General features: G+C 38.5%; 2 protein-coding genes across 2 annotated transcripts; both read right to left on the bottom strand.

Moving 5' to 3' along the window:
- Nucleotides 1-12,021: 12,021 nt before the first annotated feature.
- Nucleotides 12,022-20,681, bottom strand: LOC130868636 (serine protease 55-like). The gene is made up of 6 exons (XM_057760786.1): nucleotides 20,432-20,681; nucleotides 16,006-16,141; nucleotides 15,381-15,628; nucleotides 14,925-15,058; nucleotides 14,418-14,597; nucleotides 12,022-12,171 (listed from the first exon to the last, which is right to left on the bottom strand). The coding sequence occupies exons 1-6, from the start codon at nucleotides 20,679-20,681 to the stop codon at nucleotides 12,022-12,024; spliced, it is 1,098 nt and encodes a 365-aa protein (XP_057616769.1).
- A 41,413-nt stretch (nucleotides 20,682-62,094) lies between these two features.
- LOC130868637 (uncharacterized) lies at nucleotides 62,095-64,018 on the bottom strand. Its single transcript, XM_057760787.1, has 2 exons — nucleotides 63,990-64,018; nucleotides 62,095-62,767 (listed from the first exon to the last, which is right to left on the bottom strand). Exons 1-2 carry the CDS (start codon nucleotides 64,016-64,018, stop codon nucleotides 62,095-62,097), a joined length of 702 nt encoding a protein of 233 aa, XP_057616770.1.
- Between the last annotated feature and the right edge of the window lie 8,071 nt (nucleotides 64,019-72,089).

Genomic DNA, 72,089 nt, shown 5'->3' on the forward strand with positions numbered 1-72,089 from the left:
AACCCAAAGAAAAACATATAGTTATTCTCCTGGATATTGGAAGTAGACAAGATTGCTGGGCAAAAATTTGGGAACTGGGGGGTGGGGTGGGATGGGAGAAAGGGGAGATGGGGAGAGACAAGTAAGAAGGGGAGGATGGGGAGAGCTTGGGGGAATGGGATGGTTGGGATAATGGAAGGATGGCTATGGGAGCAGGGATGTATATATCTTAATTAAGGGAGCCTTTTTAGGGTTGGCAAGAGCCTTGACTCTAGAGGGGTTCCCAGGGGTCGAGAGAGATGTCCCCAACTAGGTCCTTGGGCAGCTGAGGAGAGAGAGCCTGAAATGGCCCGATCCTATAGCCATACTAATGAATATCTTGCATATCACCATAGAAAATTCATCTGGTGATAGGTGAAGATAGAGACAGAGACCCACATTGGAGCAATGGACTGAGCTCCCAAGGTCCAAATGAGGAACAGAAGGAGGGAGAACATGAACAAGGAAGTCAGGACCGTGAGGGGCTCACCCACCCACTGAGACAGTGGGGCTGATCTATTGGGAGCTCACCAAGGCCAGCTGGTGGACTGGGACTGAAAATGCATGGCATAAAACCGGACTCTCTGAATATGGTGGACAATGAAGGCTGCTAAGAAAGCAAGGACAATGGCACTGAGTTTTGATCCTACTGCATGTACTGGGTTTATAGGAGCCTAGCCTGTTCGGATGCTCACCTTCCTAGACCAGGATGGGGGGGGGGGGGAGGTCCTTGTACTGCTCACAGGGCAGGAAACCCTGACTGCTCTTAGGATTGGAGAGGGAGGGAGAGGGAGAGGGGAGTGGGGCATGAGGATTGGGGGGAGAGGGAGGGAAAAGTGAGGAGGGGAGGAGGCAGAAATTTTTAATAATAATAATAATAATAATAATAATAATAATAATAATAATAAAAGCTTTATCTCTCAATGTTACACTAATCTAAAAGAAGTCCTGGGAACCTCAAATATCCTGCTCTGGTGTTTCTTTCTTGTCCACTCAAACTAAATCAGTTTTTCACTTCTGTTTGAAAACGATCAACCCAGTGGTCATGAAAGAGAGTCTGAAGACCGAGATTTGGTGAGTGTAAGGCCCATATTAGAAAACAGTTGAGTAGTATACGTGGAGAAATTTAATATGTGACTGTATAAATTTTTAATTCAGGAAATCTGCCTCTTCTAATATACCTTAAGGAAGTAAGTTTTCATGAACTCAATAATTTATTATATATGAAAATGTGGATAAGCCTAAATGTTTAGTATCTGTGTATAGGATTTTTTAATGTAAATTTTTCCTGAAAAGTGTGAGGAAATGGAAAAGCTAATATTCCGTAAGAGAAATATTTCAGGAAAAATATTAAAGGATAAGCCTAAAAATGTCTTTATTGCCTTTATATACTTAGTTCTATAGAACCTCTCCCCCCACACCCTTTTTTACAGTACTTTGGGATTGAACTCAGGGACTCTGGCATGCTAGTAAAGCTCTTTAGCATATTCTAACAAAAAAATCTTACTTCAAAGATAAGCATATTGTGTGCTGAATAACCAACTGACTTTAAATAAAGCCATTTTCTTTCCATTTACTAAAATATCTTTCCCTGGTTTAGAGTGTGAGAAATTTTAAATTTCAGAACTTTCCTTCCAACCAAAGTACACAGATGAGAAAACTGGAGGCTTCTGCCATAGCCAAAAGTAATGTCAGACCAAAACCTAACCAAAACATCTAAACCACAATATGTTAGCTTTATTTTGTTCAGCAACAAACATTTAAGCACCCTTTCCTTAAGCAAAATGGAAACAAGCCAAGCATGGGGCTGATAAAGGGGAAATCGCATCAAAACTTCGAAATTTGAAGGCAAGGTATCAATTACCAAAACCACGAAATGCCTTTGTCCTGTCTTTTAGGGGGAGAAAGTTTAGGTGTGATGAATCCTTCCTCTTCCTCGTTTGACAACAGCCACAAATTGGAAGTGCCAAATGTTTCTCATCACCAGGGAAAGCTGGTCAAGGAAGCTATTGGTGGTTCCTGTGGAACCATTAGTAGCTGGCACTGGGCATTGGCAACGAGGGACCTGCAGGCCATGTCTGCCTCTACTGCAGACCTGAAAGGCACTCTTACGGAGCTGGAAAGGGGCTATGGTTAAGGTATCATCAACTATTAGGCTTCCTATTGTTATGTGTCCTGGTATACTTCTGAGGCCTGTCTGACACTGCTCCCATGGGCAACCCAAGACCAAGAGTGCCCCAGAATCTTCTTTCTGACGATGCTAAACAAGTGTCATCCACCTCCCGCCTCCCCAACAGTCCAGATTATCTTCTACATTATGAAGTTTTCTCGGGATTAGGCAACTCCCTGCCCTGCCAGCATGACGTTTCTTCTTGGACTAACTGTCCAGAGTGTACCACTCTGTCTCTTCCTTCCCCTGCTGTCAGCCTTCCTGCTCACCCACCCGAAAGACTTCGTTTCACGTTTCATCCTTCCTACCTTCCCATAGCCCCTGCCAAGGGTCTCCCAGGAAAGGATACAACTCCAGGGGTCGACTTGTTGTTGCAGCATCTCCACTGGGTCCAGGGAGAAGTGGTGGCAGCTTGTCTTGGAGAATGACAGCTGCCTCTTCGGCTGCCATACCTAACCCTAAAGGGCTCCCTGGGCGGGACCTGCCTGGAACAGCCTGGCTACTGGCATCTTGTGGGCCACTCTTACAAGGGACCTCGTCTTGGTCACCCTTTGCCACCAAACTCTGAGAGCTAGCCTGGATATCGGAAGCTCGAGGTCTCTGCTGCCCATCCTCACCTTCTTCAACCACTGTTCTCCTGTGGCCTCACCAGGATTCTGCGTGGCGATTCTGATTTTCCACTCAGCTCCCCTGGCTTAAGCAATGGCACTACTCAGGCTCAGCTAAGGAGATGAGGTGGCAGTTATGAGCCCCACAGAGCACACCACATGAGGCACACTGTGCTTGCACAATCGAGTTCTTGCAAGATGAGCCACTTCCTGTCTTTTGGTGGATGTGGGGGGGGGGCACCAATAGCTCCTACTCCCTTCAAGCAAGTTCTCACGAGGGTTGGCTTATGCTGAGCTACTTTCTGGCTCTTGGGGTGTGGGGTTGGGGAACCACCACCAGCTTCTGTTCCTTGCAAGCAAGTTCTCTTGAGAGTTGGCTCCTGCTGAGCTACTGCCTGGCTCTTGGTAGGTGTGTCTGCTACCCCTCCACACAAACACACAGGCAGAATTTCTGCTTCCTAACTGGGCTCTTCCTCTAGGTGGCTTGTACTGATGAAACCTTTCAGTATAGAATTCCCCTATGATTCTTCTCCATCCTCGACTGTCACTGCTTCCTTGGCACACAGAAAGCCCGACACTTCATGAAGCTCTTTGTGGCACGAGTGGTGCTGCAAGTTCGCCTCGGCAAGCAGGTCCAGTCTGTGTCTAGCATACCTGTAGTTGTTGGGACCATGAGAGATGGGTCTCTTGAGGCCAATTGTTCCCCCCTGAATCCATAATATCCTTGTACACAATGCAGCCCTATGTCCCTCACCAGAGGGGCATCCCTTAATGACACTGATAAGTGTGGCTGAAAGACGTTAGTGCTGGCCAAGATCAGAGACAGATTCACTGCATCCCTGTAATCATGTTCCTAAAGCTGGACCCTTCTTGGGGATGGGATGGCATGGGATAGAATGGCATGGGATGAACTAAGAGGCATGTACCCCTGTCCCATAATTGGGTGTCAGGAAGCAGTCAATGGGTTAGTCACATATATGACGTCACTCTGGATAACATCACTGTACTCATGATCCAGGGGACTCACATGAACTACCATCCAGGACAGTGGCCTCTGGTAACATTTCAAAACAGAGGTACCCATAGCAGAAAAGGATTAGCTATTAGCTCAGGTAAACTGTTTCAGTCCATGAACCCATCATGGTCTTGACCTTGTTGCTCATATTCTCATTCTTCCCAGTTTTCAACTGGACTTTGGGAGCTCAGTCCAGTGCTCCAATGTGGGTCTCTGCCTCTGTTTCCATCAGTTGCTGGATGAAGGTTCTATGGTGATATTTAAGATGTCAATCAATCTGACTACACGGCAAGTCAAGATCAGGCCTCCTCTCCTTTATTGCTTAGGGTCTTAGGCGGGGTCATCCTTGTGGATTCCTGGGAATTTCTCTAAAGTCAGGTTTCTGCTAACCCTATAATGACTCCCCCAATCTAGAGATCTCTTTCTTTGCTCTCATCTCTGTCCTTCCTCCATCTCAATTATCCCATTCCCTCAAGTTCTCCTCAACCCTCCTTTCTTTCCTCCTCTTCCTCTTCTACTGTCCCTCCCTTTTCCCCTACCCCATGCTTCCAATTTTATCAGGTGATCTTGTCTGTTTCTAACTTCCAGGTGGATCTATATATTTTTTGGGGGGTGATCACCTTATTACTTGCCTTCTCTAAGATTATGAACTATAGGGACAATGTCCTTTGTTTATAGCTAGTATCTCCTTATGAGTGAGTACATACCATATTCATCTTTTTGGGTTTGGGTTTTCTCACTCAGGGTAGTGTTTTCTAATTCTATATATTTGCATGTAAAATTCAAGATGTCACTGTTTTTTAAGCTGAGTAGTACTTTAATGTGTAAATGTGCCACACATTCTTTGTCCATTCTTCAATTGAGGAACATCAAGGTTGTTTCCAGGTTCTGGCTATTAAAAATAGTATTGCTATGAACATAGTTGAACAAATGCTTTTGTAGTATGATTGGGCATCTCTTGGGTATATTCCCAAAAGTGGTATTGCTGGATTTTGAAGTAGGTTGACTTCCAATTTCCTGAGAAACTACCACACCGATTTCCAGATTGGTTGCACAAGTCTGCATTCCCACCAGCGATGGATGAGTGTTCCCCTTACTCCACAACCTCTCCAGAATAAGCAATCATTAGTGTTTTTGATTTTAACCATTCTGACAGGTACAAGATGGTATCTCAAAGTTGTTTTGATTTGCATTTCCCTGATAGCTAAGGTAGTTGAACATGACCTTAAGTATCTTTTGGCCATTTGACCTTCTTCTGTTGAGAATTCTCTGTTCAGTTCAGCACCCCATTTTTTAAATTGGGTTATTTAGAATTTTAATGACTAGTTTCTTGAGGTCTTTTTATATATTGGAGAACAAACTTTTGTCTGATGTGGGGTTGGTGAAGATCTTCTCCCATTCAGTAGGTTGCCTATTGGTCTTATTGACTGTGTCCTTTGCTTTACAGAAGCTTCTCAGTTTGAGGAGATCCCATTTATTCATTGTTGCTCTTATTGTTTGTGCTACTGTGGTTACACTTAGGAAGTGGTCTCCTGTACCGATGCATTGAAGGCTACTTCCCACTTTCTCCTCTATCAGGTTCAGTGTGGTCAGATTTACATTGAGGTTTTTAATGCATTTGGACTTGAGTTTTGTGCATGGTGACAGTTATGGATCTATTTTCATTCTTCTACAGGTTGACATCCAGTTATGCCAGCACCATTTTTTGAAGATGCTTTCTTTTTTCCTTTGTATAATTTTAGTTTCTTTGTCAAACATCAGGTGTTCATAGGTATGTGGGTATTGGATCTTCAATTCTATTGGTCAATGTATTTGCTTTAATGCCAATACCAAGCTGTTTTCACTACTGTACCTCTGTAATAGAGCTTGAGAGATGGCTCAGAGGTTAAGGAGAGTCTGCATTGTTTACAAGGAAATAGTATCAAAAGTTGGACAGAAGTGGATAACATAATAGGAATTTCAGCATGAAATTTATTTGGGAAATGAATTTTTAAACACTGACCAGTACTTCTGGAATTTGTGCAAATAAAATCTCTTTACATTTAGTATAGTTATGAAATAATTTATATAAAGACTTAAACTTCAGTTCAATTTGGGGTTTACAACTCTTATTAAAGCAATAAGCACAAAGTCTATTAGAACTATTTTTTCTTCATTTGTGCACTAGATATAGCAAATCCATTTTTATCACAAACTCCTAGAAGATCCAGGATTGGTAACATTGCCATTAACACACAAATCTATTATAAAACAAAAGCCATGAGGTTAAAACCCCACCACTGGCAGATGGGTAAGAGCATGCAGTGCTGTGAGGACTCAGCTAAGTAAGTTCTAGAACTACAAGTGAAAACAAGCTCCAAACATTTGCTGCCAATGGCAATTAGGGAGCAGAAACAACACAAGTTGTCAAAGAGAATTGTGTCAAATGAAAAATTGTAATGTTAAATTAGAGACACTCAAACAGATTCTAATTTCCTTTTTGCAAATGAACTTTCCACAAAGACTTTCCAAAAACACCTCAAGGAGTCCCAGGCCAAACATAACCGAATGTAATGAAGATGAGCAGGTAAAATTAAAAGCCAGACTAGGTTCAGTCTTGACTGGAGAAAGCAGTTAGGCGACATGGATGGTGACTATAAAACTTCAAGTGGCCAGTCAAACAACTCATTTGAGATTACACACACAGTAAATACTTGAAGGGATATTTATAAAACAAGGCCAAATCTAAATTAAACACATTCAAATGAGTATGGTGTCACACATCAAAAAATGCCATATTATTATAAAATAACACAAGATATTGGACCTCTGTATGATGTGGGAGTGTCATATCAATCTGTTGCTTTCATTGGTTAATTAATAAAGAAACTGCTTGGCCTGATAGGTTAGAACATAGGTGGGTGGAGTAAACAGAACAGAATGCTGGGAGGAAGAGGAAGTGAGGCAGACTCCATGCCTCTCCTCTCCAGGGCAGACGCGATGAAGCAAGCCGCCAGGTCAGACATGCTGAATCTTTCCTGGTAAGACTGGTGCTACACAGATTACTAAATATGGGTTAGGCAAGATGTGAGAATTAGCCATTAAGAGGCTAGAACTAATGGGCCAAGCAGTGTTTAAAATGAGTACAATTGCCAGGTGGTGGTGGTGCATGCCTTTAATCCCAGCACTCAGGAGGCAGAGGCAGGCAGATATCTGTGAGTTTGAGGCCAACCTGGTCTACAAGAGCTAGTTCCAGGACAGGAACCAAAAGCAATGGAGAAACCCTGTCTCGAGAAATCCAAAAAATAAAAATAAAAAAATAAAACGAATACAATTTATGTGTTGTTATTTGGGTATAAAGCTAGCCAGTGGCCAGGAGCCAGGTGGCGGTACACAGCCTATAGTTCCTACTACAGAATGAAGCCCATGCAGGGATAACTGAATCCACAGAAAGCCTGAGAAAGCTTGGAAAACAATAGAATAAAGCACGTTTTCTTGGTAGCAACAATTTCTTGGGTCTGCTCTGCTTGCTAGAGGCAAGCAAGTGCTCTCATCTAAGAGAGGCTTCCTGACTCAGCTTTAGCTGCAAAACCTTGCAGCTCATTAAGAAGTCTTGCCACAAAACACTTAAATGGTGTTGATAAAAGCTGACTGCATGCTCATTTGTTTTCAGCCATAGCAGGAAAAAAGTTGTGCTGTTTTAAAATGCTGGCATTCTGGTCTGTCCTGCCAGGGCAAACTCTGACTCTTTCAGACAGACAAGCCAACTGAGTGTGGTCTGTGAGCAGAATGCTTCAGCTTGCTTGCTGGCAGGGAACCTGAAACGCCATAGAGTTGTGGCAATAAAAATGGCTACAGCCGGTACCTCTGCCATGAGGCTGGAAAACTAAGGAATGGGCTGGATCCAGCCAGCAAAGCCACGGCTTTAATTCTACCTATATTGCTTGGTAAATTAAAGACTCATGTGGTCAGAAAAAGAGAGATATACAGTAAAGAAAGATTCAAAGACAAAGAAAACCTCTAAATGATTTACAGTATGTTAAAAATATATGCAGGCTAAAAGTTAAAGTTCTTAAAAGTAAAAAAAAAAAGAAGAAAGAGAGTAGTTGGGTGTGGTAGTACACACCTTTAATCCCAACACTTGGGAGGCAGAGGGAGATTGACCTCTGTGACTTCAAAGTGTGGTAGCACACGCCTTTAATCCCAATGCCTGGGGGACAGAGATGGGCGGATCTCTGAGAGTTCAAGGACGGCCTTGTCTACAGGGTTATTCCAGGACAAAGATATACAGAGAAACTGTCTCAAAAAAGTAAAAGTAAAAATTAACAAGATAGAGGTTAAAATAAAGCCACACAAAGATGGAAAATACACAGAGAATCTTGATACTGTATGCTATTATGCTCTCTTTGAATTGTTTTAATGGTGAGGAAGGAGCAACATCTGCTAAAAGATATTTGTTTATAAATGCTGTTGAACTTATCCAAGATAGATATTTTGGAAATACCTTGACTTTAAAATTTGGATCGAAGGACATGATGCTTTGGAAAGGAGTTTCTTCTTTTGTTTTCACAGAGGATGAGACTCTGTGGATTGTTTCTATCCCAATATGGTATGATGGACCACACCCTCCTGAAAGGTTGCTGTGAACACCTTCAAAAAATTACTTCACTCGACTGCTGACTGAGATGAATCTAGCACACAGGTTATACCATGAAAGACCTGATTAACAGCGCCTCCGTTCCGCAGGAAGCAGTTTGGAGAGAAAAAACTGTGCCCATGTTCCCATATATTGTTTATAAATGTTCTTTTACATTTAAAGGGGGATATGATATAGATATGAATAATTTGTATAAATTTTTCTTTATTGGTATAAAGTTAAGGTTTATTTTGTTATATGTATATGTGTTTCTGATCTTGATTAAGGTATTGTGATTGTGTAGTTCATTTAAAAATGCAATGTATATAGGTTGTTAATGGATAATCATTAATAATAATCAAGTTTGTAGTCATGTTAGTTAGATTTTCTAGATATGCATAGATATATTTCAGATAGGCGTTCTTCATATCTTTTAAAGACTACAGAATAGGACATTTAATGTTTTAATAATTTAGGGCTTTTCATGACAATGAGACATATCTGCTCCTGGCAGCACCAATCTACTTCAAGAAGAAGAAGATGGGCATTATGGAGTTTGATAGCCATTTGGGCAAGAAACTGCTCTTGCCTGGACTATTGCATAAACTGGACACAGAGAACCCGCAGAGAGAGGACTACTGAACTTGCCTAAAGGTGAGATGATCTTTCGGGGTTCCTGATTCATGAAAGAGTCTGCGAGACATTCTGCAGGACACAACAGATAGTGACTGAACTGGCTTTGAAATTTCCTGCTTCTTGGAAATGTCTGCTGGAAACTATGGGCCTGTAGGCTAAAGATGGATGCCCCAATGGTACAAAAGAACTTTGGGTGACTGTCAAGTCAGCAAGATATCTCTGTTATTTCTAGGGTTTTGGAAGTTGCTTAGTTCTTGTTTGCTTGGGTAGTATTATATCCTTCTGGAGTCTTTGGTGGAGTTGAAGAATAGATAGAGAGTTATAGTTTTCCATTGTTATGATAAAAGATAAAATAGATGTAAATATTGTAACTGTAATCTTTGCTTGATAACTGTTTTGTTATATGTAATTTTGCTGTTAAAGTTAAAGCCTGCTTTTTTTGTTTAAACAGAAAAAGGGGAAATGATGTGGGAGAGTCATATCAATCTGTTGCTTTCATCGGTTAATTAATAAAGAAACTGCTTGGCCTGATAGGTTAGAACATAGGTGGGTGGAGTAAACAGAACAGAATGCTGGGAGGAAGAGGAAGTGAGGCAGACGCCATGCCTCTCCTTTCCAGGGCACACGCGATGAAGCAAGCCGCCAGGTCAGACATGCTGAATCTTTGCCCCTAAGACTGGTGCTACACAGATTACTAAATATGGGTTAGGCAAGATGTGAGAATTAGCCATTAAGAGGCTAGAACTAATGGGCCAAGCAGTGTTTAAAATGAATACAATTTGTGTGGTGTTATTTCGGGTATAAATCTAGCTGGTGACCAGGAGCCGGGGAGCGGAACACAGCCCGTAGCTCTTACTACACTCTGTATACTTCCTTCCCCTCGAGGTCTTAAAGCTGCCAGTTCTTGCCAAACAGTCACTGTGTTCCATATTCATAAAGTATAAATAACACCAAACTTGTTAAAGAACACTGTGGGTTGCAGATACAGACTTTAAACATACAAGAAAATTAAAATAAAAATTCAGGACTGGTGAGATGGCGTCATGCTTATTAGCACTGGCCTCTCTTCTGGGTGACCTAGGCTTCATCCCCAACAACTATACTCAAGACACTCACAAGTGGCTCCTAGGCCACCATCAGGAGATCTGATTCCCTCTGCTGGCCACTGTGGATAATGCATGCATGTGGTGCACAGACATACATGCAGGTCAAACACCCATTCACATAAATTCATAAAAATAAGATTAACCTTAAAAATAAAATAAAAAGAAAAATGAGAAATCAAAAAGAGTTCAAGGATGAGTGCCAAGGTGCTGGTACTTGTTGGAGAATAATATGTGTGACTGTTTCCTTATGTTCATATTGAGATTATTAGGAAATTTTGCTCTCAGAGAGAAACTCATCCTGTAGCCTGAGCTGTAAGAATATGTAAGAGTTAAATGTGCAGGAAGAAATAAGGACAGAGCTGACCTCAACACGTAGAGAAGCTTTATGGAACGTCAGAGAGGTGGCATCTCAAGTTTTGGCCACACAACAATCAGGGCACAGGACCCAGACACTCAATGACCAGAGTTCAAAAGAATGAAGATTACATGTTTCAAGCTGGGGATAGAGATGGAGGAAGGGTATTTGCTTAGGGCAGAATGGCAAAATTAGCTGTTTTCCTTAGACAAACTGTTTGTTTTTGAAACTGAGAGGGGGTTGTTTTACAACCACTGGGTGTTCTCGGTCGGATGAGAAGCTTTTATCAGCAGTTCTCAAATAGATGGCTTTTAGAACTTTTAGCTCTGCTTAGGACCTTGGTTTTTTTTTTGTTGAGGGGGGAGGGGAAGGCGTGTTCTTTTACAGGTTACCACCAAACACATGATCCTCTTGTCTTTGCCGTCCAAGAACTGGTATCTTACAAGCTTTAAGAGGAAGGCTGGAGATTCAGAGGCTCTTAGAATGCTACAAGAGGACATAAGCCTAGAGTCAAGGCAGGAGTCTGGGAAGGAAAAAATGGGAGTCTCGGTGATCGCACGGAAGTCTGGGGAGAAGACAGTAGGCTTAGGGCAAGGCCAGCAGGCTGCAGGGAGATCTGAGGTCATGGGGCGGGTGGAAAACATCAGGAGAAGACACACAAGAAAGCAAGAGGTTAGGAATGAAGACAGCAGTCCAGGGGGAAAGGTTAGAGACTGGGAAGACATAGGAATCTGGGGAGGAGAGTAGGAAGCTTCAGAAGAGGGTAGGAGACTTGGGAGAGATGAAGGGTGGGGAGATCACATGGCTAAAGGAGATGGTTAGTGTCTAGAGAAAGGTAGAAGTCACAGGAGTAGCACAGGTAGGAAGGCAGGAGACAGCTGAGATAAGCTGGGAAGGAATGCAGGAGTCTTGTAGAGATCAGGAGAATCAGGGAGTAGACAGGAAACTAAAGGCTGAGACGGTGATGAGCTAGAGGGCAAAAGGCTGGGAGGAGGCATAGGGATAGTGAGAAGATAAGGTGGATGTGAAGAGTCTGGGAAAGAAGACCAGAGACCGGGGACATCTGGAGGATGAGGGAGAGCAGTAGGGTCAGTTGAAATGTAGCACAGTAGGTTTGGAGAGGCCACATGGGTAGAGGATTTTAGAAGGCGCAGCACCCTGTCATACCTGTGGCCTGGCCAAGCTGGGAAACTGAAGAGGTAGGTGAGGCTTTCCCATGTTTCCTGGGTATTGGGTGGCTATGGCATCTTGGAGGGTCAATTAATCACCAACAGACAGTGAGTCCCTCCCACCCACCTTCCAGCCTCAGTTCCCTGTTTTGTAGAACCATCCTGAGATGTAACCTGAACCCTGAATGGGCCAGTGAGCCCCCAGGAAGGTGCTAGAAGAGGAAATATTTGTCAATCAGTCTCCCTATGTCAGGTGGTCAGATAAAATGGACAGTTCTTTTCTGAACCAAACCTCAGGTCTGTCCCCTTCTTTGCATGCAGGCCCAAGGTTAGTCTCTGCAGCTCTGTGCAGCCCTTCTCCAGACTGCCTCCTGCACTGCACTCTTGGGGATGGGCAGGGTACTGTCCTCTGCCTGCTCCCCCTGCTCTCCCTCTTGCTCCCCTAACCCAGTCTGGGGCATTCCTGAGGCTCTCTGCACCTGAAGACAGGAAAGAACAGGAAATATTGGTTACAATCGTCTCTTTCCCCCACAGCCTGCTTCTCCCATCCTCCCTGTCTGCCCAGCAGCACCTGCGATGACACTGGTAAGACCCAGAAGCCCATCTTCCAGCCATGAGCAGCCTGGCAGCCGTGTGCCACAGGATCTGGGGAAGTGGGAAGGATTCCAGCAGCAATCAGCAGCTGTCGGGATAGGGTGGAGAAGCAGAGTGCACAGGAAGCCAACTCTAAAGTCTTCCTTTTTTTTTTCAGGCCTTAGTCTTCTGGGTGATGAATCCCTTCTGTGATCATTTCAAGATGGATCCCTATGTAGAGATGCCTGCCTCTGTTCCTGAGCAGCCCAGGGAGCAGCTGAGTGACGAACCTGCCTAGAAGAGGAAGGGCCTTTCTGGTAGAGGCCTAGAGAGTTGTGGGGTTGCTCAGGCCTTCTGGCCCCACCATAGAAAAGATGCCAGTGTACCTAGGGCACTGATATCTCCTAGCAACACTTTGAAGGAGACATATTCCCTCATCTTATGAATACAATGGGGTTCAAGTGCCGGGCTGGGTTTGCCCTGTTACACACAGAAGAAGGGGGAACTCAGCCTGCCCTGGACCTGCATTTTCCCACCCCTACTGCAGTCTTCTCCATGGCCTAGAAGGACACCAGGGTGGGGAGGGAGTAGAGAGCACCAGGGGACCTAGGGAGAAAGAGAGGCTGTGGGTTAGGGTAACTGGGCATGTGCCTTTCCTTGGAGTAGACTAGAAGCCAGGCAGATGTTGAGTTCATGAACAGAGAGGAAGGTTCAAGAACTTCCTGAAAGTAGTCCTCGCCACCAGGGGCCCCCGAGCAGTTGTGTGGTAGTGGACTACAATGATGGTATTGTGGTTCATGGGAAGTCGAGGAGCTATAGGCTGAGACCCATGGTATGGCCCTCTTTCTATGTTCCCAGGCTTGTAACCCCATCCCAGGCATCACATGGGAAAAAATTCTCCTCCAGATATACTGAGCACAGTCTGTCCAGGAGGCCCTTCTTAGGTTAGCCTCTCCAAATGCCCAAGGATGGCCCAAGGGATACTTTTACTACTTCTCCTACACTCCTCCAAGCTTCTCCACTACTGGTGTCTCAAGGTCCATGCATTCCATTCCTGATATGGAAACCTTCAGCATGACATCAGCCTTGACCTACTGAGAGAAATGAGTGTGGAGACGGAGGCCCTGCCTTCTTAGACCTCCTGCTCCAGGAAGCCCCTCCCTGCTCATGTCCAGGTATGGGCTATGGTGTGAGGTCAGAGGCACTGGCAATGGACTGGACTCTGGGCCAGGAGATGCGGGTAGAACTAGGACTGTGCTTTGTGTTCGTGTCCCATTCTGGCCCTGAGTAGTCTGTGAGCCTCTGTTTTCCCCACCCCTTGGCTGCTTTTCTTCCTCCACAGTGCCCTGGCTGTGTGATGGGGTCGTGATGCACTTTATTTCCTTGCTGTCCGTATTGCAAGCAGTGGAGCTTCAATCAGCTCAGAGACTGGACCCGGATGGCCGCACATTTCCATGTGTGATGAACTCTGCACTGCCAGCACTGTCTGGTTAGAGATGCCATTTCTGATGTTGACACATGTTGTTGTCTCTCAAAGTTAAAAGAAAATCTTCGAGTTCAGTACACCAAATACTACCTGGATGCCTCCTGTTTTTCTAGGGTGCTATATAGTACCTAGTGTGGGGAAGTGGGTGGGGTGCAGAACAGCATGCTCCAAGCCCAGCGGGGGGGCATCCAGAGAGCTGAGCAGGGAAACTACAGCTTCAGAGCCTCCTCCTAGGCTTAAATTTGTTTCTTAACAACTATCTTAGGTATCTCAAAGTTGGATGTATATCTAAGGGGATCAACTGTATTCTAACTTTCCTGGGGAACCCATGATTATACATGGAATACATACAAATATGGATTAAGAAACTTATTTATAAAATAATAGAATTAATCAAATATCATTGGTAACTAGTAAAAAAAGAAAATAAGATGTCATTGTTTAGGGAAATACTCTTTATTAAAACAATATTTTGGGAGGTACTATAAGGCATTAAGTCATAACTTTTTAAAAATTTTCCTGATATATTTGTTCAGCAGGTTTGAACACATTGATGTAATCAGTGCACTAGAGAATAAAAATCCCTTTCACTGAAATAATCATTATGATGGAAAGTAGCAATGTGGTTGGATGTTTCTCAAGTCTATAAGACTTGGAATTTTCTACCCAAGGAATGAGTGCCTGATCTAAGGGATAGCCTGACTTTGCTGTTGAGGACAAGATCCAGGAAAAGTGTGGAGCAACTATGGTAGCTAGACGCTTGAGACTAGTGAAGCCTATTTGTCTCCATTTGCGATTTCCATATAGTGGTCTGCATATCACAGCACTTCCTGGACTCATTGACTCCTGTAAAGTAAAAGACAGGTAAGTCGATATGCAAAGTGATTATTTACTCTTAGACTTCCTAAAGAGTAATAGAAATGTTCATAAAGTTGGCATGTGCAATTTTGATTCAGAAAAGAATATTTTTTTCTAAAATGTATGCAAACTCAAAACAGACAAAATATTTGAGCCTTCAACTACACTATTGCCCTTTTCAATAAAAGAAGTAGAGATGGATGGACTCAGAGAGCATTAAAGAAAGAAATATTGTTAACAGAAATATAGGTCTCTTATATTTATACCTTCTAATTTCTGGTAGACAAAAAAGCAATGTAAAGCTTATATGCTTACGATGCTTATTTCAGGAACACCTGCTTGTGCATTGTAGCAAACCGTAGAACTTCCTATGTCTGGATAGAGATAGGCACATTTGGATGCCCCCATCACTTGTATCTGTAACATATCTAGATTTTCAAATATATATCCTAGGAAAATAGATAAAGAATACAAATCTCATGTATGTAAACTTTCATGAAGCAACAAACTTTCAGATAAATGTACAACATAATATTATGTATGCCATTTTTTTTACCTTGAAATGCTAAAGTAAAAATGTCTTATTATCCATGCTTTCTTACAAACACTACCATATACAAAAATATATGTGAGTAAGTCTATAATTTGCACAGGCTGACTGCATAAACTATTGTAATTACAGTTCTTCCTTAAGTGTAATATTAAAATCCAGGTATTTATTCAAAAGAAAATTGATCCTCCCTTGACAAATGAAAGAATTTGTGCACTAACCTTGTTTAAGAATTTGGGGTCCAGAAAGCCAGCATTCTGAAGTGTTCAAATCCTTTATGCTGCCCAAAGGTGCCATTATATGAATAGAACTCTGGCCTTCTCGAAGAAGCACCAAAGCAAGGTCATTTCTTGCAGCCTGACTCACTAACCGGAATCTTTCGTGCAGTAAAATAGTAGTCACCTTAGCAACTCTCAGAGGTTTTCTGGGATGTCTAAGTCCCAATATCACAAGAGTGTTTTCAGGATTCCTATATGGTAGGTAGAAATTTATTAAAATGAATTCTGTATAAAAATTACACCTTTAGAAACAGTATCTCTTGATTTTGTGTTCATTTCCTTCTTTGGAGGGAGAGAGAGAGAGAGAGAGAGAGAGAGAGAGAGAGAGAGAGAGAGAGAACCCTACAAAGGAAGTGAGAGTATATATGGAATCATTCATTAAAAGTATTAAAATACATAAAATTCAACTGACATATTGAGATAATTTTCTGTTGTCACAGAAGCAAGGTAGCATGAAAACAAGAGAAATGGACAAAAAATCTAGAGGCTAACTTTTTTCAAAAGAAAGACCCAACATACTTGAGGAGATACAAAATATTGTAGAAGAAAAGATGTGACATAAACTTACATGTTTCGCACACAATGGGCAGCAGTGAGAACCCAGTAGCTACTAATAATGGAGCCACTGCAGATCTGATTCCCACAACTGAAGATTGTAGCTTGCCATGGCATAGCATATTGCACAGAAATATGATCTGCTAGAGCTACATAGAGAAGGAAATATAAAATAAGGAGAGGTTAAATTTGGTGGGAATGTTAGTTGGACCTCTTTTTAAAGATTTTAATTTCATATGTCTCTTCTCAAACAACTAGCATTGCAAAATTTGTTTTTGAAATGAGAGTTTACTTAATCTTTAGATAGAAAGATTTTTTTCCATTCTACCACAACTTCCAAGAAGAGCTAATACCTATACTCCTTAATGTATTTCACAATATAGAAACAGAAGAGTCATTGCCAAATTCCTTTTATGAAGTTACAGTTATCCTGATACCAAAACCACACAAAGACCCAACTAAGAAAGAGAATTACAGGCCTATCTCACTCATGAACATCGACGCAAAAATTCTCAATAAAATATTGGCAAACTGAATCCAAGAACACATTAGAAAAATTATCCATTATGATCAAGTAGGCTTCATCCCAGAGATGCAGAGCTGGTTCAACATACGCAAATCTATCAATGTAATCCACCATATAAATAAACTGAAAGAAAAAAAACTTATGATCATTACATTAGATGCTGGAAAAGCATTCGACAAAATTCAACACCCCTTTATGATAAAGGTCTTGGAGAGATTAGGGATACAAGGGTCATACCTAAATATAATAAAAGCTATTTACAATAAGCCGACAGCTAACATTAAATTAAATGGAGAAAAACTCAAAGCCATCCCACTAAAATCAAGAACACGACAAGGATGTCCACTCTCTCCATACCTCTTCAATACAGTGCTTGAAGTTCTAGCAATAGCAATAAGACAACATAAGGGGATCAAGTGGATTCCTATTGGAAAGAAAGAAGTTAAGCTTTCGTTATTTGCAGATGATATGATAGTATACATAAGCGACCCCAAAAACTTTACCAAAGAACTCCTACAGCTGATAAACACCTTTAGTAATGTGGCAGGATACAAGATCAACTCCAAAAAATCAGTTGCCTTCCTATACACTAAGGATAACAAAGCAGAGAAGGAAATCAGAGAAGCATCACCTTTCACGATAGCCACAAATAGCGTAAAATATCTTGGGGTAACTCTGACCAAAAAGGTGAACGATCTATTTGACAAGAACTTTAAATCTTTGAAGAAAGAAATTGAAGAGGACACCAGGAAGTGGAAGGATCTCCCTTGCTCTTGGATTGAAAGGATCAACATAGTAAAAACGGCAATTCTACCAAAAGCAATCTATAGATTCAATGCAATCCCCATCAAAATTCCATCAAAATTCATCACAGATCTGGAAAAGACAATAATCAACTTTATATGGAGAAACAAAAAAACCCAGGATAACCAAAACAATCTTATACAATAACGAATTGTCTGGAGGCATTACCATCCCTGAATTCAAACTCTATTACAGAGCTACAGTATTGAAAACAGCTTGGTATTGGCATAGAAGCAGACAAGTCGACCAATGGAATCAAATAGAAGACCCGGACTTTAACCCACAAACCTATGAACTCCTGATTTTTGATAAAGGAGCTAAAAGTATACAATGGAAAAAAGAGAGCATCTTTAGCAAATTGTGCTGGCATAACTGGATGTCAATCTGTAGAAGAATGAAAATAGATCCATGTCTATCACCATGCACAAAATTCAAGTCCAAATGAATTAAAGACCTCAATATCAGTCCAAACACACTGAAACTGATAGAAGAGAAAGTGGGAAGTACTCTACAACACATGGACACAGGAGACCACTTCCTACGTATAACCCCAGCAGCACAGACATTAAGGGCATCACTGAATAAATGGGACCTCCTGAAACTGAGAAGCTTCTGTAAAGCAAAGGACACTGTCACTAAAAAGGCAACCCACTGACTGGGAGAAGATCTTCACCAACCCCGCAACAGACAAAGGTCTGATCTCCAAAATATATAAGAAACTCAAGAAACTAGATCGTAAAAGGCTAATTAACCCAATTATAAAATGGGGCACTGAGCTGAACAGAGAATTCTTAACAGAAGAAGTTCAAATGGCCAAAAGACACTTAAGGTCATGCTTTACTTCCTTAGCGATCAGGGAAATGCAAATCAAGACAACTTTAAGATACCATCTTACACCTGTCAGAATGGCTAAAATCAAAAACACCAATGATAGCCTTTGCTGGAGAGGTTGTGGAGAAAGGGGTACACTCATCCATTGCTGGTGGGAATGCAAACTTGTGCAACCACTATGGAAAGCAGTTTGGCGGTTTCTCAGGAAATTCCAGATCAACCTACCCCTGGACCCAGCAATACCACTCTTGGGAATATACCCAAGAGATGCCCTATCATACAACAAAAGTATATGCTCAACTATGTTCATAGCAGCATTGTTTCTAATAGCCAGAACCTGGAAACAACCTAGATGCCCTTCAATGGAAGAATGGATGAAGAAAGTGTGGAATATATACATATTAGAGTACTACTCAGCAGTAAAAAACAATGACTTCCTGAATTTTGCAGGCAAATGGATGGAAATAGAAAACACTATCCTGAGTGAGGTAAGCCAGACCCAAAAAGAGGAACATGGGATGTACTCACTCATATTTGGTTTCTGGTCATAAATAAAGGACATTGAGCCTATAATTCGTGATCCTAGAGAAGCTTAATAAGAATGTGAACCCAAAGAAAAACATATAGGCATCCTCCTGAATATTAACCTTCATCAGGTGATGAAAGGAGACAGAGACAGAGACCCATATTGGAGCACGGGACTGAAATCTGAAGGTCCAAATCAGGAGCAGAAGGAGAGAGAGCACGAGCAAGGAACTCAGGACCGCGAGGGGTGCACCCACACACTGAGACAATGGGGATGTTCTATCAGGAACTCACCAAGGCCAGCTGGCCTGGGTCTGAAAAAGCATGGGATAAAACCAGACTTGCTGAACATAATGGACAATGAGGACTCCTGAGAACTCAAGAAAAATGGCAATGGGTTTTTGATCCTATTGCACGTACTGGCTTTGTGGGAGCCTAGGCAGTTTGGATGCTCACCTTACTAGACCTGGATGGAGGTGGGTGGTCCTTGGACTTCCCACAGGGCAGGGAACCCTGATTACTCTTAGGGCTGACGAGGGAGGGGGACTTGGATGGGGGAGGGGGAGGGAAATGGGTGGTGGTGGTGGGGAGGAGGCAGAAATCTTTAATAAATAAATAAATAAATAGAAAGTTTTTTTTCCTTAAAAAGGTAACATCTTCTTATATTTCCTACTTCCCTGTTTGAGCAAATATTGGAAACCATTTTATGTTATCTTACAACTCCTGCTTCTATTTTATTTTATCCCTTTGTAGGAAATAAAAATGTTTAGTTTTATAGCATTCTAGAAAATGAAAGGACATGTTGGAAAGAAGACCATTAAATACAAATATTAATGGAGCCATCTAACTTAAAATTGTACCTTAATAGCAAATATATTATTAAGCAAGAAATGTATGCATGATGATATGAATATCCTTGTTTATTAGCATTTTAGTCACAGAAATTTCTCCATGCCAAATTAATGGAGATTAATAGAAAATGGTGAAGATAATTTATATGTCATAAAACACCACACAAATGATGACAAAACTGGAAGCATAACTATCATCTCTAGTTTATATTTCAATGAGTTCTCTAGGAAATTTTTTAAGTGTTATATTTCAACAAATAAATAAAATAGCTTCATTTGTATTTTTAAAATATTTAATATAACTATGAAAACATATTCATATCAAATGTTATACTAGGTCTTGATTCTATGCAGCATTAGTGTATATTCTACTTTAAGCAAGTAATATGAAATTGCTATTTATGAAACTGTGATATATTTCAGAAAAATGAAGGGGAAAAGATGACAATCACAAACAGAATTACAGAGTTGTCTGCTCAGGAACCTATGAAGTCAATATTCCCTATCAGTTAAGCCAAAGTACCTAAATTGAAAATGATTCTACCATCTAAACAGGGAATTTGTATACTAATAAAAACTCTGCTAGATATTAAATTATTAAGGTATGTGTTGCTCATTACCTTTTAAAATGTAAGAAAGTATTTAATGTTCTAGGTCTCAGAGTAGTCAATTATTATTATATAAACTATAATCAGCACCATAAGCATTTTACAGTAACATTACAATAGCAGAACAGTGCATTAGATATAAACTGCCCATGAAAAGACCAAAGAAATCTTGAATCTGCAGATATTAGAAAAATAATAAAATTTTCAGAAACAGAAAATTTCTTTACCTCCTTTAAATCTCTATTTTTCTCAATTTTATACTGGATCCCATACAACAATATACTTTGATCTTACCTTGAGGCTGTGGCAGAGAGATGAAGTGTGGATGAACACCAGTAGATGGCGAGATAAAAGTTGAATCTTTGCTACTGGTAGAGACTGACAGGTTGTTAGAAGGAGAAGTAATCACAGGTCTTTGATTAGGCCAGGGTGAACGACTGGGCTGTGTAACTCTCCGGAGCCAGAAAATGAAAGGACTAACTTGACTGAAGACATAGGGCTTTGTGCAATGTTCATCAAAGTCAATTAAAATTCCCACCTGCATCCATATGTCTTTTTGTTTTAGATGACATACCAAAGGTGCCCCAAGATCACCCTACAAAAAATTTGAAAATAAAACTTTAGTTGACAAACTGAAATAAGATAATAGATAACATTTACTTTAAAATGGTATTTCTTATGTCTTTACAGTCCATTCTTCTATTTTTCACCTTACAGCCAGATTCCCCCATAGCTTTCTTGGCCTTTACACAGAAAGTGAACTCATTCAGTTGAGGCCAAAATTTAGCACAGGTGCTGTCTTGCATGATGCTGAGGTGCCTTTTTTGCAGGATACCAGGACTTCCTGATAAAAATCAGAGAGAGATTTTTTGTTTGTTTGTTTGGAGGTTATTGTGATACAGAGAAATTAAAACATATATGAAATATAAAAACGATAAAGCCTCAATTGATAAAAAGAAAATTCTGTTATCATATTCCACTCTCTTCATCATTATTACTTACCTCTCATGAGGGACCAGCTGGGTAACCAGCAGTCATATAGTTGTATGTGTCTTTCTTGTTCTTGACTTTCTTCCAGGCAAATAGGAAACACCAATGGTTGAAAATGTATTGGATCCTTCAGGAAGATTAGTCCTGGTCCTAAAGGTCCCCTGGGACTTAAATATGGCATAGAACGCTGGATACCTACAGTTTCACCTTGTGTAGGATCCTGAAGATCAACCAGACCCACTTGGACTAAAGCCAGAGATTCTGACCGTTTTCTGGAGGAAAATTTATCAAGAGTTTTATTATTTTCACTTTTCAATGAAAAGTAACATAGATGCCACATTGATTACATGAAACATTAAAAGTACTTTAAAACAATTTTTTCAAATCTCTTTAGAGATATTTCAGTTTGATTTAGATTCTGTTCATTCTAGTCATTTATATTAGCATTAAACATATACCATAACCCATACAAGACAAGTACTCCCAATCCTCCTGTCTCAGTTTTGATCATTTGATTTTAGAAGGTTGCAAACTTGTGTCAAGAGGTTGAAACCTGGTTATATTTATTTATATTACCTTGATTAGACACATAAGACTTTGCTAATCATAAACAAAGTATGGGGAGGCTCTGTACTCATGAACATATTTAGAATCTGAATATGACTATTACAATGAAGCAATAAATTATTGTATTAATATTTTCTGGACTTAAAAATCTTTCTACTAATAGATAATAAAATTAAATACAATGAATGTATGTCACTTTTGCTTGACTGTAAAGCCAAGATGGTCATAAATGGAAACAATGCAAAATGGAAAGTCTCTAATATTTTATTTGAAATTAGCACCTACCACAATTTTATATGTTAAATAATATAAAATTATGATAATTTTCATAACTTAAAGATATATTTATGAGAATATTGAAGGTATCTTGATAAAATAAAGAATAATCTTGTAAAAGCATAAGGTAAAAATATAAGGGAGAATGCAATAAGCTTCATAGCCAAAGTCAAAAATTGTTCTCATCTATCCAGAGGGAATGCTTTCATATGAGATAAGAAAACTGATCACAGTTATAGTAAGGGAACAGAGCAAGGTTGAATTAGGAAACCATGAATACTGAAGAAACTATGTTTTAAAAGAACATATTTATCAACATTCTCAAATTTACATCAATGCGTGATATATCTTAATTTTTGAAGTGTCTTGTGAGACTTACATAAAATTGGCACATCGGGCAGAAGTGAGCACCCACATTTCATTGAGAATAGAACCAGCACAGAAGTGGGAGTAAGAGAGCTGCACAGAAACCATCCATGGGAATTCACCTATTTCAGCTTCCCAACAGTCGGGACAGTGGGGAACAAGGCCAGGGCGTATACCACATTCTAGAGAGTACAATCATATTGGTAGAATTAGTGTTTTCTTCTGTTAGAATATTCTTACTCTTTATATTCATAGTTAAAAAAATAATGGGCATTTGACACCTTTAACTTTGATTAAATATGAGTATATATGTGACTAAATTATTACAAATTTTATTATATGAAGACTGAATATCTTTGTACATTCCCTAAAAATGTCAATTATGCTTATTAATTTCTGAAATGGAATTATAACTCATTGTTAAGCACTGTGTAGTTTTGAAACACTATTATACTTTCGTGCCAAAATTGGTAGTTACATATCTCTTTTATTGGAATTGAGGCCTGCTTAAAAATGAGGGAAAGCACACCCGGTTTTAAAAATTGACTTAATTAATCATATTCAGTGCTAGTGAAATCATGGTTTTTAGGAAAAAGCTCACTAATTTGTTAAACCACTACAGTCCTTTCCAACAGTTTTATCAAGATTTGTTTTTACACTCACAGTCAGTTATAGTTTTCACCCCCAGAAACAAAAGTACTCTTTGAAAACAAACAGAGACTAGTGAAAGAAGTCTGTGTGAATTACAATGTTGAAGAAATTATGATTCTTGGAACTCAGAAAATGTTTGCTTAGTCCAGATGAAGAGACTGTGATCTAAAGTTAATAATTTCAACAAGCTATAACTTGCCTGTGGTGTCATGAGAAACAACAGCAGTCTTGTAGAGCCACAGTTTTTGGAGATTATCATTCCATATCATTCTCAGGTGACATTCAGGCAATGACATATTGAGTTTTGTTTGCCTAGTTGATAATGGTTCCAGTGAACCATTATCTTGAGGATCAGATTGAGGTGGCAATATTGGGGTAGGTTCTTCACTTAAAAGCATTTCTGGAAAAGCAAGGACACATACAGTTTAGGATGAATAATGGTGTATTATATAATATTGAGGACCATAACCATTGCAGTAAATATCAGAAGAGTTTGAGGGAAGGAAAATAGGATACCCCAGGCAGAAAGAGAAGATGAAAAATGTCAAAACAAAGAAAAAGTGAATGAAATGAAGTCTGTGAATACAGGTACTGGGAGATGGGACAATATAGTAAATAAAAATAAAATGTCTAGAAAGAGACAGCTAAGAGAGGCATATAAAATTTCAAGTCTTCCGTGTATAGATAATTTTTTATTTGCTATCAAATCTCTAACAACTAGTTTTCACCTGGAACAGTCTGTCTATAAATATAAGATTAGTGAGCTTGTTAGGTTGAGGAGAATTGCTTTTCTCTCTGTTTTGCATAGAAGCTATCTGTGTTAGTAAAGTGAAACTCACCTGAAGTTATACAGACAATAAGCACACAAGTTCACAGCAAATTCCAAATGACTGATTATGTTTCCTCCACCTATCTCAATTACAGGAAAGAAAATAATAATGATCCTCTCTCAAATTTAAAGTGTGTGCTGGATCTTAACATTTCTGTTTCAGGCTTGACACAGATTCTAATGTTATTAAGTTTTTGGTTCAGTTTGTGGTGTTTCTTGTTTTAGATGTGTTACTAAATGTAGGTATTCCACTTTCAAGTAGAATAGATAGTTTTACTATTTGAGACAGAAACTGTGACTTCAATATGACTGAATTTTTTTCAAATTGATCCCAGTGTCTAGCATATTTGGTATTAAGATGTATATATATATATATACACACACACACACATACATATGTGTGTACATATATATACATATATACATTTACCCACACATATGACAGCAACTTAACTGTGTATTTAAAAAATAAAAATATGTAATTATTAAAAAGCTTGTGATAATCTAAGTATAAATCTGAAATGAAGTTAGATCCCAAACATTTAACTGGTTCTATGGACCCTGACCTAGATATCTGGTTCTTATGGTATATTCCAAGGTGATTTGTAGTAGCACCTTCCTTTCTCCAGTGCTCAACTATGTGACTGCATGATGAGTCCCGATTCACTCTTTGAGAAGCACATAGAATCCAGGAAATAGTGGTATTACCTTGAATCTTAAATGATGGTGAAATTGTAAAAACTGCAGTCAGGGCATCTGGTTTTACTATTTCTTCTGCAGTTGGATTCCAAATTTGGGCTGTCATCGGTGGAGATTTGTTCCATAATCTAAATAAATCTATTTGAGTCTGTAATGAATATGATATTACTCTATGAGAATAAATCCGGGAAAAGATATCTAGAGTTTCAGTAGAATCTTTATGCTGAATCCGTGAGGGAATTATGCCAACATTCTGATGTACTAAAGATTGTATATTTTCCCATTCCACTTGTGACAATAGCTTATCAAAATCAGTTTGAGTCAGTGTCCACAGTGTGGAATCTATTACAGTCTGTATTGAGTCTGATATCACTGTGTCAGAATGAGTCCAGGATATGATTTCTAGAGATTCAGCTGAAGCTTTATATTGAATGCTAGGGTTGAAAATACCAAGATTAGGCTGTGCCAAAGATTGTTTAGCTTTATATTGCACTTGTGACCACTGCCTGATAGCATCAATTTGGTTCTGGGACCAAAAATCTACTTGAGTCTGTATTGAGTCTGATATCGTTGTATCAGAATGAGTCCAGGATATGATTTCTAGAGATTCAGCTGAAGCTTTGTATTGAATGCTAAGGTTGAAAATACCAAGATTAGGCTGTGCCAAAGATTGTTTAGCTTTATATTGCACTTGTGACCACTGCCTGATAGCATCAATTTGGTTCTGGGACCAAAAATCTACTTGAGTCTGTATTGAGTATGATATCATTGTATCAGAATGAGTCCAGGATATGATTTCTAGAGATTCAGCTGAAGCTTTATATTGAATGCTAGGGTTGAAAATACCAAGATTAGGCTGTGACAAAGATTGTTTAGCTTTATATTGCACTTGTGACCACTGCCTGATAGCATCAATTTGGTTCTGGGACCAAAAATCTACTTGAGTCTGTATTGAGTCTGCTATCACTGTATCAGAATAAGTCCAGGGAACAACTTCTAGAGTTTCAGAAGGATCTTTATGTTGAATCCAAAGGTTTATTATACCAATATCAGGCCTTGTCAAAGATTGTTTAGCTTTATATTCCACTTGTGACAACTGCCTGATTGCATCCATTTGAGTCAATGACCAAAGTGTGTCATCTACATCAGTCTGCAATGAATTTGATAGCACTATATCAGAATGAGTCCAGGGAATGGTTTCCAGAGTTTCAGTAGGAGCTTTATGCTGAATCCAAGGTTTGATTCTACCAAAATTATGCTGTAACAAATATTGTGTAGATTTGTATTCCATTTGTGACCATGGCATATTTTCATTACTTTTAGTCATAGTCCAAAGTGTGACTATAGCATCTTCAGGCCACCTCCTAACCACTGGAGATTCAGGTTGGATCCAAGGTATAATTTCACCAGATTTAGAATATGTCAAAATTATTTGAAATGTATTTGTTTCAACATTGTACCCAGTTTTCACTACTTTTGTTTCAAGTCTATTCCATGGGTGAACTATTATTTGCCATTCTTTCTGGATCCAGGGGGTAATAATTTCAGGCTCAAGTTTAATTCTTTGACTTAAACTATTTGGAATTGGGAACCAATATGATATAACATTAGTGTCATAAATATATAAGGATCTTTCTGGTTCTATTTCAGCTTGTGATGCTAGAATATCAGAGACAGACACAGTCCAAAGTCCAATTTCTTGATGTTCAGTCTGGGTCAATACTATTATTGTATTAGTTATCGAATGGAACCAGGTATGGTCTGTGCTAGCTTCTGCTTGGAACCATGGCCTTACTGTATTATTTTCAGGAACATTCCCAAGTCTCACATTTTCTGTTACAAACTGAGTCCTGCCATTAAACAGTACAGTTGCAGAATTCATCCATGATTTTATACCCATTTTATGTTGGACCCACGATTCTACTGTGCTAATTATTAATGAAGTATAGATAGTGATTGTTTGATAATATGGCTGTACCCAAGGTCTTTTTCTTTCAACATTAGTTTCAAACCAGCTTCCACCGATGTGATATTCAGTATGATACCGGAGAAAATCTGCTGAAGGAACAGGCACTCTCCAAGATGAGAGTGATCTTAGTTCAGAAAAAGACCATGTATTTCTGTCTACAGTTTCTATAGAGGCCAAAGGAACCAATGTCTGTACAGTTTGACTTGAGTGTTCGGTAGCATAAGGTTGAGTTTGCATTGAAATCCTGAAAATATTGATAGTAGACACAGTTAAAACATTTTCCCCCTCAATTTCAGCCCCTGCTAAAATTGTGCTTTTATCAATACCATTGTGAATATAAAAATATACTGGTGTAAATTCAGTTGGGCTCAATGATGTCTTATTGTTTGTTACAATATCTGACCATATTTCACTTTCCAGAGACTCAGTTTGGGTCTGTGCAACAGTTGTGGATAGTATAACTGTAACATCAGTTTGTAGTAACAATTCATCTAGTCTCCATGCTGTAAATCTAGAGCTTACTTTTGGTTCCAAAAGATCTAAAGGAGATTCACTTTGGAAGTTCTGTTTTACTGTTGAACTAGTAGACAGTTTAAGTTTAGATTTTAGAAATTCATTATGGTTCCATGATATACATATATGATTATCAGACAATATGCAGGTTGAAATTACTCTTGAAATATTTGCCATGGCCCTTGGTGTGATTGCATCAAAATTAGAGTGCATGGAAGTAATTTTTGATGAAAATAAAAATTTTTTCCAGGGTAAAACTGTAGAAAAAAGATCTTCTGTCAATAGCTTTTCTGATACAGATAAGCTATTGGTCAATGTTATGAGATTTTCAAACTCAGACTCTGTCCATTGATTTTTTAAATGATTTTCATCCAATGCCGATGGTGTCAGTGTTTTAGAAAGAGAACTCATTGGTACAGTTGCATGTACGGGTCTGGGATGGGTCCAAATGATATGATTATATGAAGACAACATCAGTTTGTTTATTAGTGGATATCGAAGACCCACAGATTGTGTCCAGGGAACTACTGGTATATGCTCAGACTGTATCCAATTAATAGCAATTGAAGTTAGAGACACTGTCTCTGACTGTTCTAATGAAGATTCTTCCTGAATCCAATGAATGCCATTTGGAGTAGAACTGCCTATCCAGGTATCTTCTGTTGCAAATTCCTTCTGAATGAGTACTGAAGCCCTTTTTCTTGTTGATGGGTTAACTGATAGAGGGTGAAATTGGTTCCAGTACATGACTTTTGAAAGCATGGCCTCTTTCCACATATTTGTTAGAAATGAGTCAGTCTCACTCCAAGACACTACTTTTGAATCTGTAGCTTCTGCCAAGTGATATTCTGGTATGTATTGAATTTGGGTCCCAGGCATGAATTCGTATATTTTATCATTTATACATGGATATGTATATAGATATTCATTTTGTGTAAAAGGTATGATGTTTGATAATTTAGCCTTATCCCAGTGATTTTTTCTTTTCTGGGGATCAGCTTGAGACCATCCTGTAACTAATTTTTGTGTCTGTAGCAAGGAATTAAATGTTGAATACACTGTGTATATGCACAATCTGACAGTTTCAGTTGCAGGCTGCAGCCAATGATTTTCTGATATTTCTTTTGTATTGAATGCTACATTTTCTTTCTGGATCCAACTTTCTGTTAATAGATATTTAGGTTCTGTTATATATGTGACTTTATCAAATACATGTTGCATATCAACATTTATTGCTGTGAGTTCTCCTTGAGTCTGTGTTGTCAGTGTTCTGGCTACTAAATTTGCAAAATGATTTATGGCTGAGGATTGAGTTTGTATTCTCACTTTTACTACTTTAGCTATATATTCTTTTCTTGGAATAAAAGGTTTGGATACGCCCTGTTGCCATCCCACAGCTGTGCCAGTTTCAGGGGCTGTCCAGGTCATTTTATCTGAAAATTCACTTTGGCCCCATTTTGTGACTATTTTATGGTGAGAATTTGTCTGGACATATTTTTTAAAATTCTTGGCTTCTCTCCATATCACTGTATCAGCTGCAGTCTCTGTCCATTGACTTAATAATGGATTTACTGCATGATCAAAAAGGATGATTTTATCAAATATAGCTGTTGGGAAGACATGAATTTCAGAAGACTTATCTGTTATCCATTGTGAGATAATGTCTGTTGTAGATTTATTCCAGTATTTTAGTACCACAACTTCAGGAAATTTCCACAGTGTTTCTGTACCTCTCATATCAAGTGTTGAGTTTTCTGCTTCTGACAGGGGTTGAGACCATGGTATAACTTGATCAGAAATAGACTGTGTCCAATAAGTTAATACTGAAGACTCTGACTGATTCTTCATTCTGATTGCATTAGATTGAAATTTTGTCCAAGGAATAGATATTAGAGAAACACTCTGAAACAATGATGTTACTGTATTTTCTATAATTTGTGACCAGATATTTCTGTTACTAGAATTAGGTTGGGACATCTGTGAGATATATGTTTCAGCCTTTGTCCAGAGATCTGTTGTTGAAATTTCTACATGCCTGAGTATATTAGGAAAAGACTGGGTTGGATGTTTTATATTTGTGAATTGTGAAATGGCCCACTCAGTGAATGCATCAGCTTCATATTTTTTCCAAAAATTTGTTGTAGGTGATGTGGCTTGGTTCCTTAATGAAACAGGATCAGATATTAGGTGAGTCCTGTGTTTGACTTCTGGGGTTAGAACATAGTTCTGAGTTGTGTAAGATGCAGGCTCAGTCCAAGAATTTACAATTAGAATCCCAGACTTGGTCCGTTGTGATAATACATTAGCAATTATCCCTGTCCAAGGAATGAGTGGTTGGTATTTAGATAGGTCCCATGACCGTATGTATGTATTGGACACAAACAGTGTTTGTGTATTTAGTTTTTTAGATTCAGTCTGGAACAAAGCTGGTTTGTTTCTATTAAATATAGGTAATGTCCATAGTTTTGCTGGTTCAGAATAAGGATATGTTGAAGGAATTATATTAGATGGAAGCACCGTCCATAGGTACACTGGCGAAGATCCAGAATGAGTCAACATTGTTGTGATTGTATCAGATAATGGAAATGGCCAAATATTTCCAGCTGTAGACTCAGTCTGATGCCATGGTGAAATAGTAACAGATACCCCAAGTAACCACATACTAAGTATTGGAGACCTGGCATAGGGCCATGACTGTGCAATTATAACAGCTGAATGACTAGAAATTATATTTCTTGAAGGAGATACATTTGAAGGCTCTCTATTAGGATCTATCAGTACCCACAGACTTAATTTTGGGGATCTTATCTGTGTCCAAGTTGGTGTCACTCTATCATGGTAATTCCATGGCCTTCTGTTTCCTTCCCAAGTTCCTTCATGAAAAAAATGTGGCATAATTATATCAGATACAGATGATGTCTTCTTATTTGTTTGTGAATATTTAACCTTTGGCCACAATGGTACAGTCCCAGAGTATCCTATACTATTTACTGATGAATAGATAGATTGGGGCCAAGGAAATATGATTGAATCAGGTAACTGGAGTCCAAATAGATTTACTTTGGGAGATGTAACCTGTATCCTTGACAGGACAAATGCATCAGATATAAGTTGTTGAGACAGCATTCTTGCTGGGGAATTATCCAAAGACAACGATGATGTAATTGCATCAAACAAAAACTTTGACCATTGATTTTTTACAGAATATTCATCTTGGGTCCAGGATGGCATCATTGTATCAGATATAGGCCATCTCCATAGATAAACTGGTAGAACCTCAGAATGGGACCAATGTAATAGGACTTTATCAGTCATAGACAATATTAATGTATTTGCTATTGAATATTCACTCTGGAACCCAGCTGTTGTCTTTTTCTCATATACAGGCAGTGTTCTTAGGTTTGTTTCCAGGGTTTGCCTCAGTGACCACGGTGCTGTAGATATTAGGAGTGTATCAAATATTAGTGGTGACCTCATATTTATTGTAGAAAACAAATACTGGGACCACTGTGGTATGAGGCTATGAGTTACTGTTATTATCCATTGATGCTTTGGTATCAGTTCAGGCTCAGACCATGGCTGTAATTTTGTATCAGATAAAGGCTGAGTTTCCTGATTTGATAATTCAGGTTGAGGCCATGTTGCTACGATTACATCAGTTTCAGGTTTTCTCCACAAACTAATTGGTGAATATTCAGCTTGAATCAACTGTGGTATGACTGTATAAGTTACAGACTGTGACTGCAGATTTAATGATGGGGATTTAACATGGGGCCATGACAGTATAAGTCTATCAGATATTTGTTGAAGCCATAAATTTGCAAATGGAGAATTACTATTCGGCCACCCTGTTGCTGTGGGAGGTATACTTCCTGCCCATTGACTCCATGTTGGATATATAGGTTGATTCCATAACGTGACTCTATCAGATCCATGCTGTGTCCATGGATTTGTTGTTGGAGACTCAGTTCGAATGACTGGTGTAAAAATATCAGTTTCCATCTCTGTGAAGGAGGTGACTGCTGGTGATGCATCATTGTTCCATGCTTTTTTATAATCATTAATAATCTGGGTCCACCTACTTATAGTTTCATTATTATTTTGTGCTAGTTCTGAGATAACTTTAGCCTGAGTCCACAGACTTCTAGAAAATGCAGTCTGAAACTGTGGACTATTTATATCAGATTTAGTTTGTGACCACAGATTGTTTCCTGAAGTTTCATGCACAGTCCATGGTGTGACTGATTCCCTACCTGATGGATTCTGAGGATTTACTGATTGTATTTTAGTCTGGGACCATGTTGTTATTATATCATAGTCAGTATTCATCAAATTAATTAATGATGGAGAATCAGTGAAATTAAAAATTGTTGTATCAGGTACTTGATGTGTCCACAAAGTTTCCAGTGGCAATTCAGCATAAGTCAATTGCGTCCTATCTACTTCAATTTGTTTCCATAGACTTGGTATAGAATATTCATCTGAGATCCAAACTGTACCTATTTTACTCTGAAACTCTACTGAAGAATTTAATGTTGGAAAATGATCTTTAGTCCACAATGAAGTTAAATAAGATTCAGAAAGTGCCAAGCTATTTCTTCCATTGGGCTGGGTCTTTGGCCCCGGCTTGGTTTTATTTCTTAGAGGTTTCCTTGTTGCTGATATTTTTGTTTGGGGCCCATAAGTGAGTGTATCAGTTATACTTCTGGACTTTTTTGATGGTTCATTTTGTGTCCACAATGGCATAGTATAAATTATAGGTTCTTCCAAGGGGATTAGGTTTGAAGACTCACCTGTAGTCCATGAAGTAAGTGTATACACCCCAGGCAACATCCAGGGACTTGGTAGTGGTGCTTCAGTTTGGGTCCACCTTGTGGCTCTAATATTTTTAGATTGTGTCAAGTCGCCTAGTTTTTGAAATTGATAATTTATTGATGTTGTGGCTATATCTTCTAAAAAATTCAACCAGTCAATTACTACTGGAGTTTCAGCTTGACTCCAAACCATGACTAGGTCAGCTTTAGATGATTTGTGGGGATTTACTTTCGCATACTCAGCCTGCATCCACTGTTTTAATGGTCTGGCTTCCTTGTATACTCTTGGTTTAATTATACCAACATTTAACTCATTTAGTGACTTAACTGTATCAAATTCATGATGTACAGAGTTTCTTAATTTATCAGCCATAGCTGGTTTCCAGAGACCATGTAGTTCGGGTTCAGATAATATCCGTTTGTGAGATAATTGAGTTAATGACTGTGTTTGTTTTAAGACAGTTTCCATTTTATTGTGAAATGATGGTATATCAGGAGTTTCTTGAATTTGAGTAAAAAATATAGCTTTATCATCTTCATGCTTCATCCAAGAAGGTGTTATCTGTAACTTTCTCTGAATCCAAGTTTTGAATGTATCCATTTGTGATTGATACATAGGTAACATTTTTTCATCTTTCATCTTAGACAAGTAATGGTTTACTGGAGATTCACAGTGGCTGCAGATCCTTCTTGTTTGTGCCTGAAACAAAACTACATTATTTTCTTCAGGTTTTGTCTGAAGTATGATGTTATGACTCTGAGAATGTACCCAAGGCCTAAGTAAAAATAGTTCAGTTTTTTTCCTGTTTTCAATATTTCCAATGGGCTCAGTCCATGAACTAGGAAAATCAACTTGAAGATAAGTAAAGAGGTGGAGAGAATTAACATTTCTTAGGGTATTTACCAATGGGTGATCAGGCTTAGGCCAGTACCAATATCTAACTGCACCAGCTTCAGCTTGGTTCCTTGGCACAACCGTTTTGGTTTCTTTTGGGGCTGGTGATTTAATTGTATGTATTCTTGAATTCCTCCAATATTTAGTTTTAGTTTCTCTAGTCTTGATTCTTGGGCTGTCAATTTCAGATTTATGATATATTTTGGGTTGTATTTCTTCAGGCTTAATCTCTAACCATAGTCTTCCTTTATCAGCTTTTAGTGTATGCAAATATTTTACTGACTCGGTTTCTGAAAGCGCCCATAATTTTAGTAGTTCTGAATCAGTTTGGGCCCAGGGATGGATAATATTAGTTTTAGAATAATTGAGAGGTCTAATGTTATTAGAATGGAACAAAGGCCATGCTGTATTTTCAGTCTGTTTCAGTGGTTTGACTATAGTATCTTGATGCTTACTCAATAGACTACTTGTATCCAGCTGACTTGAACTTAAGACATAACTTGGTTTGTAATGGCTCCAAGACATAAAATCAAGGCTTTTAGATAGAGACAAAGAATAAGAAATAGTAAGTGTAGAGGAATGTAGAATCCTCATAGGCACAGGAGAAATCAGGTATCCATCCAATTTTGTGGTGGTTATTTGGGATCTCACTAAATTATAGAAGTCTGGACCCAATTTAGGAGTTAATGAAGAGTACTGGGATCCATAGTCATTGAGTATGTAATGAGTCAACATTTCAATTTTATTAACTAATAAAGAATCCCATGGATAAAGACTATAAGTTACTAGATATGTACCAGTACTTAATTTTTCTGCGATATAATATGATTGGGTTTGGGTAATCTCTTTATAAAATGGGGTCCACATTACTGTTTCTGTCTTATATGACATAGTATGTATCTGCGTCCAAGATCCAATAACAGGAGTAATATGCAGCCAAGATCCATGTACAAATTGATAATGAAAAGGAAAAGTGCTAAGTTTAATTTGAGAGGTGAGAGAATAAATTTTAGTAATGCCTTGGAATCCATCTATTTGCTTTGAAAATAAAATCAATGAAGTAACCGAATTAATTGGCATAGTATGAAATACTGTTTTAGCATCTATCAGGTCAGCCCAATGTCTCAATAAACTAGCAATAATTCCATTTTGATATATGAGCACATTTCTTTGAGGAAAGTTAGATGATGTATAGGTTACTTTGGGGATCTGGGCCTCAGAATGAACTACACACTCAAAATGATTAGATATGTGGTTACTGCAGAAAACGTCTTGTTTAGAAGTACTGAAAGTTTTGAAAATAGTTGTCCAGGGATGTGCCATTGGAAATTTACTGGCTGAAGAGAGATGATCACCTTGAAAATATAACTGTCTAGTGCCTGAAAAAGAGTCTCTGTTATTTGAAATAGAAAATACTGGAGGATGATTTCTTCGCTGTCTGTTCTGTGCGGAAGTAATTAATCTACTCAATGACTGGAGAGATAATCCATCAGAGGAAATATTAGCACGGTTTATATCATTACTAAGATCATGTTCTACTCCAGGATAAGAACTGCAAAGTGAAGAAAAAATAGGATCCAGCAGCTTTTCATTCATGTTGATAAGCCATCTCATCCATGGTAGATATGGGGCTGTCTTGATGACAAGAATAGGATTTTGACATGTTATTGAGGATTCACTGATGAGTCCTACCAATTCCCAATGACTGCCAAAGGTACAAAGGACAGGGCTACCTTGCTGTATCTGAATGAGAAAACAAGAAAATTCACATATAGTTATGAGATATATACTGAACACATACTTAATATACAAAATATAAAAATTACATATTATCTCACAAACTGTGGGAAATATTTGTTTTTCACACATTTACACTGATAGATAAGATTTACATTTATTAATGAGTTATAAATCTTCTATCCAATAGATTGACTAAGATATATTTTTCATAAATTCTACCTCACAGTGGTTACCAAAACATGAATAGATAATGAATATCAAATTGTGTATGCAAAAATGGTTGAAGAAAATGTGTTAATCACCAACAATTAAAACAACATAACTTTGTGAAAATAGAACAATTTATTAGAAAAATATTAGAATCAACAGATGCATGTCATTTAATTCATTTTATTACCTATTCATTTTCAATAAAATATTAAATATTTATTTGGTAATAATATTTGAAATAAAGTTATCTTTTAAATATACATATTAATGTGTATTTGTTTATAATTTTATCTTGAATTTTTACTTTAATTTTACCTCTTTTTCTAATGTTTTATTTAAATGCTCATATTCTTGAATCATAAAGTAATTATTTTCAAATTTCATATAATCTAAAATCTTCAGATTATTAGTAAAAAAAATCCACATAGTGTTCCCTATATATGACATATTGTATATATTTCATGTATTTCAACATAACTGAAACTGTTAGTTTTACATTACCCAGCAATCTTCTTTTTGATGATTCCAAATACATAGGTTATTACTTTTACGCACGTGATTATATTGATGGCGACAGAACGAAATGTCCAGGAATTTTACTGACAGCTTCTTCACATTGTTCTCAAATTTAGTGTGTTCTAAAGGGGCAAACAACACAAGGTAAAATAAATAGGTTATTCTGTTTCTTCAGGATTTGATATCATATTTATTTCTTTTTGTTTACAATATTTGCCATTTTATTCACAGCTAAACAATGCATTTAAACATATGAAAAGAAAATAGATAAGTAAAATATTTGCACAATACTTCACTAAATAGTCTTGTTCCTATATAATTGATTATTCATCATTGAAAATTTTAGTTGTTGGAGTCCCTGTGTAGGTGCTGAGAAGCTCCATCTGGACAGGTGAGTGTGTGCTATCCTGGGGTGGACTGTCCCGGTAGAGAGCACAAACACCCCTCCCCCAGCTCCTGCTGCAGCTCTGCCTGCGCCCTACTTCCCTTGGTCCCTGGCTCATTGGGGCTACCAGGAGTCCCTGTGTAGGTGCTGAGAAGCTCCATCTGGACAGGTGAGTGTGTGCTATCCTGGGGCGGACTGTCCCGGTAGAGAGCACAAACGCCCCTCCCCCAGCTCCTGCTGCAGCTCTGCCTGCGCACTACTTCCCTTGGTCCCTGGCTCATTGGGGCTACCAGGAGTCCCTGTGTAGGTGCTGAGAAGTTCCATCTGGACGGGTGAGTGTGTGCTATCCTGGGGCGGACTGTCCCGGTAAAGAGCACAAACCCCCCTACACTAAGGCTACCCAACCAGAGCAGTGAGTGCCTGCCTAGCGGGCAGGCCTCAGCAACCCCCGAAAGGGAGCACAGACACCTCCAGCTTGTACTGCAGTGTCGCCTGTGTTCTACTTGACCCCGCCCTACCCCCTGCATTTGCCCTTCTTTCCGCGGGTCATTGGAATACCAGGCATCCCTCTTTTGGTGTTGAGGAGTTCATCTGGTAGGGAACGGTTCCTGCCCCTACACTGAGGAGATACACCCAGAGAGTTAGTCACAGCAAAGACTGGTCCAAGACACCAGGCCTCTCCTGGCTCCATTTGAAGGAAGAGATGGGCAGGCACCAATGCAAGAATTCCCCAACAACTTGAAAGGCAACGTGACATCACCAGAATCCAGGAATCCCGAAATAAGAAGTGTACACCCTAATCCAGAAGACTTAGGAAGAATTTGACTCAAAAGTGAATTATATGAAAATAATAGAGGACCTTAAACAGGAGGTGAAAAACTGCCATAATCAATTAGAGATTACAAACAAAAAGGTAGAGGAAATGAATAAACCTCTCAAAGATACCCAAGAAAACCAAGAGAAACAAGAAAAAGTAATCAAACAGGTAAGGGAAACGGTTCAAGACTTGAAGAATGAAGTGGAAGTAATAAAGAAAACACAAACCGAGGGAAGGATGGAGATGGAAAATTTGGATAAATGAACAGGAACTACAGAGACAAGTACCACCAACAGATTACAAGAGATAGAAGAAAGAATCTCAGACACTGAAGATACCATAGAGAAAATAAACACTCTGATCAAAGAAAACAGCATTACCAACAAATTCTCAACACAAGACATTCAGGAAATCTGGGACACAATAAAAAGACCAAACCTAAGAATAATAGGGATAGAAGAAGGAGAAGAAGCACAGCTCAATGGTCCAGAAAATATATTTAATAAAATTATAGAAGAAAACTTTCCCAACCTTAAGAAAGATATTCCTTTGAAGGTCCAAGAAGCATACAGAACACCGAATCGACTGGATCAAAAAAAAAAAACATCTCCTCGTCATATAATAATCAAAACACAAAACATACAGAATAAAGAAAGAATATTAAGAGCTGCAAAGGAAAAAGGTCAAGTTACCTATAAAGGTAAACCTATCAGACTTACACGTGATTTCTCTATGGAAACCATGAAAGCCAGAAGGTCCTGGATAGATGTACTTCAGAAACTAAGAGACCATGGATGCAAGCCCAGACTACTATACCCAGCCAAGCTTTCGTTCACTATAAATGGAGAAAACAAAATTTTCCAGGATAAAAACAAATTTAAACAATACATAGCCACAAATCCAGCCTTACAGAAAGTAATAGAAGGAAAATCACAACCCAAGGAGTCCAACAATGCCCACAATAACTCAGACATCTAATGACCCTTCACCAGCACAACTTGAAGAAGGGAAACACACAAACTCTACTACCAAAAGAAAGAAAGAAAGAAAGAAAGGAAAAATGACCGGAGTTAACAACCACTGGTCATTAATATCACTTAATATCAATGGACTCAACTCACCTATAAAGAGGCACAGGCTAAGAGATTGGATACGAAAACAGAATCCAACATTCTGCTGCTTACAAGAAACACACCTCAACCACAAAGACAGACATCTACTCAGAGTAAAGGGCTGGGAAAAGGTTTATCAAGCAAACAGACCTAAGAAACAAGCAGGTGTGGCCATACTAATTTCTAAGAAAGTTGATTTCAAACTAAAATCAATCAAAAGAGATAAAGAGGGACATTTTTTACTCATAAGAGGAACAATTCACCAGGATGAAGTCTCAATCCTGAATATTTATGCCCCTAATATAAAAGCACCCACTTATGTAAAAGAAACGTTACTAAAACTCAAGGCAGTCATCAAACCACACACACTAATAGTAGGAGATTTCAACACTCCTCTCTCACCAATGGACAGGTCAATCAGACAGAAACCTAACAGAGAAATAAGAGGATTAAGGGAGGTAATGAATCAAATGGACTTAACAGACATCTATAGAACATTCCATTCAAATAAGGAAGAATATACCTTCTTCTCTGCAGCTCATGGAACCTTCTCGAAAATAGACCACATACTCGGTAACAAAGCAAACTTACACAGCTACAAAAAAATATCGGTAACCACCTGTGTCTTATCAGATCACCATGGATTAAAGTTAGAATTCAACAACAATGCTATCCCCAGAAAGCCTATGAACTCATGGAAACTGGACAGTCAACTACTGAACCACACCTGGATCAAGGAAGAAATAAAGAAAGAAATTAAAGTCTTTCTTGAATTCAATGAAAACGAAGAATCAACATACTCAAACCTATGGGACACTATGAAAGCAGTGCTAAGAGGAAAGTTCATAGCATTAAGTGCCCACTTAAAGAAAACGGAGAAAGCACACATTGGAGACTTAATAGCCCACCTGAAGCTTTAGAAAAAAAAGAAGCAGACTCACCTAGGAGAAGTAGAAGACTGGAAATAATCAAATTGAGGGCTGAAATCAACAAAATAGAAACACAGATAACAATCCAAGAATCAATGAAACAAAAAGCTGGTTCTTGGAGAAAATCAATAAGATTGATAAACCCCTATCCAAACTAATCAAACAGTGGAGAGAGAATACGCAAATTAACAAAATCAGAAACGAAAAGGGAGACATAACCGCAGACACAGAGGAAATTCAGAGAATCATTAGATCTTACTACAAAAACCTGTATGCCACAAAATTGGAAAATGTAAAAGAAATGGACACTTTTAGATAAGTACCATATACCAAAGTTAAACCAGGACCAGGTGAACAATCTAAATAGACCTGTCAGTTGCGAAGAATTAGAAGTTGTTATAAAAAGCCTCCCCACCAAAAAAAGCCCAGGTCCAGACGGCTTCAATGCAGAATTCTACCAGAACTTCCAAGAAGACCTAATACCTATACTCCTTAATGTATTTCACAATATAGAAACAGAGAAGTCATTGCCAAATTCCTTTTATGAAAGCTGCAGTTACTCTGATACCAAAACCACACAAAGACACAACCAAGAAAGAAAACTACAGGCCAATCTCACTCATGAACATGGATGCAAAAATACTCAATAAAATACTGGCAAACCGTATCCAAGAACACATTAGAAAAATTATCCATTATGATCAGGTAGGCTTCATCCCAGAGATGCAGGGCTGGTTCAACATACGAAAATCTATCAATGTAATCCATCATATAAATAAACTGAAAAAAAAAAACCATATGATCATTTCATTAGATGCTGAAAAAGCATTTGACAAAATTCAACATCCCTTTATGATAAAGGTCTTAGAGAGATTAGGAATACAAGGGTCGTACCTAAGTATAATAAAAGCTATTTATAGCAAGCCGTCAGCTAACATCAAATTAAATGGAGAGAAACTCAAAGCTATTCCACAAAAATCAGGAACACGACAAGGTTGTCCACTCTCTCCATACCTTTTTAATATAGTGCTTGAAATTCTAGCAATAGCAATAAGACAACATAAAGGGATCAAAGGGATTCAAATTGGAAAGGAAGAAGTTAAACTTTCATTATTTGCAGATGATATGATAGTGTACATAAGCGACCCCAAAAACTCCAGCAAAGAACTCCTTCAGCTGATAAACACCTTTAGTAGCACTGCAGGATACAAGATCAACTCCAAAAAATCAGTTGCCCTCCTATACACAAAGGATAAGGAAGCAGAGAGGGAAATCAGAGAAGCATCACCCTTCACGATAGCCACAAATAGCACAAAATATCTTGGGGTAACTCTAACCAAGGAAGTGAAGGATCTATTTGACAAGAACTTTAAGTCTATGAAGAAAGAAATTGAGGAGGATACAAGAAAATGGAAGGATCTCCCTTGCTCTTGGATTGGGAGGATCAACATAGTAAAAATCGCAATTCTACCAAGGGCAATTTATAGATTCAATGCAATCCCCATCAAAATCCCATCAAAATTCTTCACAGATCTTGAGAGGACAATAATCAACATTATATGGAGAAACAAAAAACCCAGGATAGCCAAAACATTCTTATATAATAAAGGATCGTCTGGAGGCATTACCATCCCTGACCTCAAACTCTATTACAGAGCCTCAGTTTTGAAAACAGCTTGCTATTGACATAAAAACAGAGAAGTCGATCAATGGAACCGAGTAGAAGACCCTGATTTTAGCCCATAAACATATGAACACCTAATTTTTGATAAAGGAGCTAAAAGTATTCAATGGAAAAAAAGAGAGCATCTTCAACAAATGGTGCTGGCAGAACTGGTTGTCAACCTGTAGAAGAATGAAAATAGATCCATATCTATCGCCATGCACAAAACTCAAGTCCAAATGGATTAAAGACCTCAATATTAGTCTGAACACACTGAACCTGATAGAAGAAAAAGTGGGAAGTACCCTACAACATATGGGCACAGGAGATCACTTCCTACGTTTATCCCCAGCAGCACAGACATTAAGGACAACATTGAATAAATGGGACCTCCTGAAACTGAGTAGCTTCTGTAAAGCAAAGGACACTGTCACTAAGACAAAAAGGCAACCCACTGACTGGGAGAAGATCTTTACCAACCCTGCAACAGACAAAAGTCTGATCTCCAAAATATATAAAGAACTCAAGAAACTAGACTTTAAAATGCTAATTAACCCAATAAAAAATGGGGCACTGAACTGAACAGAGAATTCTCAATAGAAGAAATTCAAATGGCCAAAAGACACTTAAGGTCATGCTCAACCTCCTTAGTGATAAGGGAAATGCAGATTAAAACAACTTTGAGATACCATCTTACACCTGTCAGAATGGCTAAAATCAAAAACACCAATGATAGCCTTTGCTGGAGAGGTCGTGTAGAAAGGGGCACACTCATTCATTGCTGGTGGGAATGCAAACTTGTGCAACCACTTTGGAAATCAGTGTGGCGATTTCTCAGGAAATTTGGGATCAACCTACCCCAAGATCCAGTAATACCACTATTGGGAATATACCCAAGAGATGCCCCATCAAATGACAAAAGTATCTGTTCAACTATGTTCATAGCAGCATTGTTTGTAATAGCCAAAACCTGGAAATAACCTAGATGCCCTTCAATGGAGGAATGGATGAAGAAAGTGTGGAATATATACATATTAGAGTACTACTCAGCGGTAAAAACAATGACTTCTCGAATTTTGCGTGCAAATGAATGGAAATAGAAAATACGATCCTGAGTGAGGTATCCCAGACCCAAAAAGAGGAACATGAGATGTACTCACTCATAATCGGTTTCTAGCCATAAATAAAGGACATTGAGCATATAATTTGTGATCCTAGAGAAGCTAAATAAGAAAGTGAACCCAAAGAAAATCGTATAGTCATCTGCCTGGAGAGGGGAAGTAGACAAGATTGCAGGGCAAAAACTGGGAACTTACGGGTGAGGTGGCATGGGGCAAAGGGGAAATGGGATGAGAAACATGAGAAGGGGAGGATGGGAGGAGCTCGGGGTATTGAGATGGTTGGGATATAGGAAGGGTGGATACGGGAGTAGCGAAGTATATATCTTAACTAAGGGAGCCATCTTAGGGTTGGCAAGAGACTTGACTCTAGAGGGGTTTGCAGGTGTCCAGGGAGATGTCCCCAGCTGGTACCTTGGGCAACTGAGGAGAGGGAACCTGAAATGACCCTATCCTATACTGATGAATGTCTTACATATCACCTTAGAACCTTCATCTGGCGATGGATCGAGGTAGAGACAGAGACTCAATTTGGAGCAATGGTCTGAGCTCTTAAGGTCCAAATGAGGAGCAGAAGGAGGGAGAACATGAGCAAGGAAATCAGGACCACGAGGGATGCACCCACCCACTGTTACAGTGGATCTGATTTATTGGGAGCCCACCAAGGCCAGCTCGTCTGGGACTGAATAAGCATGGGTTGAAACTGGACTCTCTGAGCATAGCGGACAATGAAGGCTGATGAGAAGCCAAGGACAATAGCACTAGGCCAGAAATGGCTCCATAGGTAAAATGCTTACCATAAAATCTGATGACCTAAGTTCAATCCCAGGACCCACATAATAGAGGGAGAAAACCAATTCCTATCTCTAGATGTCACAGATACCTCAATGTCTCCAGGTAAAGGAGCTGTTGATTCTACATGGCACTGCTGTGTAAGCCCTGTCAAGCATCACTCTGATCTGACATTTACACACGAATGACAGAATCAGTTTGTTCATCTCAACAAAAGCTGAACCTTCATCTAGCTATGGATGGAGATAGAGACAGAGACCCACACTGGAGCACCGGACTGAGCTCCCAAGGTCCTAATGAGGAGCAGAAGGAGGGAGAACATGAACAACGAAGTCAGGACCACGAGGGGTGCACCCACCCACTGAGACAGTGGGGCCGATCTATTGGGAGCTCACCAAGGCCAGCTGGACTGTGACTGAAAAAGCATGGGATAAAACCGGACTCTCTGAACATGGCGGACAATGAGAACTGACGAGAGGCCAAGGACAATGGCAAGGGGTTTTGATCCTACTTCATGTTCTGGCTTTGTGGGAGCCTAGACAGTTTGGATGTTCACCTTCCTAGACCTGGATGGAGGGGGGAGGACCTTGGACTTTCCACAGTGCAGGGAACCTTGACTGCTCCTGGGACTGGAGAGGGAGGAGAAGAGGAGTGGGGGGAGGGGGAGAGGGGCGGGAGGAGGGGGAGGGAAATGGGAGGCGGAGAGGAGGCAGAAAATTTTTTTTCAATAAAAAAAAAAAAGAAAATTTTAGTTGTTTATTGGCTGTTCTTATGAACACACTTCTGATGATCATTTCCAGAATACTTATCAGAGCCAGGGTAATAGGGAGCTTGCTTTGTGCCAGTATCCCCTACTAATATCAGAAGACATAGCCATAAATACTCAGGGTAATGACTGAGAAGATTCTGACTAGCTCCAGCATGGTACGAATGGCTCTGATAGGCCTTATCCTTTGCTTCAGTTTTCTCTGTCTTGATATGAACCATTATATTACATTTCTAAAGCCAGTCACCAAGGTCCATTTTCTTAATTGCCCACTTCCTTCTCCTGAGACTGACAACCAACATAAAAATACTGAAGTCCAGCAACAAAGTCCTCTTACGGTCTCTTAACATGCTAATTTAAAATTGAACATCTCATCAACATTCATGTTCCCCCATTTTTCTCAGTTGTTTTTCTATCAGGTACATCTTTCAACTCTCTTATCTTAGGAGTTCTTTGTTACTCTGAAACAAATATCTCTGCCCACTTTAACTTGTTTCTGTCCCCCTTTACCTAATATTCTTATGTTTGCATCTTATTTCCTGCCTTCTATCTCTCTGCGACACAGAAATTTCCTTTGTGCTGAAAGCTTGCTCTTTTGGGTTTTATGAAAATACCTTTTCCTTCAATTACTGTTTATACATGAGTTAAACTATTCAAAAGAAACAAATACACTAATGTGGGTGACAGAATGCTCAAGAAGTCTAAACCCTACATAGAAGTTGAGAAACAACAAAGGAATACTGAAAGGTATAAAAACCAACACTACACTTCATAAATATATTTAAATTATATCTTTAAATCAAGCTCTTCAGAATTCTTCAACTTTTATTTCTTTAAATATTTCTTCAAATTTTTCCATTGTTTTTAATTTTCACGAAAGCTTATATTTGTATAAATGCATCTTAAATTGGACATAGATTAATTTTAAACTTTCACAATTTTTTTACTCTTATAATCTGGAACAATATATGCAATACTACTTCATAACAGTCCACTTTATTTACCATTAATTTAACATTTAAAATAATAGTCCTTTGAACAACATGAAATAACTGAGTATATTAGCTTACTCTGGTACTGGTATACACTGCAATGTTGGTAAACACAGGGAAAACAACTTTTCCTAAAGATGTTGTAATATTGAGGAAGTAAAATTTCTTTAATCTTAATTGGGACCTCCAAGAGGATCATTCCTATGACATCTTTGACTGAATATTTTCCATCACGTGGATTAAAACGGGGATGCAGGCAGATTTTGTCACCATGTAAAATTCCTTCTTTGTTGATAACTTTTGAAATATCAGAGTTCACGTATTTCCTAATGAAATAGAAAGATATAAAATAATATACAATTAAATGAAAAATGTTCACTAACTAGACATACAAACACTGTTTCCACAAAGTGTTTACATAACAATGCCAACTATTTATATACTGCGGTGTAATTCACCATAGCAATGGTATTTTTCTTTTTAGAATAAACAGTAGCAATTTTAACAGTTCTAAGGAATACTTGTCTCTTAAATGCACAAAAATATAGTGTAATTACTGTAAGTAGTAACCCTAGCCCAAACAGTGTACATTATCAGTTCATTTTCTCAAAGATTTACATGTACTCACAGTTTAGTTAAACAGCTGATTGTGGACAGTATCCACCACTGATTAAGGATAACTCCTTGACAGGTTTCATCTATGGTCAGTAACCATGGGATGTTATTAAATGTTGACAATGTGGCAGTTTTGGGGACAAAGGAAGCTGACCACTGCTTTTGATGGTTAGATACTAGAAAGACACACAGAGAAGAAAGAGTCATAGCCTGAAAATAGTAACTGAGTGAATGATTAATGTGACTGCTATCTCAAAATATTTGATAAAGATGAAAACGTAGAAAATAATGAAAATGGGAAATACAATAGTGATTGACTTATATGTTTTGTTATAAGTAATCATGAGCAAATAATAGAAAATAAAAGTCAAAGATAAGGGCCCTTAAAAATATAAAGATAAAATGAAAGTAAAATCAAATACTAAGATAAATGAGTCCTAGTAGAAAAACTTAAGAAATCACCTTAAGTACAGATAACTTACCACCCCAACAGTAAATAAACAGACACCAAAATCGATAGAGTTTGGGCAGAGCTCTCATTATCACTCATAGAGTTGCAAATGCAAGATACAAATGGGTTAGATACCAAGCTTATTTCAGGTTGTAGAATGTTGAGATCATAGAAATTGCTTGTGAGGTAAATGCCTTCCTTAGATTATGACTAATAAAATAGAATGTTATATATAGGAAACTGCTGGATTTTAAAGTGAAAGACAGTATAAAAGACAGTTTACTATCATTCACACTTGGTTTTGATATAGTAGTCAGTTCCAAAATCCCAAATTTATAGTCTTATTTGATATTTTACTGTAATAATATTTATCACAAGATCTACTATTTAGTAAGTGTACAAAAAGGTATAGTCTTTAAATTATTAATGAAATCTGAATACTATTTAAAAATTACTTATAGATCCCAATACAACATCTAAATTTGCAAGTACATTTATTTATATATCCATGCAGTACTTTTTACTGAAAAATGCTTGTAAAATTTTCATAATATAAATTCCAAATTTATATCTACTCTCATTCCCAAAACCTGGAAGTTTTAATGTATCAGTGGTTATTAATAAACAGTCTTATTTAAATGGCATCATTTGCTGAACATGTAGATATAAAAAATAAGTATCTCCTCTTATTATTTTTAATGAAACATTGACTAACATTTTTTTAAATCTTTAAAAAACAGTTAAGGGAAGCTGGACAGTGGTGGTACAAGACTTTAATTCCAGCACTTGGGAGGCAGAGATAGGCTTATCTCTGCGAGCTCAAGGCCAGCCTTGTCTATAAGAGCTTGTTCCAGGACAGGCTCCAATGCTACAGGAAAATCGAAAAACCAAAAAAAAAAAAAAAAAAACCCCAAAAAATACCCCCACAGTTAAGTGAAATAACAAAACAAGGATACATTGAACCTTGATAACACTGTAAAAGTATTCTACTTGTTATCTTATGAATCATATCCACTAAAATTTTGTGTGCCTGGTTTCTCCTATCTTTTTACATAAAAACCAACAACAAAATGGCTTGGGAATGATTTGTGTTCCTTTGCTTAACTCACTTATGATACATTGATACAAACTAAAAAAATACATACAGTGTAAGTTATAATCAGTTTATCCATATTCAAGTCTCCAGAAGCAATAGTTAGTGATGTATCAAAAGATTCAATAACCTGCAAACCACTCCTGGGACTGGAGGTTACCTTTAGTGGCAAAATAAGACTTGCTGCATCATTTTCTTCCCCATTTTTGTTAGTTACTCTATATTCTTCCACATTATTATTTGGTAGTTCCATTTATATTTCTATCATATATGTACATATTGGCACTGGGATTTGTCTCTACTGTAAGGACTGACTTTGCGATCCTATTCTCTTTGTATGCATATCTTCCTAAGCCTGCATGTAGGGGGGAGGGCCTTGGACTTTCCACAGGGCAGGGTGCCTTGCCCTCTCTTAGGACTGGAGGGGGTGGGTGTGGGGGGAGTAGGAGGGATGTGGGAGGAAGGGAGGACGTAGGAATTTTGACTAGTATTATTTATAAAGTAATAAAAAATACTTGCTATTGACATGGTATTTTTTTCAAATGGCATAGAAGTTTATATAATTTAATATAAATATTCAATCGAAATAAGGTCTAGACTTCTGACTTCACCATTTTAGAATTTTAGTAATAATTAGAGCAAAAACCAAGAACCCAGCATATCAGTAAGTTTACATTATTTGATAGTGAACATGATAATAATAAATTTAAGCACTGTTAACACATTTGCTTTAGAGCTACACACAGTTTTAACTTACAGTTCCCATCCATATATCTGTTCACTCAGAACAAAACAAGATTGAATGTTTTGAAAATTAATTGGCAGGAATACCTTAATTAGTTTTGAGTTTGGATATTGCAAGATTCTGAAACCCTGATATAATTTCAATTGTGTTTTTTTTTTCTCACTGTGGTAGCAACTAGCCTTCTGAATATCACTTTTAAAGGTGACTGCAGTGAAGGAAAGTTACCATTTGCCCTGCCACATTAAGTTTCTTTGTCATTTTTCTCTTCATATGGCAAATCATGACCCAGATCCTGAGCTGGGAACCTCCATTTCCCAGAGAAGCAGCTGGTACCTCCCAGTCTCATTAAGTGACTGTATGGCCCTTTTATATCCTCTACAGATCTCACGTGTCATTATGCAGCTGATAGCTGCTCTGAACTCCTGTGTTGGTATGCTTAACTTATTCTTTTTTTAATTAATTTATTTTATTCTTTTTTAATTAAAATTTCCACTTCCTCCACGTTTCCCATTTCCCTCCCCCTCCTCCCATGCATTGCCCCCTCCCCCCTCCCCTCCCCCTCCCCCACTCCCCTCCCCCCACTCCCCTCCCCCCTCCCCCCACTCCATTCCCCCTTCCCCTCTATACTGAAGAGCAGTCCAAATTCCCTGCCCTGCAGGAAGTCCAAGGTCCTCCCACTTCTATCTAGGTCCAGGAAGGTGAGCATCCAAACAGCCTAGACTCCCACAAAGCTAGTTCATGTATTAGGATTGAAACCTAGTGCCATTGTCCTTGGCTTCTCATCAGCCTTCATTGTCCGCCATGTTCAGAGAGTCCGGTTTCATCCCATGCTTATTTAGTCCTAGTCCAGCTGGCCTTGGTGAGCTCCCAATAGATCAATTCCACTGTCACAGTGGGTGGGTGCACCCCTCGTGATCCTGACTTCCCTGTTCATGTTCTCACTCCTTCTGCTCCTCATTTGGACCTTAAGAGCTCAGTCCATTGCTCCAAATTGGGTCTCTGTCTCTATCTCGATCCATCGTCAGATGAAGGTTCTAAGGTGATATGTAAGATATTCATCAGTATAGGATAGGGTCATTTCAGCTTCCCTCTCCTCAGTTGCCCAAGGTACCAGCTGGAAACATCTCCCTGGACACCTGCGAACCCCTCTAGAGTCAGTCTCTTGCCAACCCTAAGATGGCTCCCTTAATTAGGATATATATTTCTCTGCTCCCATATCCACCCTTCCTATATCCCAACCATCTCATTCCACCAAGCTCCCCCCATCCTCTTCTTCTCTCGTTTCTCACCCCATTTCCCCTTAGCCCCATGCCACATCACCCGCAAGTTCCCAGTTTTTGCCCTGCAATCTTGTCTACTTCCCCTCTCCAGCCGGATGACTATACGTTTTTCTTTGGGTTCACCTTCTTATTTAGCTTCTCTAGGATCAGAAATTATATGCTCAATGTCCTTTATTTATGGCTAGAAACCAATTATGAGTGAGTACATCCCATATTCCTCTTTTTGGGTCTGGCTTACCTCACTGAGGATAGTGTTTTCTATTTCCATCCATTGGCATGCAAACTTCAAGATATCATTGTTTTTTACCGCTGAGTAGTACTCTAATATGTATATATTCCACACTTTCTTCATCCATTCTTCCATTGAAGGACATCTAGGTTGTTTCCAGGTTCTGGCTATTACAAACAATGCTGCTATGAACATACTTGAACAAATGCTTTTGTCATATGATAGGGCATCTCTTGGGTATATTCCCAAGAGTGGTATTGCTGGGTCCAGGGGTAGGTTGATCCCAAATTTCCTGAGAAATCGCCACACTGATTTCCAAAGTGGTTGCACAAGTTTGCATTCCCACCAGCAATGGATGAGTGTGCCCCTTACTCCACAACCTCTCCAGCAAAGGCTATCATTGGTGTTTTTGATTTTAGCCATTCTGACAGGTGTAAGATGGTATCTCAAAGTTGTTTTGATTTGCATTTCCCTTATCGCTAAGGAGGTTGAGCATGACCTTAAGTGTCTTTTGGCAATTTGAATTTCTTCTGTTGAGAATTCTCTGTTCAGTTCAGTGCCCCATTTTTTAACTGAGTTAATTAGCATTTTAAAGTTTAGTTTCTTGAGTTCTTATTTTTTTTAAAAAAGAATTACTTATTATATAGCGTTCTGCTTGCATGCCTGAAGAGGGGATGATCTCATTATAGAATGTTGTGAACCACCATATGGTTACTGGGAATTGAACCCGGGTTCTCTGGAAGAGCATTCAGTGCTCTTAATCTCTAAGCCATCTCTCTAGCCCTGTATTTTATTTAGAAACAGTAATGTAATATGCTTTTTATGTAAAGTCCTTTATTTATTTATTAAAGATTTCTGCCTCCTCCCCACCACTGCCTCCCATTTCCCTCCCCCTCCCCCAATCAAGTCCCCCTCCCTTGTCAGGCTGAAAAGCAATCATGGTTCCCTGCCCTGTGGGAAGTTCAAGGACCCCCCACCTCCATCCAGGTCTAGTAAGGTGAGCATCCAAACTGCCTAGGCTCCCACCAAGCCAGTACATGCAGTAGGATCAAAAACCCAGTGCCATTGTTCTTGAGTTCTCAGTAGTCCTCATTGTCCGCTATGTTCAGCGAGTCCAGTTTTATCCCATGCTCTTTCAGACCCAGGCCAGCTGGCCTTGGTGAGTTCCCAAAAGAATATCCCCATTGTTTCAGTGTGTGCATGCACCCCTCACGGTCCTGAATTCCTTGCTTGTGCTCTCTCTCCTTCTGCTCCTGATTTGGACCTTGAGATTTCTGTCCGGTGCTCCAATGTGGGTCTCTACCTCTGCCTCCTTTCATCGTCTGATGAAGGTTAATATTCAGGAGGATGCCTATATGTTTTTCTTTGGGTTCACCTTCTTATTTAGTTTCTCTAGGATCATGAATTATATACTCAATGTCCTTTATTTAAGGCTAGAAATCAAATATGAGTGAGTACATCCCATGTTCCTCTTTTTGGGTCTGGCTTACCTCACTCAGGATAGTGTTTTCTATTTCCATCAATTTGCATGCAAAATTCAATAAGTCATTGTTTTTTACTGCTGAGTAGTACTCTAATATGTATATTTTCCATACTTTCTTAATCCATTCTTCCATTGAAGGGCATCTATGTTGTTTCCAGGTTCTGGCTATTGCAAACAATGCTGCTATGAACAGAGTTGAGCATATACTTTTGTTGTATGATAGGGCATCTCTTGGGTATATTCCTAAGAGTGGTATTTCTGGGTCCAGGGGTAGGTTGATCCTGAATTTCCTGAGAAACCGCCACACTGCTTTCCAAAGTGATTGCACAAGTTTGCATTCCCACCACGACCTCTCCAGCAAAGGCTATCATTGGTGTTTTTTATTTTAGCCATTCTGACAGGTGTAAGATGGTATCTTAAAGTTGTCTTGATTTGCATTTCCCTGATAGCTAAGGAGGTTGAGCATGACCTTAAGTGTCTTTTGGCCATTTGAACTTCTTCTGTTGAGAATGCTGTTCAGCTCAGTGCCCCATTTTACAATTGGGTTGATTAGCCTTTTGCGGTCTAGTTTCTTGAGTTCTTTATATATTTTGGAGATCAGACGTTTGTCTGTGGCAGGGTTGGTGAAGATCTTCTCCCAGTCAGTGGGTTGCCTTTTTGTCTTCTTGACAGTGTCCTTTGCTTTACAGAAGCTTCTCAGTTTCAGGAGGTCCCATTTATTCAATGTTGTCCTTAATGTCTGTGCTGCTGGGGATGTACATAGGAAGTGATCTCCTGTGCCCATATGTTGTAGAGTACTTCCCACTTTTTCTTCTATCAGGTTCAGTGTGTTCAGATTGATATTGAGGTCTTTAATCCATTTGGACTTGATTTTTTTGCATGGCGATAGATATGGATCTATTTTCATTCTTCTACAGGTTGACAACCAGTTCTGCCAGCACCATTTGTTGAAGATGCTTTCTTTCTTCCATTGAATACTTTTAGCTCCTTTATCAAAAATCAGGTGTTCATAGGTTTGTGGGTTAAAATCAGTGTCTTCTACTCGATTCCATTGATTGACTTCTCTGTTTTTATGCCAATACCAAGCTGTTTTCAATACTGAAGCTCTGTAATAGAGTTTGAAGTCAGGGATGGTAATGCCTCCAGAAGTTCCTTTATGGTATAAGATTGTTTTGGCTATCCTGGGTTTTTTGTTTTTCCTTATAAAAGGATTATTGTCCTCTCAAGATCTGTGAAGAATTTTGATGGGATGTTAATGGGGATTTCATTGAATCTATAAATTGCCCTTTTTACTATGTTGATCCTCCCAATCCAAGAGCAAGGGAGATCCTTTTATTTTCTTGATGGAGGAAGGTCATTGGTTAAATAATAAAGAAACTGCTTGTCCCTCATAGGTTAGAACATAGGTGGGTGGAGTAAACAGAACAGAATGCTGGGAGGAAGAGGAAGTGAGCTCAGATGCAGGGCAGCTCCTCTCAGAGCCAGACGCGATGCAGCCAGCCCCCAGGTCAGACATGCTGAATCTTTCCTGGTAAGACTGGTGCTACACAGATTATTAGAGATGGGTTGATCGGGATATGAGAAGTAACCAGTAAGGGCTAGAGCTAATGGGCCAAGCAGTGTTTAAAAGAATACACTTTGTGTGTTGTTATTTTGGGGCATAAGCTAGCCAGGCGACCAGGAGCTGGGGCAGCAGGAACACAGCCCGCAGCTCCTACCTCATTTTCTGGCATCCTCCTCAATTTCTTTCTTCAAAGGCTTAAAGTTCTTGTCAAATAGATCCTTCACTTCCTTGGTTAGAGTTATCCCAAGATATTTTATGATATTTGTGGCTATCATGAAAGGTGATACTTCTCTGATTTCCCTCTCTGCTTCCTTATCCTTTGTGTATAGGAGGGCAACTGATTTTTTGGAGTTGATCTTGTATTCTGCCATGTTATTAAAGGTGTTTATCAGCTGTAGGAGTTCTTTGGTAGAGTTTTTGGGGTCAAGTATGTACACTATCATATCATCTGCAAATAACAAAAGTTTGACTTCTTCCTTTCTAATTCCAATCCCCTTGATCTCCTTATGGTGTCTTATTGCTATTGCTAGAACTTCAAGCACTATATTGAAGAGGTATGGAGAGAGTGGATAGCCTTGTCTTGTTCCAGGTTTTAGTGGGATGACTTTGAGTTTTTCTTCATTTAATTTGATGTTATCTGTCGGCTTGTTGTATATTGCTTTTATTATATTTAGGAATGAACCTTGTATTCCTAGTCTCTCCAAGACTTTTATCATAAAGGGGTGTTAAATTTTCTCAAATGTTTTTTTTCAGCATCGGATGAAATGATCATATGATTTTTTCCTTCAGTTTATTTATATGATGGATTATATCGATATATTTTCGTATGTTGAACCAGCCCTGCCTCTCTGTGATGAAGCCTACTTGATCATAATGGATAATTTTTTGGATGTGTTCTTGGATTTGGTTTGCCAGTATTTTATTGAGGATTTTCACATAGATGTTCATGAGTGAGATTGGCCTGTAGTTCTCTTTCTTGGTTGAGTCTTTGTGTGTTTTTGGTATCAGAGGAACTGCAGCTTCATAAAAGGAATTTGGCAATGACTTCTCTGCTTCTATATTGTGAAATACATTAAGGAGTATAGGTATTAGGTCTTCTTGGAAGGTCTGGTAGAATTCTGCATTGAAGCCGTCTGGACCTGGGCTTTTTTTGGTAGGGAGGTTTTTGATAACAACTTCTAATTCTTCGCGACTCACAGGTCTATTTAGATTGTTCACCTGGTCCTGGTTTAACTTTGGTATATGGTACTTATCTAAAAAAGTGTCCATTTCTTTTACTCTTTCCAATTTTGTGGCATACAGGCTTTTGTAGTAAGATCTAAGGTTTCTCTGAATTTCCTCTGTGTCTGTGGTTATGTCCCCCTTTTCATTTCTGATCTTATTAATTTGCAAATTCTCTCTCTGCCATTTGATTAGTTTGGATAGTGGTTTATCAATCTTGTTGATTTTCTCCAAGAACCAGCTTTTTGTTTCATTGATTCTTTGGATTGTTTTCTGTGTTTCTATTTTGTTGATTTCAGACCTTAGTTTGATTATTTCCAGGCTTCTACTCCTCCTAGGTGAGTCTGCTTTTCTTTTTTTTCTAGAGCTTTCAGGTGGGTTGCTAAATCTCCAATGTGTGCTTTCTCCGTTTTCTTTAAGTGGGCACTTAATGCTATGAACTTTCCTCTTAGCACTGCTTTCATAGTGTCCCATAGGTTTGAGTATGTTGAGTCTTTGTTTACATTGAATTCAAAAAAGACTTTAATTTCTTTATTTCTTCCTTGATCCAGGTGTGGTTCAGTAGTTGACTGTCCAGTTTCCATGAGTTCCTAGGCTTTCTGGGGGTAGCATTGTTGTTGAATTCTAACTTTAATCCATGGTGATCTGATAAGACACAGGTGGTTACTAATATTTTTTTGTAACAGTATAAGATTGCTTTGTTACCGAGTATGTGGTCAATTTTCAAGAAGGTTCCATGAGCTGCAGAGAAGAAGGTATATTCTTTCCTATTTGGGTAGAATGTTCTATAGATGTCTGTTAAGTCTATTTGATTCATTACCTCCATTAATCCTCTTATTTCTCTGTTAAGTTTCTGTCTTATTGGCCTGTCCATTGGTGAGAGAGGAGTGTTGAAATCTCCTACTATTAGTGTGTGTGGTTTGATGACTGCCTTGAGTTTTAGTAATGTTTCTTTTACATAAGTGGGTGCTTTTATATTAGGGGCATAGATATTCAGGATTGAGACTTTGTCCTGACGAATTGTTCCTGTTATGAGTATAAAATGTCCCTCTCCATGTCTTCTGATTGATTTTAGTTTGAAGTCAACTTTGTTAGAAATTAGTATGGCCACACTTGCTTCTTTCTTAGGTACCGGTAGGCAGGCACTCATCGCTCTGGGTGTGTGGACTTAGTGTAGGAGCGGGAAAATTGTTCTTGAGCAGAGGACCTAGCAGAGAGCAGGGCAGGCTTGGTGGGGAGAACTGGGGGGCTGGATCGTGTGTAAGAAAAGGGGCCCTGCAGCAGGAGCTGGGGGAGGGGGTTTGTGCTCTCTTCTGGGACAGTCCGCCCCTGGATAGCACACACTCACCCGTCCAGATGGAACTCCTCAGCACCTAAACAGGGAACGCCTGGTAGCCCAATGAGCCCGGGACAAAAGGAAGAACTTGGCAGGCAGGGCGGGGTCCAGTAGAGCACAGGAGACCCTGCAGCCCCAAGCTAAAGGTGCCTGGGCTCCCTTGCAGGGGACCTTGAGGCCTGCCCTGTAGTCAGGTACTCACCGCTCTGGGTGGGTAGCCTTAGTGTAGAAGCGGGAAAATTGTTCTTGAGCAGAGGACCTAGCAGACAGCAGGGCAGGCTTGGGCTGTACTGGACATTTTTACCTGTGAATTATTGTGAAGATGATCTTCTCTTAAATGGTACTGTATAACTGAAGTAATGATTTTATACAATAATCATGTTAGTTTCAGTACAATTTTGATTAATGGTTTAGATAGGATTTAGTACTGCCCCCACCTTTTATAAAGCAGGTGATACAATGAGTACAAAATAAGACCAACAAAGTGTCACACAGCTAGGACTTAATGAGTTTCTGTTGAGGACCTATATACATTGTTGCTTAGGTTAATGATTAAGGAAAACAAAAACCACAGGAGTTAGCCCAATTTATTTTTTATATTTGGAAATGTGCTCATGTGTTTTGATGTACATCATAGCTAAAACAAAGCTTTAAATAATAAATTTATATAATTAAAAAGCAAAAAATTGGATGTTTTTTTAAGATAATTGGATTAGAGTCTAAAATATTAAAACTGAAAATAGTGACCTGTTTTTCTGGCAATTAAAAAATCTACTGCCTATGTAAACAGTTATGGCTGAAAAGTTCCTGATCAATAAAAATTCTAAGATAAATGTTTAGCTCTATGTAGGTTCAAGGGAATAATTTGGTTTTCCTCCAAATATGTAATATGTAAATATGTAATATGTAAATCTTAAATCATGTAAAAAAATGGGAAACATTTTTTACTTGTACTCATTGTAATCATTCTCTTAAAAATAGAATGTAAGCATATTGTGATTTTTATATGGTTTGAAAGATTTTGTACAAAAGAAAAAATAAGGACACAGAATAAGGAAAACATCAAGGTATTAGGATAGAAAGAAAGAGAATGGAGTATAATAAACAACAGAAGGAATAATAAAATGAGGAACCACGCTTTGGTCCTTGGAAATGGTTTCATATATATATTTACTTGTCCAGTTGTTAACCTACTCTGCTTCCCACTTCAGTATCTCTGGCCTACTGAAGACTTGCCATTCATCAACACACTAGGTGAGCTCCTGCCCTGTTGAGGTATGTGTGTGTGTTTCCTTTTTTCACCAGCCCCAGGAAATTAACTTTTTCCCCACTCACCAGCCCGAAGAATTAAGTTTTATTATCTCAAATAGAAAAGTCAGTAGAGTGATTTGTTTGCCAACTTCAAGGTTACTCTTCAATTCCTGAGCTATTGGAGGCTGGTCCTTACAACAGCACTTCTTTGTGTCTTGTGATTAGTCTCTGTTTGAAATCTATGTTGTTAAACATTAAACTATCAATACCTACTTGTTTCCTGATGTAATTTGCTTGGAATATAATTTCCAAACTTTTATTTAAGGTGCCATCTATATTTGACAGTAAGATGAGTTTTGTGTAGATAACGGTAAGATGGATTTTGTTTCTTAACCTGTTCAATTTACATGTGTTCTTGCTTGGGGTTATAAGGTCATTAATATTTAAAGTTATTATGACAAGGTCTGTGTTGATGCTGTCATTTTGTTATTTGTTTTTATCCATGATTTTCTTAGACTTATTTTGAGTTTCCGTAGTTAGAACAACATTTGTGTTCTTGTAATAATCTCTTTGTTTTTATTATTCTTGTCTTCAGTTCAGGTTTCCCCAGGAGTCTGGTTTGATGGGCCTGAAGGATAATGGCATATATTTAATATAATGTGAAATTTTTGTTTCTCCTATAACTGTAGCACATAGCCACATTGCTTTGTTGGGTACAGTACTCTAGGTTGGCATTCATGTTGTTTTAGAATACAAAGCACAAGATTTCATGTTCTTATTTTTTAAGTTTCCAATAAGAAAGCAGATATTATTCTGATTGGTTTATAAAACACACTCATATGTGTCTTATAGAATTTCTCTTGAGAGTCTTATCTCATTCTTCAGTCTGTGCATTTAATGTTTTCATTATTCTGTGCTAGGGGCAATTTCTTTTATGGTCTTATTTGGTATTCTGTGTGAATGATGAAGTCAACAGTGGAGCAAAAGTTGCTTGTCAGGATCCCGGACTATGACAGTGGAGATTATAAAGTGTCCAAAGTTCTGGGAAGCTCATCATGCAAATTCTTTCATAATCTGTGTGTTCTGAACTGATTGTGGGAGTGTGGAAGTGGATCTGGTGGGTGTGATTCTTTGGATCTTACTGTACAGAGAGCATCTGAAGTTTGACTCTGTGAGAGGTCAGAAGGCCTTTTTGTTTCTTTTTCTTGTTTTATTGTTTTTGTTGAGATATGTTTTTCTCTGATCCTGTCGCTTCCTTCTTCCTCCCCTTCTTCCTTCTCCTGTGAACCCATGCTCCCAATTTACTCAGGAGATCTTGAATTATCCTGCTTCCAATGTAGATTAGATCCATGTATGTCTCTCTTAGGGTCCTAGAAGAGAGCATTTTATGAAGGAGCAACCTTACCTGCAGCGAAGGAAGAAGGATTAAAGAAGACATGGGTAGAAGCTGAGCCTTGACAATATTATGTAAGATCAGAAGCCCTGAAAAAATCTGAGGAGAGGCTATTGGAAAAGGTACAACCTCACTTGTACTTTAGACCCCAGTGTGGTGCAGATGCAAGGACAGGGTATGACCAAGGGCAGTGGCAGGTCTAGAGTGGACCTGGACTCAACAGTGAGATAATGTTTTTGGCTTTTGATGACAGAGCCAGAGTTACCTAATCTCTGTGACGTCCAGAAGGTTGTGATTGAGTCCCATACATTAAAAACTAAGTGGTTTACCCTGCTACAGTTTTTTTTTTACTTTAGTTTGATCAAACTCTTTCCTTATTCTTCGCCTTCAGACTAAGAGTGCATTTAATTTGATTTTGGATTTAGTTTTATTTTTGTCTTACAGGAGCCAAGAGATAAGAGTCTATGGACTTTTGAAGAGGCTTTAATTATTTTTAACAAAATGAAATTTTTCAGTATTTTAATTTGTTCAAACTGAAGGGCTTTTACAATTATGTATTTTTAAGTATCACAATATTAATTGAGGCCTAGGGGATAACCATGAAAGGAAATATTATGGCTTAATAGTGAAGCACGTATGTGAAGTTGGTAAGTATTCAGTGGTGTTGATTAATAATTTGCCAACTTAACATAAACTAGGATCATCTGTAAGAAAGTAAACTTAACTGAAAAATATGTTTCTATCTGATTGGCCTGTAATGGAGATTGTGGAACATTTTCCTGATTAATGTTTGATATTTCAGAGCCCAGACAATTAGAGTTCCTAACACACCTGTTCAGGTTATATTGAGTTATATTTTAAAAAGCAAGCTTTGTGAGCCATGGATTTAAAACTAGTGACCAACTCCCCTCAATGACCTCAGTGTCAGATCTTGCCTTGAGGTTCCTGACTGGAGTTGGAATGTCTAAGCTGAAATAAACCTTTTCCTCCAAAGTGGTTGTTGATCATATTATTTCATCCCATCAGAAAGGGAGGCAGTTATGTGCTAGGGAAAATTTTTCTGATGACCATTATCAGGGAAACATTTTCATGAACTGTGCAAGTGAGAATGTTAGAATCTGGATTATGGAGATGGTCCAGGTGGTGTTGTTTCCATCAGACTGATCAAGGAAAGCCAGTGCTGCAGCCTCAAGACTACATAAAATCTCAAAGTGTAAGGGTGGTACTGGCAGTCAACCTTGAGGGGAACTCAAAAGGAAAATTTGTTGAGCAATGAAAGCAACTACAAGTAGGTCTCGTAGTACAAAGAGATCCAAGAGTTCTGGATTCAAGCAGAATTCACTAGGAAATTTGGGTGCTGTTGCCTTGGAGCTTCTTCTGGGAGAGTGGGAATGGCAAAAGCAGGTGAGATTATGTGGAGATCACCAGGAAAGCTTGATGCATAATAGATGAAATTACAGAAAGGCCTTGGACTGGACAGACAGTTGAAGGAGGCTTAGTTCTGAGTGGAGGATGCTGCAGGGGAAGATCTCACCGATTCTGTGAGATCTGCTACAAAGGAGCAATGTATGAGTGTGGGGAGGGATGGTACTAGTAAACTTGGCAAGCCAGTTATGTGTTCTGTGCATTTAACTGTGATGGAACTATAGACCAGGGAGTATGGGTACTGGCAGGGGATGTATGCACCAATACAAACTGGTGCATAATCTGAACTTATTGCACTAGTGTTTGTCAGTGTGGTGATGACACAGGCAGACCTGTTTCTGAAGACAAGACCAAGGAAAGATGATACAGCAAATGTTTTGTCACAGACACTGTTGGGAGTAAATGGATAACGCTGGCCAGTGAAAATAGGTAAAGATCACCAGAATAATCTGATGTATGACCTGCATATCAACTCTTGGAGTGTGCAGATGATACAGGTAGGCATGGCTCTGGGGAATGGTGAAGGAGAATTAAACTAAGGAGCTGCAAACCAAGCTATGCCTGGGACTGTGGGGCTGAAGCTGCCACACAAACTTCTGTTGAAATTATGCTACAAATTTGGCATAGGCAATGAAAGGGAGCTATTCCTAAAAGAGTAGATGTGGTCTACACAGCCTGGGTTCTGGAAAAGAATCAGGGAAACATGGTGCAGGAACTAAATGGGTAGTTCTAGGCTTTGACACGCTGTGGTAGGGCTCATAGGATCCCACCAAACAGACCTAGAGAGAGATCTATGTTTCTAGAGCTAAAGATGATAATGTTAATACATCCCAAATGGAAAGGTTTCCGAAGGTACTTCTTAGATAAATCCAGAGCAACAGTTAGGTGGCCAGAGCTAGAAGTGGAAATGTGGGAATGGTTCTGTACGAGCAAATACTGTCACTCTCATCCAATGAAAACAAAAAGCCATTTACTCATTCTTTAGCAAGGAATCAGCTTTTTAATTTGCGACATGCAAGCTGTTGTCCGAGATGGAATCACTAGGAAGAGAAAGTGTCAGAGCTGTGTGACTACGGGGAAGCCTAATAGTGCACATAGTACAGATCTTCTTGATTCTGAGGTAATGATGCATGGAAAGAAACAAGATATGAATGAGCAGATCTAAACCTAAAAGGAAGGAAGTCACAGAGGCTGGAAAGGTTCAAGGAATCTGAGAATACTATATGTGTATATCTAAATTGGCAATCCCAAATTACACGTTTGGTTGTGGATTTGACATGAGCAATCCCTGTACTGGGGATATTTATAATGTATGACCACTGTGGGACATGCATTAGTTGGACTTACTCTACAGTTTTAAAAGCTGCTTCCAAACAATGTTTTTCTGCAACTCAGAGAGCAAATATGTCATGCAATCTGAAAACGCACAGCTAGGTATTAAACAAGAAAGTATGACAGGCTGAGGGTAATTCCATCAGGCACAGCCAATATGCCTACTGTGCATCTGATGGCGGCCATTGGATAATGGATACCATAGAGGATGTCTTTTTGTAGAACTTATCAGGGAAATCTCTTGCAGGAGCTGCATCTCCACAGATAGATCTGAGAGTGTTGGGAAGGCACTGGTGCAGAAGGACTTAGAGAGCACACCAAGCCAATCATGTGTTAGATTCCTGCAAACACAGGGTCGAACTAAAGTGTAGAGATGGATCCGATGAATTTGGATTTGGTTAAACTCAACACTGAAATCTGTTGTAGGAGTTGCATGATTACTGGTTGGGTTAGAAGTGTTGTTTTGAGGCTGTGAAATGTCATTCTTGGAAAATCCACATGCAAAGTCAATGTAAAGTTGGCTAGTCCAGAGATAGCAGAGTTGAGCTGAGTGTCATGAGGAAAGCTGATGACTGATTCTGCATTCAGGTCTAGGGCTTTGTGTGTGGAGATAAAGGAAGTATATGTGGAATAGGGGCACTCACCAGGCAAAGCAATTACATAATTGTGTGATCATAAGTAAGACTGGGGACATGGGGATAACTCTGACAGCTGAGGTTTTTGCAGTAGGAAAATGGCTAAGCAATGTGTGTATTGAGAAGAAGGTATCATATCAAGGCACTGGAGCAGGATCTGTTCTTATGGTACATGGCAGAGAAAGCCAGTGAATGAACTTGTGTTACCATAGCAAAGACAAGGATTATGGAAATGGCACAGAGCAGAAGAGGTTATGGGGAAAATCATCATGGAAATTAGTGCTTAATCTGTGTTCCCACAGATAGGACTTGGGACTTTGAAGAGGACAAAAACATGAGTTTATGTCTTATGGATCCATCAGGGAAAGCTGGTATAGAAACTATATGATGAGAAGTACTATTAAGAGCATTAGGATTAAACAGAAGAGTAAGATATGGTCAAGAGCAACAGGGAAATGCAATGTATAATATATTCATCCACAGTCAGGACTTGAGTATTGCAGATTATTCTGGTAGGCCTGGCTTTAATGGGATTAAGCAGGGAATCCATAGAGAAGCAGAGATGCAGGAAATAGGTCTTTGTGCTTAGACATTGCCCTGGTGAATAAAGTTATGTAAATCTAATAAGGAAAATCAGGTGCCCTAGGCCTTCTGTGTGTGTGTGTTTGTATGCGTGTGTGTGTGTGTGTGTGTGTGTGTATTACAGCCGTGTAGATTGGTCTTCTTGTGGGACTCCTATCAATGGCAACAGGGGCTATCTCTGATGCTGTTGCCTACTTTTGGGACCCTTTCTGCCTACCAGATTACCTCATCCAGCCTAAATAAAACAGGAGATGCCTAGTCTCACTGCAACTTGATATTCCATGATTGACTCAAATCCATGGGAGGCCCACTCTTTTCTGAAGAGAAACAGAGGAGGAATCATGGATAGAAGTACAAGGGCATGAGGGTGAGGAATGGGTTACCTCATAGATTGCTGGGAGTTTCCATTTTACTAGGTTTATAGCTCATCCCAGAGATGTCCCAGAAGCCAGCTGTCTTTCTCAGTACTCTCCCTCCATCTTCCCTTCACCTCATCCCTCTTGTTCCCATTCTTTACCCGCAACTAGATCCCTATCCCATCCATCAGTGATGTCTATTCTATTACTCTTTCACAGTGAGGTTCTCAAGCCCCATTGTAACCCCTATTAATTAGCTTCTCTCTGAGCCTGTGATTGTAGCATGGTTATCCTCTCTGGGCCTGTGATTGCATCATGATTACATTACAGCTAATATTCACTTAGAAGTGAGTACATACAATGATTGTCTTTCTGGGTCTGGGTTACCTCATTCAGGATGACCTTTTCTAGTTCTACCCATTTGTAAGCAAATTTCTTTTACTTTATGAAATGGCCTACATTCTACGGATGCCAAGCATGGGATATCCTTATGTGAAGTGGGGTATATTTGAAGTTAATGAGATTGCCCAGTGGCTACGTAAGCTTGCCATCAAGCTTAATATGAGTTTGAACCCAGTGTCTCAGAAGGTAAAAACAAGAAATACAACTCGGGCAAGCAGCCCTCTGATCTTCACACCACATTTTCTATGAGAGCACACTGGGAATGCTGATATTCACAAACAGGAAGATAGGTCTGACTGTCCAGGGTACAGTATAGTTTTCATACTCCATGACAAAGGCACACACTGTCTGCAGAGCAAAAACTATGAAGTTCAGCTCTGCCTTCAGGAGATCTGAGATTCAGAGTGTCTCCAGATAAAATGGTGTTTACTTTTCTGTTTATGTGTCAGTTTCCTTACAAACTTCTTCTTTTTTTTTTTTTTTTTTTTTTTTTTGGTTTTTCGAGACAGGGTTTCTCTGTGGTTTTGGAGCCTGTCCTGGAACTAGCTCTTGTAGACCAGGCTGATCTCGAACTCACAGAGATCCGCTTGCTTCTGCCTCCTGAGTGCTGGGATTAAAGGCGTGCACCACCATCGCCCGGCTCCTTACAAACTTCTTTCACTTGATATTTATCATGTGGTAAATATTTTTGCAACATGCATTTCACCATTACTTTTGCCTGCTACTGCTTGTCAGAAATATCTGAACTCATGACCATGGCCTTCAGAGATTAGGATATGAAAATATCCAAAGAAAGAAACAAGTTAGACAGAGGAAGAAGTCATTTAGACAGACCAAGAGAATCAATGTGATGCTTTATTTAGAACAAGTTGGGAATTACAGGACTTTTGTATATCAACAGGAAACTTCTTCTAGGATCCTTCTGACAGTTGTTGTAAATGTAGGAGTCCCCACTTCAGATTTCCTGATCAGCCACTATAGCAGCACACTTGGCCTTCACTTGATTCTGTAGTTTCAAAGATTTTATCTCAGATAGAAAGAAGATCACACCAATGAGTGAAATGGTGGCCATCAGTCCCCCTACTGGGAACACAGCAGTATAGTGTTTGTTTATTAAGGCTTCTTTTTTAACCGGAAAGTCAGGTGGAAAGTCAAGAGTGGTTTGGCCATAATGATCTACAAAGTGGTTCCAGCTCACAGAAACAAATGTGAAAATGCTGCTAACATACAAAACTAAGGCAGCAACCTTGTAGCAATGTATTTGCATCTCAATAAATGGGTCTTTCATGCAGCCAATCTTAATGGCGATTGCACTGAAAATCAGAACTACAGGCTTCATCAAAACAGTACACATTATCAGGGTCTGTGCATACTGAAATTCAGGCGAAATGGTCCATGTGGAATTGATAGGGACATGCACCAGAATCTTGGTTACAGTCCCTGATACATTAAACTCTTGAGGGTAATAAGCTTCCCATAGTCCAAAGGACACAAATGGTACAAACTTGTCATTGAATTCCCACAGGCGCCAGAATTGGCTGCTTGCAATGATTATTTCAAACACCAAAGCTGATAGGCTGCAAAGGAGGCCACTCAACTTGAAGATGCACTCCTTCGCATTCGCATATCTGAAGATGAAATTGAACAAGTATACAGTCAAGTCAGGAACACAAGGGACAGTGGAAAACAAAATGAGTCATGCTTTACAGAGCAATAAGTTCTCATACCTTGTCCTTGCTGTCACATAAAGTTGTATTTAAGTAATATACCTATGGCAGAAGCTCCCTCTATAAGAGGATTTGATTAACAATTTCACTGTATCTATCAAATGCTGAAATGTGCAGATTTGTTAACTAAACATTTAATGCTTAAAATTAATAATGAATAAAGTTTACAAAGTTTACAGCACAATGATGTTTAATTAATCAGTCTTTACAATACATAAATAAGGTAAACAGCTTAAATGAGAGGTATAAGCAGAAGAATGCACAAATAACTATAAATTATGGTAGTGAACTTATACAAATTTAATTAACCTATACTGTCTTCTATATTTCTACATGTGTATGCGTCATGGGAAAACATATTTGAAAACCTAAATTCTTATTATGTGACCAAAATTAAAATATGTATGTAAAACATGAGCCCTCATGAATATTTCAATCATTTCCCATGACTTACTCAAACATACACATTAGAAAATGACCTTCATTTCATTGCTGAATATGAAGTATCCCCACTGTCTTATGTGAGCAACTCTCTTCTCCAGCAACAAATTAGTACTATACATTTACTGTATTTACCAACTTATTTAGATCACTTATTGGTTCATATCTTTGGATATAGGGTTAATGTTCATGAATAACTATGCCCTAAAGGATGTCACTGTGTTCATGTGCAGAAAGCAAGTTCAGGCATGTACATGATAACATTGCCACCTCCAATGCAGAAGGTTTGAGTGGCCTACAAACTGTATCTCCTTGCCATGAAAATTTCCCTACCAGCTCCCCATTACTCCACATTCTCTATGGAATGTACTTCCAAACAGAGTAAAGGCAGTAGCTCTATTAAATTGGGAAGTCATATCAGCAAGGTGACTTTAAAATCTAGTATGAATTGAGTAACACCCATGCCCTCTTCCTTGTTAAGGCAGATCTGAGCCTTTTGATGTCAGAATCAGTGAGTTTGGAATCACAACTATAATCAGGGTGGAAAATCCTGTTGTGAGAGACAAATGAGTTAGCATGGCAATATTTAGTATTGCCCATGTCTGAAACCCAAGGAGGAGGTGCTTATGCTTCATAAAGGTCCAATTTGAAACCCTCCTTGAAGTTCATCTTAATCTTTTACCTTTGTTTATCAAGGGGGAAGAGATCCATTTGAGAAATGTCGAGATCATAAATATCTTCCAAATAACAGGAAATGTTGAACAGACAGGGAGTCGCACAAGAGTTGAATCACCTTCAGTAAAAGAAGTTTTATTAGGCAGATATTTCAGCTCAGAACAATGTCTCACAGTCAACCCCTGATGCATACAGACCAACCCATTCATCTCCTCTGCTTTGCTTAGTTGAAAGCTCATTTATACTCTTCAGAGATATTAGCCCATTTGATAGTCCTGACCCTCCAATGAGATTCACGCAATCATTACCCCATTATATAAACAGAAAAAAACACATACTCAGTTTCAGGAAATTCACAAATGTATAAAGGTCAATCCATGCTACAGAGCCTTCACAGCTACAGAGGGATTCCCAGTACTTATATTCAGTAGGATTTACTAACATAGAAATGATATCAACAAAGAGTTGAATCTTAGGTCATTGACTTCTTTGACCTTCTATATCTTCTGAAATTGAAAGCTATTAACAGAAACTATGTAGAAAACGTAAAATACTTGCCTCTCTTCCCTTCTATGAAGGCCAAATGCTCGTGACTGCCCAGTATGAGAGACTGGCTTTAAAAATTCTTGTTTCCGTAGCTACCAGAGATGACTGTCACATTATGAGCAAAGAACCAGAGTCAAGACATATAGTCTTAAAGGGGCAGGGTGGTTAATGTCACTGTCATATGTGCAAACCTTTAGAGATATAATTAATCTATTGAAGGTATAAATTAATATAGGATTAATTTGAAAATATTTTCATAAAATATAAATTTATCATTTCTCTCTTCAACACCATTTTCTACTCCTTTTGTTTCCCACATCTCTACCTGCCCACGTGTTCAGTCTTTTCTTTCTCTATCTCTCTGAAAAAAATCTTAATACTAGAAAGATGAAAATACAAAATGAACACATGGCATAAGGTTTACATTGACCAGATACTGCTAGTTATGAGGCCTATGCTGGAATGTATTGAGTGTTCCCAGTTATATTCTATTGGACAAAACTGATTTTCTTTTTCCAGCACGTATCAATTGTAAATATCTTCTTGGTTAGTGAAGATTTTTTGTGTCTACTACACAGTTATAGTACTGGCATATGGTCTTGTTTGAATGAATAAGGGTCTTGTTTGTCTTTTCAAAGTCTCCTTCATTTCTCATGTGGTATCTGTCTTGTGTCTCCAGGACACTGTTTCCTAAGAGTCATGCACTAACTCTGACTCCTACAATCTTTCCCGCTCTTCTACTACCCAGATCCCTAAGCCTTGAAGGGGGAAATCTGATGAGGACATTCCATTGAGGACTGAGTATTTCAATGTCTCTCATATTCTGCACATTGTCCAGTTGTGGGCCTCTGTGTTAATTACCATTTAGTACAGAAGTTTCTATGGTGTGTGTGAGGTAGAGTGGGGCACAAATCTATGGGAATAGTTCTTTAGAAGTCATTTTATTTCAGTATTTCTTTTTCTGAATAATAATAATAGGAGATTTAATATGACCTATCTAATCTCAGGTTCCTTTCCACTTCAGCAGTGTCTTCTATAGGTTCTATCACATGCAGTGGATCATAAATTCAATAAAAATTTGATGGGTAACCTTCTTCAGTCAAAGGCCTTTGAAAGGCTGGACCAGGTTGAGGCAAGATTTGGGTACAAAAAGGCCATAGTCCCACCCACTCACCCTCTTCTTCCCTTGTACTACACCTGGATATTTCATTGCTGATATCCGTGAGTTCCCTTTTAATAAACAAACACCTTAATATACCCTCTTCAGAGCTAGTGTGGGATTCTTTTATATACTCCATCTGGTGCCCCCAATATTGGAACAGATCCACACTTATTGGGACAGCCCCCAACCCTGTGGCACTCCTTGTTCACCAGCCCAGGCACATTTCTTGCTTGCTCATGGACTGTCTGCAGCTGCTTAGTTATTTGACTTTCCCAACACATGGCTCAAGACTCACATGCCACTCCTTTTACAGCCAGTGATCCTTGTGGTGTTTCTTCTTCCAGTAGCACATAGTTCATGACTTACAACTGAATGAAAGCTTTGTGCTTCCTTCTTATTCTGACCACCAGCTCTCAGAATCACTTTAATTGTCCTTAATAACTGCTATTAATTTGTTAAACAAAACATGTTTATCAGTATCAAAAAACCGATTTCCCTCCACTAGATGGCTACAACCATGACACCTTCTGGTCAACAAAAATTATTACACCTATTTCAATTCACCATAATTACCTAAGGCAACTTAAGATTTGAGAGTTATATGATGACTAACAATATTACCATTCATGAATTTAATAACCACTTTGCTTTCACTATTCTGCAAGGCTTATGTGATTTTCCTGATACATCCATTTATTTGATTTGGGGAAATAGTTTTGTTTTTCATATTATATTGCTAAGAATATGGTTTCATAACAGAGCCAAGAAGGAGACACTTTTAGAAATGGTACAGTCTTTACAGACTAATAATGAATAGCTAGTTGAAAAATTTATATTTTGAAAAGGATAACATTAATTTAACATAAAAAATCCAATCAATGTTGAAGGATGCTGAGATAGTATCTGACAGAATTCATGATGTTGAACTTACCAGTAAGAATCTGTTGAAAAGTTATGATAGGTTAATGGATAAGGTATCTCTCCAGGAAGGAAATATGCACACCATCACAATTATGTCCAAGGATGAGATGTTATCTTCACTGGATAAATTTCATAACTTGTAATCATCAATAAGGACATTAGAACAAAACACTGGACAGGAGATTCAGACTTTACAAAAGGCACTGAGATAATAATTTTTATACATTTTTATTGATATTTATTGAGCTCTACATTTTTCTCTGCTCTCCTCCCTGCCTCTCCCCTCCCCACTTCAATCCTCCCCCAAGGTCACCATGTTCCCAATTTACTCTGGAGATCTTGTCTTTTTCTACTTTCTACTTTCCATGTAGATTAGATCTATGTAAGTCTGTCTTAGTGTCAGCATTATTGTCTAAGTTCTCTGGGATTGTGGTTTGTAGGCTGGCTTTCTTTGCTTTATGTTTAAAAACCACCTATGAGTGAGTACATGTGATAATTGTCTTTCTGTATCAAATGATTGGAAAATATTGAGGAATCAGAAAAAAGATAAGGCTGTCCACTCTCTCCATATGTCTTCAACATAGTTCTTGAAGTTTTAGCAATATAAAAAAAACAACATAAGGAGATCAAGGGGATTTAAATTGGAAAGGAAGAAGTCAAACTTTCATTATTTGCAGGTGATATCATAGATAGTGTACGTAAGTGACCCCCAAAACTCTACCAGAAAACTCCTACAACTGAAAAATCTCTTCAGTGATGTGGTGGGATACAAGATCAACTCAACAACAATAACAACAACAAAAAACCCAGAAGCCCTAATATACACAAAAAAATAAAGAAGCTGAGAGGGAAATCAGAGAAACATCACCTTTCACAATAGCCACAGATAACATAAAATATCTTGGGGTAACACTAACCAAGGAAGTGAAAGACCTATTTGACAAGAACTTTAAGTCTTTGAAGAAAGAAATTGAAGAAGATATCAGAAAACGGAGAGATCTCCCATGCTCTTGGATAGGAAGGATCAACATTGGAAAAATGGCAATCCTACCAAAGGCAATCTATAGATTTGATGCAATCCTCATCAAAATCCCAAGACAATTCTTTATAGACCTTGAAAGAACAATAATCAACTTCATATGGAAAAACAAAAAACTCAGAATAGCCAAAGCAATCCTGTACAATAAAGGAACGTAGAAAGGCATTGCCATCCCTGACATTAATCTCTATTGCCAAGCTACAGTAATCCAAACAGCTTGGCATTGGCATAAAAATAGAGACGTTGAACAATGTAATCAAATTGATGACCCAAATATTAATCCACACACCTATGAACACCTGATTTTTGACAAAGAAGCTAAAATTATACAATGGAAAAAATAAAGCATCTTCAACATGGGGGATGAGTTAAAAACTACAGTAGGAAATAGGAAACTTATATTTTGGCAGACTTCTATAAATGATCAAGGACCAAAGCTAAGAGTGCATATAAATAACATTTTCATTGAGGAATTACTAGACATAGGTGTGTGTGAGAGTAGCATTACTCCAGAATCTTGGCATCTGGATTGACCTCTTCAAGAAGCCGATGTTTAATTCCTAGAAATTGGAACTCTATTTCAAGTGAAACAAAAGACAAGATGAGTTGAATGAATAGGGCCAGAAGGACAGAGAGAAAGGCTGAGGCCATATGTAGCTCATATTGCAGGGAATTTATGAGGTTGTGACCAGTTGCAGCAATGGAATACCCAGATTAACATTCCCACAGTTCCAGAAACTCATGTTTCTGGGATAGATATTACAAAGTACTATGAACAAAGGTCACCAGCCATTCAAGCTATAAAAGAATACAAAGCAACTAGCAAGCCAACAGAGGTACTAATGGCCCTACCTTTAAAATGGCAAAGAAACCAATATGGGTTAAACAATGGTCTTTACCAGAAGAGAATCTGCAGGATTTAGAGCAGCTGGTAAAGAAGCAACTAGATGTTCACCATATTTAAGAATCAATCATCTCTTGGAATTCTCCTGTATTCGTAAATAAAAAGAAATCTGGAAAAATGGAGAATGGTGACAGATCTTAGAGTGATCAACAAGGTTATTCAATGTATGGGCCCCCCTACAATCTGGAATTCCTCTGCCTTTTCTATTACCAAAATGATGGCCTCTCATAGTAATTGATTTTAAAAAATGTTTCTTCACTATACCTTTAAAAGAAAATAACAAAGAAAAATTTGCCTTCATGATGCCTACTTATAATAATTCTCAGCTTACTAGGAAATATCAATGGACTGTCCTCCCAAAGGGAATGCTCAATAACCACACCCTGTGTCAATACTTTGCAAGTCAGCCATTGGAAATAATATATAAGTACTTTTATAAGTTTATTATTTTCTATTACATTTTGCTATCTGACTCAAATGAGTCAGATATGATAGAAAGAATGTTTGAAAAAGTAAAGAAAGTTTTGTCCAAATGGGAAATATAAATTATTCTTGAAAAATACTGAGAAGAGATTCAATTACTTAGGTTATAAAATAGGTTTACTTAAAGTTAGAACACAAAAGGCACAAATTAGCAAAGACCAATTGTGGAATCTTAGTGACTTTCAAAGATTCTTAGGAGGAATTTCCATTCAATGACTGGCTGTTGGGTTAACATTTCATCTAATAATCTATTTAAGGAAAACCTTAGGTGGAGACAAAGACTTAAATAGTGCCAGGGAATTAACAGCTGAAGCTGAGAAAGAATTAACTGATGTTGAAAAGAAATTAAAGGAGGCATATGTGAATAAGGTGGATCCACATCTTAATTGCATTCTAGTCATATTGCCTTCCAGAATTTCTCCTACAGAAATTTTAATGCATAGGGAAGATATTATCTTATAATGGATCTTTTAACCACATAAACCAAATAAAAAATTAAAAACTCATTTGGAAAATGTCTCTGAATTAATTATAAAAGGAAATTTGGGACTTTTTCAGCTAGCAGGTTTAGACCCAACAGAGAATATAGTGCCTTTTACTACTGATGAAAATTAAAAAAAATATATATGAAGAAAATGAACTATGACAAAGAGCTTGTGATAAATTTTAGGAGAGATTAATAATAATCATCACAAAAAGCAATTGAATTGACCTTATAAAGAGAACTATTTGAATTCTTTCTCACATTGTATGTGAGACACAAATAACTAGAGCCCATATAGTATATACTGATGCAAGTCAATCAGGAAAGGCAGGTTACAAATCAGAAGATTTAAGTAAGGTAGAATACAGCCCTTATAATTCTGCCCAAAAGGCAGTGCTATATGCAATTTTCATGATACTAAGGGATTTTAAAGAACCTCTCAAATAGTTACTGACTTGCAATGATCAGAACAAGTTGTCTTGCATATTGAAACTGTTGAATTTCTACCAGATGATACAGAATTGACTTCATTATTTATTCATGTTCTAGATATAATTAGGAATATCTTTTGTCCCATATACATAATACATATTTGATCCCATATGGGTCTTCCAGGACCTCTAGCACAAGGTAATGCAGAAATTGATCAATTATTTATTAGAAGTGTGTTGAGGGCCTCGGAATTTTATAAGCAACATCATTTCAATAGCAAAGGTTTAACAAAGGGGTTTTCTATTACATGACAACAAGCTAATGAGATTATAAAGAGATGTCCTAATTGCTGCTTCTATAATCAAACACCACTACCTGCAGGGAACAACCTAAAGGGTATTCAAAGGAATAAAATAAGGAAGATGGATGTGTTCCACTTTGCAGAATTTGGAAAATTAAAATATGTACATTACGCTATTGATACTTACTCAGGTTTTCAATGGGCAACAGCCTTGAGCTCAGAAAAGGTTGGTTCAGCAATCATGTGTTTATTATAAGTTATGACCATCATGGGTATTCCTGAGCAAATAAAGATAGAAAATGGTCCAGCATATGTGTCTAAGAAAATGAAACAGTTTGTTTATTATAATATAAAGCATATTATATATATACAAAATAATTCTACAGGTCAGACAGTTGTAGAAATGTCAAATTGAACTATACAGGACATGTGAAGCAAACAGAAAGGGATGGAAAATGGCCCCAGAAATAGATTGCATAATGCTTTATTAACCTTGAATTTTCTTAACATTGGTAAGAAAGGATCAGTGGCAGCAGAGAGACATTGGATAATAGAAAACAATTCTGAATTAAATCAGCCATTGTATTTCAAATATGTTTTGACCAGGAAATGTGCTACATTGGAGCAGAGGTTTTGCTCTTTTCCACAGGAGAAGAAAACTATGGATATAATCAAAATTAATAAAGATTTGATTTAAAAAGGAGAAACTGTTGAGAAAGAGAAATGACAGCTCATCCACATAGGTGGCAATCATACATGTAGTAAGAAAACCTCAAAAGGATTGGGACAGGGTTCTATTCTTGTCTTTGCAGGAAAATATACCTTTTCAAAAATTCAAGAGACACTGGATGTTTGGATGCCTAAAGAGGAAAAAAAATAACCATCAAGAAATGATCATCAAGCAAAAAGGAATATGACTTAAAAATTAAAGCTGGTTTTGGTATTGGACAATGACTATTCTTCCCAAAATGCAAGCATGTTATTAAAAGAATTCAGAGTTTCTGTCTCATGTCAGGAGCCATTTGGTAGGGGACACAAAGAAGAAAAATTTTAGGAAAACTTTACTATTCTGAATACCTATATTTATTATATATTGTATATTTTGTTGAATATATGTCTATAAAATAATGTTTAAATTTTTTATAATAAAGTGCATATTTTCCTGCAATAATCTTTAAAGTTTTCAGGAAGAAGATGGGGCCCCACAACAATCACTCCATATGGTTGATATGATGTCATGATGCTTATAGAAGGAGCTGCGGGAAGGCCTGCTTGTTGTCCCACCTGGCTCCCACACAACTAGATTTATACCCCAAAAAACAACACACAAATTGTATTCATTTAAACACTGCTTGGCCCATTAGTTTCAGCCTCTTATTGACTATTTCTCACATCTTGCTTTAACCCATATTTCATCATCTGTGTAGCACCATGAGGTGGCGGCTTACCAGAAAAGATTCAGCATGTCTGACCTGGTGGCTTGCTCCATTGCATCTGACCTCACTTCCTTCTACCCAGCATCCTGTTCTGTTTACTCTGCCTATCTAATTTTCTGTCCTATCAAAGGGTCAAGACAGTTTCTTTATTAACCAATGAAAGTAACACATAGACTCTCCTCCATCATTTCCCCCTTTTCTGTTTAATCAAAAAAAGGCTTTCACTTTAACATAGTAAAATTACATATAACAAAACAGTTATCAAGTGAGAATTACAGTTACAATATTTATATCTATTTTATCTTTATCATAACAATGGAAAACTATAACCATCTATCTATTCTTCAACTCCATCAAAGACCCCAGAAGGATATATTACCTAAGTAAACAAAAAGTAAG

Source organism: Chionomys nivalis, chromosome X, assembly GCF_950005125.1.
Source record: "Chionomys nivalis chromosome X, mChiNiv1.1, whole genome shotgun sequence".
In the NCBI taxonomy this organism is placed as follows: domain Eukaryota; kingdom Metazoa; phylum Chordata; class Mammalia; order Rodentia; family Cricetidae; genus Chionomys; species Chionomys nivalis.

Bases quoted from the DNA above. Each gene is read 5' to 3' on its own strand.
- LOC130868636 (XM_057760786.1), bottom strand. From the start codon at position 20,681: ATGCAGGTGGGAATTTTAATTGACTTTGATGAACATTGCACAAAGCCC. The intron at 15,629-16,005 runs GTAAGTTTATGT...CCTACCATATAG, and splicing joins GCCCATTGTGTGCGAAACAT to GAATCCTGAAAACACTCTTG. The intron at 15,059-15,380 runs GTTAGTGCACAA...CTATTTTCCTAG, and splicing joins ACCCCAAATTCTTAAACAAG to GATATATATTTGAAAATCTA.
- LOC130868637 (XM_057760787.1), bottom strand. From the start codon at position 64,018: ATGGATCTCTTCCCCCTTGATAAACAAAG. The intron at 62,768-63,989 runs GTAAAAGATTAA...TTTCATCTTCAG, and splicing joins TTCCCCCTTGATAAACAAAG to ATATGCGAATGCGAAGGAGT.